The 72089-nt window shown below is 44.3% G+C and overlaps 1 long non-coding RNA gene across 1 annotated transcript; it reads right to left on the bottom strand.

The window, feature by feature from the left end:
- Positions 1–24559: 24559 nt before the first annotated feature.
- LOC125626465 (uncharacterized) lies at positions 24560–66726 on the bottom strand. The gene is made up of 3 exons (XR_007353780.2): positions 66592–66726; positions 64031–64346; positions 24560–25243 (listed from the first exon to the last, which is right to left on the bottom strand). It is a non-coding gene; the product is annotated as an uncharacterized LOC125626465 (long non-coding RNA).
- Positions 66727–72089: the final 5363 nt, after the last annotated feature.

Here is a 72089-nt window from a genome sequence, read left to right as displayed (position 1 = left end):
CCCTGATGGTTCAGCTGCATGCTACCATAATACAAATGAGCATAACAAAGTGAGATTTTGCTTGGTTGCCTCCAGATAGGCAGAGATGCAGCAAGAGCCAATGGCTGGGTGGAAATGGGGAAGAGGTTGAGGTTAAAGAAGAAATTGCAGCTCACTGGCACAGCACATATTTTTCCAATATAAAAGCAAATGGGGGAACCCTTAAATAAATTGTCTCTATAAAAATGTCCCTTTGTATTACCACCTCACCTATTCAAGGGGGAAACACAAAGGTTTATTTTCCTGGCTCCTGAATAACAATATCATCGAAGCATCATAATTTTACAGAACCAACAAGCAGTCCATATCTATTTAAAATACACAGGCAGCATAACGTACAGGGCCCCTCAGTAACTATCATTGGACTGACTGCAAGAGCAGCTGCCACATAATTACAAGCCCTCCTCACAAGTGCGGGGAAACAAGTTGTGGCATTTAGGAAAGGTCTGCAAAAATAGGTGTCAGACCTTAACTAATAATGATTGTCCTTCCATTCTGCTGTAATTTACATTTAATTCACACATTTCATTTCCATTTAAAAGATGATTACAGTGTTTTGAAGCACATCTCACATGTCCCCGCATATTACAGCAGGATGAAAATAACATGAAGCAGCAGGAGCTAGACAGACTACTCTGGAACTTGGCTGCCAGATCGTAAACACATGGTACCTTTCCCGGATTTGGAGAAACAGAGAGGGAGCGTTGCAAGTAGGGAAAGAAGGCAGGGAGTGTCTCTTCACTGTCCTTGTGTGCTTCACATGTGTGCTTCTTGACGATAGGATTTTTGAGCCTTGCCTAAGGGCCCATGTTCAAAGGGAACATATGTACCAGTGTAGCTACCGGGATGCTGCAAACCGCCAGAGTATTTGTGCTGCACAAGTGCTTCTTCGCCCACTTTGAAATCGGTGCAGCACATCTACCCTAGAGAGTCGCACCGTGTTGCTTTGTCTGTGTAGCTACCCCAGGTCCTAACTCAGAGATGAATCGTGAAGTTTTATTTCTATTATTATTAACGGGAGGGAGGGGGTCACTTCACAACATACAAGAAACAGCAGGCTGGCCCCTGCCCTGGGGAGTCTGGATTTGTTCCTGCTGAGATGGGGTGGCAGGAGGCATGTAGCACTGTTTGGGTAATGACAGCATAGACTCTGTGGCCAGCAAACAGTAGAGAAATATGACCCTCTCAATGCATTGTGGCTGTTGTATGTGCAATTTCTTCTGCTTCCTCATCTGCCTGCTCTTTGGCTTCTCTGTCATCTCTGTGCCTTCTTCTACACAGCTGTCTTTCTTACAGGTACGACCTCCCTGAGTTCAATCACATGGCTCCTAATCCTACCTTGCCAACGTCCCCCTTCAGCTACCCACTGCTGCCATGCTGTCTGCAGTTAACTGAGCTGACTGTATAAAGCACCCTCAATTGTTCACCTTTCCGCTATGTTGTTTGATTGTGAGCTCCTGAGGGCAGGACACACCCCTTCTTCTATGTCTGGAAAACACCTTGCACATGATGGGATCCACCATAAACAAATAAGAGTCTGCATTGTGAGAAAGGGAAGTGCTAATCAACTAATAGCTCTTTCCCAGCTCTCATATTAGCAATCCCTTACTGTCCCCAAGCCTGAGCATGCAATCCATGTGCAAACATGCTAATGCCACTCCTAGGAGGAAAACTTAGCAAACTAACATCGCTGCTGAGTGCAGCAGAAAATGGAGTGCCCAGGTATGGTCCTGGAGGTCTTTGGGTAGCACAAGTCGCAATGATGGAGTTAACTACAGTCCCAGTGAAGTTACTTCATAAGATACTTACTTTCTCTAAGCATCTTTCATATAGAGTGGGGCAAACTTTTTTAATTTAAACATTTTTCGATTAAAAGTGGCTTTTTGGCTAAAATCAAAATTTTCTTTTTGGTTGAAATTTTCCATTTTTTCAATGAAAAATCAAAAATTTTCTGCTTAAAAAAATTCAGGGTTTGGTAAAACAAGAATGGCTTTTGGAAAGTATTTTCAGGTTTTTGGTTTTCAAATACCAAATGTCTACGAAAAGCTGGATTTTTTCCCCAAAAAAACTGAAAACTTTTCAGTTTTGGGTTTTGTTTTTTCATCCCTGTGTGTGTGTGTGTGTGTGTGTGTGTGTGTGTGTGTGTGTAAGAGAAAGCAGCCTCAAAGAGCCAATCCAGACAACCATTGACAGAGGCTTGTGGCAGGTATGACAGTGAGTGTAGGGCTTGGATTCTAAAGTCAGGCCATAGCAGGCCTAAGATTTGGCTACCAAATGGCTCAGGATGTTGGTAATGGCTTAATATGCCTTTCACTTGTAGACAGCTGGGTCAAATCCAGCTCTGCTTGGTAAAAGCCAGGCTATGGGATATTATGCTATATCATTATCACATTTAGCATGTTTTTTTAGAAACGAGACATTAAGCTTTGTGCTGAAACTAGCTGGGAATTAATACACCATAATTCACATCCTGGAGTTTGCCCTTTGTAAGTTCCAGCAATTTACGCCAATCAGTTTCATTTTGGATACCACTGTACTTTCCCCTTCCTAATGGTAAATAATGGCCTCTAATTGCATACAAAGCTATCTTGCTGCTTGGGCATCTTAAATTAACTTTTCCTTGATGCTTCATTTCCATGGATTTGAAAACAAGAGGGGAAAATAACAGGGCCAGGTGTCCGTGTTTTATCTGATGCCTCAGTTCCACCACAGCATCCTCAGCAAGGATAACTCAGCTTGGAAGAAGGCTTATAATTACTACTGCATGAGTGTCTAGATGCCCCAACTGAGATGAGAGCCCCATTGTGCAAGGTGCACTGCACATACTTAGCAAAAGGCAGTAGTGTGGACAAGACTTGAGACTACCCAGAACTCTTACATTTCCCATGCTTCAGATGTGGGACCAGCAGCATTGGACAGCAAGCATTCAAAAATCACAGGACTGGCTAAAACACGTGATTTTTAAAAAAATAATAACTGTTGAATGCTTTTTATTTGTCATCTGGTTTCTGAGCCTTTAGATTACACTTGGGTCACATTTTCAAGGGGGTGTCTGTAACCATGAGGGCTAGAAACTTGCTTTTTATAAAACTAAAAGCGGAGATTCTCCAGTAATAACATGACTCCAGGAGCTAGGGCTTTAAGAAACACACTAAATACTGTGAGACTCACAATAAAATCATGAGCTGGCAATATTGGACCACGTTCCTTGGTTTTCTTCTGGCATGATGGGATTCTTTGTCTGCCTGGGCTCTGTCACTGAACAGCCCTGTCTTGTCCCTGTGCAGCAGCACCCAAAACGTACTCTGTGAACAGCAGCTGCTGCTGGGTGTAACTGGAGAGTTCAGAGGGTCACCCTTCACAAGGCAACGCATGACTCTGTGAATGCAGATCAGAACGAAGCTCAGAGGAGGGTCTGCTTTGTGTGCAGGTAGATGTCAAGTTAAAAACCAAAGAACTTTGATTAACATGAGCTGTCCTTGCATTCATGTGAAGAACACCTCAACCGGCAGAGAAGAGTCTAGGAGGAATCCAACTAGTACAGGTTTTAGAATCCTGAGAATAGCCCAACTTCCGATTATCAATTATAGCTTTGAACCTAAGGGTCCTTTCTAATAGCACAAAACCCCTTTGTATAAAGGATCCGCAGTTTGGTGAACAACTCATTACCATGCTGCTTCTTTGAGTTTTATTTCATACTAACTAGCTCATCACTGAAGTAGCTCCCTAGAACCCTCGTCTTATTGTGTCATCACACAGCTACTACTGGGTTGCATTCCAGCTCACAGAGACCTCTCCCTCGAAGTACACATACATGATCTGTATTTTAACATGTAGCTGTCCAGGCTGGTAACATGTTTAGGGAGAGACAATGATTTTTTCACTGGCAGATTATGGTGATTTGCGTTCTCAGTCTACGTTCTGGCCTAAATTTCAAAGCCGCTGCAGCTGCATTCTCTCCAAGGTGGCAGCCAGTCTCTGTGGATCCAGACACACAGTCATTTGTTCTGATCAAGTAAAGAGTCTGAAAATCTGTAATTTGCCTGGGTCTTTACCCTCCTTTTAATAGAATGCTTGTGGAGGAGAGAGAGCAGTTCATTCCCTCCCCTAGGTAGTTTTTGTCTTCTCATGTAACAGATACGTATCTGGGATGAAATGCTACCATGCACAAAGCCCTGGCCCTACTTAGGTCCCATTTAAGTCATGAAAATAGAATGTAAGTGGTGAACAGTCTTAGGCTTTGCACAGGCCTAAGTCCCCAACTTCTTCTCCAAGGTGTACAGCTGGTTAATTCCATGCAGAAGCAAAAAGCCGATTCATTCCTTAAACTATCCCATTTATTCAGGATGCCCCAGTAAGGCTGCAAGAGCACTGCAGCACTTGGGCAGCCCACACACATCATGTACTCCATGTAGCCACAGAGCAGTAAGGAGTTAAACCGAGTCTTAGAGATATAGAGTGCAAGTCAAATCTTTATTTTGGGATCCAATTACCAATCACAGGCAGAAATGTTTCTAGCTTTTGGAATTCCCAGGTTACCAGGGTAAGTGAAATAGATTTTGGTTTCCTTTAAACAAAAACAAAACCCACCACATTCCATCCATTCCCCCTCCCCCCCATGCACACATACAAACACAATTGTGCCCCATCCCCATGTGATAAGATACAACACATTACTAAAGGAATCCTACATGGCAGGCCCAATACAGAGCAATTAAACAAACACACCTTTTGCAAAGATATGGCATGTAAAACCTGGTGCTGTGGAAAATAATAACTAATACTTAGCACTTCCATAGATAAATCTCAAAAGGTGGGCAAATATCATTATTTACTTGATGACAAACCCTTTAGGGCTGGGCCTGCCTTTTCAATATCTATCTGTACAGCGCCCAGCACCATGTGTTCCTGACAAAATTGGAGCCTCTAGGCTCTATAGGAATACAAATAATAATATCATTATCCCCATTTTACAGATGGGGAAACCGAGGCACAGAGAAACTAAGTGATCTGCCCAAGGCCACACAGTAACTCAAAGCCCTGTATACAGCTTAGGAGTCTGGATTCCCCATACTGTGCTCTACCTGCTAAACCACGTGGTCCAAGTTAATGCCTTCCATTGACCTCCTCACTGATGCAGGCTATTTGTGACTAGTGGCATTTCCCAACTATGGAACTTCTTGAGTGCAGCCAGAAATGATTCACCAAATGAATTATTTGGCAATAAAATGGCAAAATTCAACAAGACAGGCATTGACTGAATATTTAACCAGCTCTACCCAATCTACAGGCTGATCCAAAGTCCACTGAAGTCAGTAGGAGTCTTTCCATTAACTTCAGTGGGTTTTGCCTCAGGCTTTTAGACTGAAGATGCTAGGCAGCAGTTCTGCAGAAAAGGACCTAGGGGTTACAGTGGAGGAGAAGCTAGATATGAGTCTACAGTGTGCCCTTGTTGCCAAGAAGGCCAATGGCATTTTGGGCTGTATAAGTAAGGGCATGGCCAGCAGATCGAGGGACATGATCGTTCCCCTCTATTCGACACTGGTGAGGCCTCATCTGAAGTACTGTGTCCAGTTTTGGGCCCCACACTACAAGAAGGATGTGGAAAAATTGGAAAACGTCCAGCAGAAGGGCAACAAAAATGATTAGGGGACTGGAATGCATGACTTATGAGGAGAGGCTGAGGGAACTGGGATTGTTTAGTCTGTGGAACAGAAGAATGAGGGGGGATTTGATAGCTGCTTTCAACTACCTGAAAGGGGGTTCCAAAGAGGATGGCTCTATACTGTTCTCAGTGGTAGCTGATGACAGAACGAGGAGTAAAGGTCTCAAGTTGCAGTGGGGGAGGTTTAGGTTGCATATTAGGAAACACTATTTCACTAGGAGGGTGGTGAAACACTGGAATGCGTTACCTAGGGAGGTGGTGGAATCTCCTTCCTTAGAGGTTTTTAAGGTCAGGCTTGACAAAGCCCTGGCGGGGATGATTTAGTTGAGGATTGGTCCTGCTTTGAGCAGGGGGTTGGACTAGATGACCTCCTGAGGTCCCTTCCAAACCTGATATTCCATGATTCTAGGATTCTCTGCAGTGCAAGTGATTTTCTCTGTTATAGTTGAGATTTGGAAATGTTAAAATTGGAACAGGCCTGATATGCATGCACCTTTTCTGTGCTTGAGGGGCCTACAATCTAGATTCTCATGCAAACCTGTGTCTGCCTTGACAATGCAGTGGAGTACAGCTGCTTAAAAATTTGGGGCATGGTCTCCTATCAATGCAGGCCTCTTTCTTCAGCTAGTCCTTAAAAACAATCAATCAAAGGTTCAATCTACACTTGTCATCCATCTGAGAAACATCCAGTGCTACCATTGTCTTTGACTAGCTGTCTCACAAACCAGAATAAAAAGTCTAAAGCAGAGCTGACAGTTTGCTGATATCAGACTGCAGCCCAATAGCTTGCCTGCAAAAACTGCAGGGATTCCCTCCAGAGTCTGAATGTATCTAGAGCCAAAGCTACCAGTCTCAGCTGCTTCCATATGGTCTGTGATACCCAAAGCATCCAACTACATCTGTACTGAAGAGCACTCTATTTCGTGTTTTCCCTCTTGGCCCTGAAAGGCAATATCAGCCCTGTATTACCTAATGCAACACTTAGAGTGAGGCAGAGCTTGGAGGGAGGCACGTGACAAGCAGCTTTGATATTGCTGTGGTTTAGGAATTCTTTGCTAAGGGACAAATGCATTGTTTCTAGGCAGTGGGGTTGCACTGGGTGAAAGTCAGGGCAGAATCTGGCTATAAGACCATAGATTCCAGCCAAGGCTCAGCGTGGTCAGTGCAGAATTGTTATTAATTCCCCCATGTGAACAGCAGTGAGAGTGAATCTGGAGGTGTTTTAAAGGAAAAACCTACATATAGATAGCTATGGATGATGTAGGTAAAGAGAGGGTATGGAACAGATGCTGTGATATAAAGGTTTACTGGTAAGAAATTGAGATGCTCCATTGCTCTCTTACAGAGACAGAGAGGTAATTTATTTGTTATTTTTATTGTGCTGGCATCTGGGAGCCCTAGTCATGGATCCAGACCCCACTATGCTAGGCACTGTACGAACACAGAACAAAATATGGTCTCTGCACCAAAGAGCTAGCTGGCTAGGGACTTTCCATCAAAATGTTTTTTCAATAGAAAATGTTGTTTCCACAAAATTAGAATGTTCTGTTCACAGGCAGACACACACATACACAGAGACTCTTCTGCACATTTAACTCTCTAAGATACTGCAGCTCATTATAATTAAAAATTGACCTTGCTGTCTGAGCACAGGACAGGGAGTCAGGAACTCCCGAGTTTTAATCCCAGCTCTGACACAGACTCCCTCTGTGACCTTGGCTAAGTAACTTAACTTCTCAGTGCCGAGAGTTTCCCAGCTGTAAAATAGGGATAATGGTACTTAGCTACCTCACTGGAGTGCTGGGAGACTGAAATGGTTAATGGCTGTAAAGCCCTTTGAATATGAAGAAAACTGCGGGTAAAATTCACCACTCAAGACTTATTTGGAGCACTTATGTAGGATTTAGATAGTTCTGTGGCCTTCTGTTGATCCCTCTGCACAGGGGTGAATTGCACTGTACATTAGCTAAGTGTTATTGTTGCAGCATCCTTTCAATGAGGCGAGGTTTCAATAACAGTTAGAAAAAGTGCTGAGGTCATGAATCTGTAACAGGGTGGCTTGCCCTTGGGCTGGAGAGCCTGGGGCTAAGTTAGCCCTGATTACAAGAGGAGCACCCAGGTAAGGGGAATCAAGTTAGCCAAATATAAAAGGCAGCCAAAAGCTGCAAGGTGCAGGTGTGTTTGTATAGATATAAAAACAGATGGTCAGAGGCAGGAAGTCTGACTGTAAGCAGGAGAAAGCTCCCTGCCCAAGAAGCAGGGGAAATATTGCAAAGGCCTACCTAGAAAGGCGTGTGGCGAAGGACAGACTCCAGGCAGGAGTATTTGGGATGCAGAAAAACAGACAGCCCCTCAGGGAGGAGGGGACCATGCCCAGCTGAAACTGGGGTGAAGCCTGCATGAATTTGTGTTTTCTTTGGAAAGACTCTGAAATACTGGGGGACAGAAAGTGAACTGGGGTTGGGGCGTGGAGGGCCAGTGTACACCTGAGACTAAACATGTGGGATCGCTTGGGGGGATTGTTTGAACTTTGCGGTCTTAAAGGGAGCCTGAAGAGAGGGGAGGGCAACAGAGACAGAATGCTGTGGTGACCTCTGCCCATGAGAGGCAGTAAATGGCCATGCTGCTACAAGCACCAAAACATCCACATGGCTTTTCTCGTGGCCCTAGCAAACACTTATGAATGCTCTGTCTTAAACCCCTAACTCTAGCCTGACCAACGTAAAGCAGAGCACATGGGGAGAACACTGCTGTCAGGCCCTGCTCCTCACCTTAGATAACCAAGCTGTCCTTGCCTCACATCCACATCTAGGTTAGCTAGGTAGGTTAGACAAAGCCACTTGAGCAATCAGTTAGTCTCCAAGGAATGGGAAAATGCAGAATGACCTACCGAGGGATGTCTAATTTACCTACAAAAATACTGTAATTGCTAAGGGCTCGTCCTTGCTGGATCCAGCCATTGGTGTAGCTGCACTAGGATTGGAACCAGAGTTATCTGCAATAGAGCGAAATGCAGCTTACAGCCATTTATCCTGTCTGCTGTGAGTTGCATGGGTGGAATTAGACAAGTGGCTGCAACTGGGGCAAATCCCCAGTGTAGACAAGGCCTATATTACTTCAGTGGCTTTTCATCTTCCTTGGGACTCTGCAGAAATAAGAAATATTGCCTGTCCCCACTGTGCTTTAGAGAGAGTTTTTTTAAATACTAAAAGCCTTGTCTAGAAAATAAATAATCAGAAACCCACTCTCACCACTCCACCTCCCCACACCTCACATCCCCTGCACCTGCCCACAAAGAACTGAGAACACAGGGATGTTCTGATTAATATCTGTTACGTGGAGGGAAAAACAACAGCCCCGCAAACAGTATTATTAACCCATGGGCTGGCGATAAATCAGCATGAGAAGGTGACCTCAGCGATGCTGGAGTAATCCTGTGTGTCAGGGTAAATTTATGAGGCCAATTTTATTGGCCTGTATGACCCAGGCTCCTTGGAGATGTCTCAGTAACAAATCCAATCCATATCATTTATTAGCTTTCTACAGTGTCAACCGTAAGCATAGTAGGGATCCCATTAAAACATATTGCTCCCTCCACAAAGGATGGGCACAAATAAGCTATTGGATAATTGTCAGCTGCTGATTAAGAGCTTCCTATTAAGAAATTGCCTTTTGTGGGCTTGCATTCTAATCCATAAACTAGCTGGGGCTGGGGTTGTTGGGTTTTGGTTTTGTGGGTTTTTTTGCTTGCTTGCTTGCTTGCTTTTCGCCATCATGACTACCAGCTTGAAGGCATTTGCAGCTATGCTGGAGGAAAGACGAAGAGATTGATTAGAACAAGAAAATAAAATAGCCTGGCTCATGGGGACAGCCTGCAGCTGGGACAGGCCCTGCATAGTGTGGTCCTGGGAAGGCTCCATTTCAGCCACATGAGAGCCAGGTTGCCCATGCACCTGGAGCCTCCTGGGTTGAATCTCAGCTGCAGTAATGTGCAGACTTCCCAGTCCCACCAGTGAGACTCTGGAGTACTCCACTGGGTGCAGTTACACCAGTAAGCATCTAGATTTTGGAGCACTGAGCAGACAGAACTTCAGAGAGTTCCTACATCACATTTTTTCCCTCTTTACGACCCAACACACCATTGCCCTGCACATCAGCACAAAGTGCTTCCATCCCGATTTGGTAGTAGTTTAGGTCCTGTTTGCAACACAAGGTGCAGAGCAATAGCGATTTGGGCCCCCAGAGCTTGAACAACTGAACTGTCCTGCAGGAAGGAGTGTGTCATTTCTTGTTGCTTTAACAGGAACTCAGTTATTCCCTGGAACAGCTCCAGCAGGGCAGGAAATTACTTGCAGGAGAGATGGAATTCTAAGGCCCTGGGACTGTGGGCTGCATTGATGAAAAGCTCCACCCAGGCAACAGCCAGAGTAAACTGTTCTCCAGCTCTATGTTGTGCATGGCACCTTCAGAGCAGGGAGCAGTCACACTTTCACACCAACACCTCGTTCAGATTTGATCTCTGCTGGCTAACCAGAGTCTGGTGAAAGCAGTTTAAATCTGTTTGACTGTCCCTGTCATCATAAGGTTTACGGATGGTTAATTTATTCTTTATAGCACCGTCATTGATGGCTGTTAAATCACAAATGAGAGCCAATAAAGGGTGAATTGCAGCTGAAATTACACTGTTTATATGACAGCAGAGCGCTGGCTAAAAGATTCATATGCCGCTGATGAAGTACGTTATAAATTTTAATTACCATAGTTTGTACAAATGACATGTTTGAAATGCTATTGAGTAATGTGACCCTGATAATGAAACTATAAAATAAATCATTAACTTTCTGAATGAGCTTTTTTATTTCCATGATACATGAAGTAAACTTTCCAATTTATTCCAGTACAGCCTTCTTTAAAAAAAAATGTTACCAGCCATCTCCTCTGCTGACACCCACAATGGGATAGGGATGGGAGGAAACATTTTAGAAAGGACAAGAGAAGAATGGCCAGAAAAACCAAAGCCTCAAAAGTTTCAAACTTGTTAATATCAGACAAATAGTTCCTCCTTCAGACACATCCAGCTTAGCAAGGGGGAGTGCACAGATAAGGATGGGGACTCAGAATCTGTTCTGAAGATCCATACAGTTTCTTTTTCCCTTTTTTCTCAAATAGAGAAGAAAGAAAATCTTTGTTACAGTCAGGACATAATTATAACTCACTGCTTGTCTATAGGCTTTGAAGATTAAATCATTAAAGGCTCCTGCAGGGGGGCTCTCTGCATCTGCCATAGATCTTTGAAGCAGGAGTCAAGGTGCCTAGTGGGCAAATGTTTCAAAAAGAAACAGGGATAATTCTTCTGGACATGAAGCCAATGGAAGCAAAGGAGGGAACAGTCTCTCTGTAGCCCAGGCAAAGGCTGTCCCAGTTGAGGCGTATATACTGAACAAGAAGCACTGTGCACCTTCCCCCATTCCCTCCAAAAAATCAGCAAGGTTAATCATAATAGACTAAGAAATTCTCTGTAATGAGACAGATTATACCCTACCCAGGCCAAGGAATAATAAGAATCCCAGGACCCCATGGTGCTAGACGTTGTACAAATGGAGAACAAAAAGACGGTCCGTGCCCCAAGGAACGTCCTAGCTCAGTGGTTTGAGCATTGGCCTGATAAACCTAGGGTTGTGAGTTCAATCCTTCAGGGGGCCATTTAGGGATCGGGGCAAAAATCAGGGAGTGGTCCTGCTTTGAGCAGCAGGTTGGACTAGATGACCTCCTGAGGTCCCTTCCAGCCCTGATATTCTACGATACTGAAATAGACTAGATGACCAGACACTCTAGGAGGCTAAATAATAAAGTAGGTGTATGCATCTAGCTAGTATGATCCTAACCCTGCATGTTTGATCTGAAAGGATCTCAATGAATTGTATGAACTATTGGATCCTATAGTCTGTGCTCAGGCAAAAACACCCATGAATTTCAGTAGGAATTTTGCCTGAGTAAGATGCAAGATCTTTGTCTACATAGAGAGAGGAATTGCTTTAGTCACCACTGAAACGCAGCTACTAGGGTGACAGCTGTTGGGCAGTGCATCACAAATATACCCCGGGAAATGAAGAAGAGCATAAGAACATAAGAGCTGGGTCAGACTATGATCTACCTTGCCTGGTATCCTGTCTCCTACTGTGGCCCAGACCAGAGCTTCAATGAGAGTGTACAGAACAGATGGATTATGGAGTGTATCCAGCTGAAATACGGTGCAGTGTGTCCAACTGAAATTGAGTATCCACATAGTAATGTATTGCCCCTCAATGTTGGGTGGGCAGAATACTTAGAAGTATTTAAGTCACAAACACTAATACTCAGAGGAGCATTGGCAATAAGTCATGCACAAGATCTGTATCGAACTTCAGGATTTGCTGTCTTACATCTAAAGGACCAGATTGGAACTCAGGAGGAGCCAAACACAGAGCAGCAGAACCAGGCTCAGGGCCGTGCATGGTGGGACTTGGTACCTTGGAGAATCAGGTCTTACTGAGTGTCACCCTACTCCTGATTCAAGCCCACTGTCACTCACAGAGGAACGTGACTTGAGATTTCAAAGGGAATTTAGTCACCCATCTCCTATTGAAAGGCAATGGAAGTTGGGCACCTAATTCCCCTTTGTGTCTTTGAACTTCTCCCCTTCAGTGCTCCATTCACTGAGTTCAGGCTGAGCCTGGCCAGGTTGTCTTCTGCTTTACAGCAGCAAATGCAGGCTGTAACGTACAGTTAAACAGCTGCTATAAATAAAAGGAAGCTCTTTTTCACCCAGCACACAGTCAACCTGTGGAACTCCTTGCCTGAGGAGGTTGTGAAGGCTAGGACTATAACAGGGTTTAAAAGAGAACTAGATAAATTCATGGAGGTTAAGTCAATTAATGGCTATTAGCCAGGATGGGTAAGGAATGGTGTCCCTAGCCTCTGTTTGTGAGAGAGTGGAGATGGATGGCAGGAGAGAGATCACTTGATCATTACCTGTTAGGTTCACTCACTCTGGGGCACCTGGCATTGACCACTGTCGGTAGACAGGATACTGGGCTGGATGGACTTTTGGTCTGACCTAGTATGGCCGTTCTTATGTTCTTATGCTATCTTCCATCTCAGAGGTGGATGCACTTCAGTGGTTGGCTCAGTGATCCCTGCATATGCCAAGTCAGCAGAGTGCTTTGTGAGCCTTCAAAATAAAGCCACTATACAAGTGCTAAATACAGAGCTGGCCAAAACTTTTCACTTTTTTTTTTCAAAACCTTTTCATTTGTTTTTTTGTTTCAAATTTCAAAATTTTTGAAATTATAAAAATGACAATATTTTGCAAAAAAAAATTCAAAAACACTGAAACTATTTTGGAAAAATTTATTTTGCCTTCTTTGCAAAAAAAATCTTCATTTTTCAAATCAGCTCTAGTAAGATATCATTACTAATCCACTACTAGGTATTATACTATCATATTATTATTTCCTTAAGTAAAGGGATAAGCAACATAAAAAAAGACAGGAGTGCATCTTAGTTCCTTTCCGGACACTGCACAAATCAGAGCAGAGACTGCAGAAAAGGGGCAAAGCTTTCCAGATTTTAAAGACTGATGACCTAGTTCCTAATGCTCAATGCTTTCCATGGTAATAGGCACAAAGGACTGAGGTAGAGGCAAATCTCGTGCTTCGGGACATAAACTGATGGTTGTTGGGATCAGGAAGGAATCCTCCCCAACCATGTGCAAGATTCCACAATTGGCCATTACATATGAGGAGTTTCACCTCTAAAACACCGGGGTGAAATCCTGGCTCTACTGAAGTCAGTGGGAGTTGTGCCATTGATGTCAACACCATCAGAGTATCTAAGTGCTGACACCTCTCCCTTCTCTCTGTTCCATTTATCACTGGGCTCTTTCTCTCTTAATCTTTGCCTACAGTCATTCCTTAGCAGAGCATGGACCCAACAATATTCGGACTCCAGCCAGCCTCCCACACAGGTGATATTCCAGTCGGATCTGAATCAGGCAAAGTGAGTTGGCCTGTCCTCATAGCTAATATATTAGCAGACCCATCCACCTGGCAACTGGACAATCTGCCTCTGAGCTAAAACCCCCACAGTTTCTCGACATCAATGCTGTCTCTTGAGCCTGAAGGTTTTCCAAGTGGATAGGGACCATTCAGAGTCAGTCTCAGCTGCAAGTCATCCATTGTAGTATGACCTGCAAATGATGTGACCAATGCATCACCCCTTGCAGTGAAGGTCTTGAGGAGTTTTTTTCCCCAAGATGTTTTGAATTGGATGGTATTTTAACACCTGTTTTCTGTCTTATCAGCCAGAACAAGAACATTTCCAGGCAGGCTGCTCATGCTGCCCTACTTACCATTAAAAGAAAGGACCACATTATTGCTGTTATAAACCATTGATTAAGGTTTATAATAGCAATAATCCCCTCAAAATTCATTGTTACTGCAGTTAATGACCAGTTTATTAGAGCGTTAACCATCCTTGGCAATGGACTGAGTCGTTTAATGCTGGTAACGACCAATTTCTCAAGGGTTATTGCTTAAATAACAATCCTTTGTTAGATATATGCTCGACCACCAGATACTGCTCCAGCTGGAACCTTCTTCTCTGAAATAATTGTTATTTATTTCTTCCAAGTTTTGCCACCATGTCTCAAAGTTTCAGGTCCAAAATGTTGCTTAGTACAAGAAAGGATCTGAGAAACTGAAAACTTACACTGGACAATGCACTAAGAAACAAACTGTAGAGAATAAACCAGCGCTCACTGAGTGAGCATTGAGTGCAGGAGATGGAACTTTTGAGGTATTTCTAATTCTGAAGCCTCTGAATCTACAAATATCAGTGATGTGCCCTTCTGAATGGAGATGAGACAAATGCAGAACCTCAAATCCAGCCTCTCTCACGTTTCACCGGACAAGGGGCAAATTCAGATCTACGTTTATGGTTCTGGTACCAGGTCTCCTGCAAAAATTGAAAAGGCCTATTTGAATCAAATCCACATTAACAGTCATCTTCAAAAATGAAAGAGGCCTATTTTCCAGTTTGGTAGTAGCCGAAAATCACACGAACGCAGCTCCAAATGACGGATATCTCACGAGAACAGCTGAGCTCTCAAGATTTCACTCGCTTGGAACTCAAATCACAAGAGAATAGCTACGAGATTACAGCAGCAGCAAATCTGTGGCCAAATCCTAGCTCTGATCTGGTCTCAGATCTAAACCCCAAACTTTTGCCTGAATCTAATCTAGGGAAGAAGAGTAGTCTCATGTCTAGTGCACTGAACTAAGATTCAGGAGACCTGAATTGTATTCCCAGTTCAGCCACAGGCCTCTGGGGTGACCTTGGGCAAGTTACTTCCCTCTCTATTCCTCTGTTTCCTCATCTGAAAGATGGGGATAACAATACTGACCTTCTTTGTAAAGTGCTTTGAGATCTACTGCTGAAAAGTATTATCTAAGAACTAGGTATTATTATAGATCCAGAACCCACAAATTCTTGTCAGCACAGGGGCAAAATTTTGAAGTTAACTAAGCCTTGCTCTGCTCAGCATTTCAAAGTCTAAGTCCAAAGTGACCCAGGCACTTAGAAGCATGTGGCTCCTTGACTTTCTTGAGACGTAAGATCCTAAGTGCCTGAATTTCTACTAAAAATGATATTTAGGCTCCTAAATCACAGAGGTGTTTCTGAAAATATTATATGTCTAGTTTTAAAAATTCATGGATCCATTAAGAATCAGGGGGTAGCCATGTTAGTTGGTATCCACAAAAACAACAAGGAGTCTGGTGGCACCTTAAAGACTAACAGATTTATTTGGGCATAAGCTTTTGTGAGTAAAACACCACTTCTTCAGCTGCACTCCATGGATCCATTAAGGAGCCAGTTCCCTGTGTGCAGACAGACCGTGATCACAGAAGCAGAGTGAAGGAGGATGTTGCCCTGGGCTCCTAAGCCCAGAAGAGACATAAGAGCCTTTTCCCCACTTTTCTTTTTTATTAATATAAGTTGAACGTTTCATCACATTAACTGTTTCCCATCATTTCACGTTAGCATCATGCTTTTAACGGTGTTCATTTTGCCTGACATGATATGAAAGGTACAGACATGATTTCAGTTTAATTGTGTCATATTATCTAAAATAAATACTAAACCAGTATAGGGCTAACACCACATGATGGCAAATCACTGACATGCTAGAAAGCCAGGGAGCCTGCTCCTTGTACCCAAACAAAAAATTCTGCACTTTTCCAGAAATGTGGGGGCGGAGGGGGGAGGCAGGAGAGGATTCCCTTCCTTTCTTTTCTTTGATTTCTTTCCACCTTCCCTTTTAAAGGCAGCTTATTGGCTGAATTGACAACTATGGGAAAGTCAGGCCTTTAACCAGAGCTCCCCCAACACTTCCCCCTAATTCTCGACTGGAGGGAGCCCTCTATGGGGTAAAAGAAGAGTAGGGTCTCCACAATCCATTCAATCCTTTGCCTCTCTGCCAAAGCTGCCAGTTAGGATGCAGTCCCTTCTCCACCCAGAGGACAGCTGGCAGCAGGAAGTAGGGGTAAGATTTTTCTGCCCACTCTTTAGCCAGCCAGGAGTCTCAAGGTGGGAGGGTGGAGAGGTTGGCTTCTCCTGCTCAGCAATCCCCAACAAATCATGGCTTTTGGAAGCAGAGCCAGCTTTCACCACACAGGTGAACTGTCAATTCTGAGCTCCTCATTGGGTTTTTTCCATTAAAAATCAGAAAAGTTTGATTTTTTTCTTGAAAAAATTATAAAAACAAAAGTTTTTTGAATTTGTTTCATGAAACGTAATTACCATTTTTAAATCAGAGTTGAGGCCAGCCCAGCTTGCCAGATTTTTGTGGTTATTATTGCCAAGCGGCCTTCAAACAGGCTCAGGATAAGAAAAGCAAAGAGTTGATGTTCAAACCAAACTACCAGCCTGTTCAGCTGTTTTACTCTTTCCTGTACTCTATGTAACATCTCCAGTACAATGAGGCTAGATCTGTTCTCGTCCCTGTCATGATTGCTGTAGGGATTTGTGCACATGTCCGTGTTATTTTAGAGATAATGTGAGCAGAGTGGCACATGTCACAGGATAATGGTCTCCTGCTCTTGGCGTTTATCGAAAAATGAGACCAGAGGGAATGTGCGCCAAGGAACCAAGGGGTTGATTCGATGACTGCTATTTCATGATAAAATTTAACAGAAATAAAAACAAATCAATCACAAAATGGTTTGTTCACAGAAGTATCCAGCCAAGAAATGCAACTGAGTTTAACTGAATGATCTGGAGCAAACTGGAAAGGGAAATTCCCAGCCCCATTCACCTTCAAACCTTTTCTTTAGGTATCATCAGCATTGCAGTGTCAGAACAAACTCTCTTGTTGGCTGATCATAAGAACAACCATACTGAGTTGGGCCAATGGTCCATCTAGACCAGTATCCTGTCTTCTGACAGGGTCCAATGCCAGATGCTTCAAAGGAAATTAACAGAGCAGGTAATCATCTAGTTTCAGCATCTGGCAGACAGAGGCTTGGGGGTACACAGGATGGGGTTGCATCCCTTACCACCTTGACTAATAGCATGGATAGATTTATCGTCCAGGAACTTACCTAATTCCTTTTTGAACCCAGTTATACTTTTGGCCTTCACAACATCCCCGGCAACAAATTCCACAGGTTGACTGTGCGTTGTGTGAAGAAGTACTTCTTTTTGTTTGTCTTAAACCTGCTGCCTGTTAATTTCAATCGGGGGACCCCTGGTTTTTGTGTTATGGGAAGGGGTAAATAACGCTTCCTGAATCACTTTCTCCCCACCAGTCGTGATTGTATAGACCTCTCTCATACCCCCTTCAGTCGTCTTTTCCAAGCTGAACAGTCACAGTCTTTTGAATCTCTGCTCAGGTGGAAGCTATTCTGTACCCTTAATCATTTTGTTGTCCGTCTCTGAACCTTTTCCATTTCTAATACCGTTTTTTAAAGATAGGATGACCAGAACTTACGCAATATTCAGGGTGTGGGTATACCATGGATTTATACAGTGGCACTATGATAATAGAATCCTAGAATATCAGGGCTGGAAAGAACCTCAGGAGGTCATCTAGTCGAACCCCCTGCTCAAAGCAGGATCAATCACCAACTAAATCATCCTAGCCAGGGCTTTATCAAGCCTGACCTTGAAAACCTCTAAGGAAGGAGATTCCACCACCTCCCTAAGGAATCCATTCCAGTGTTTCACCACCCTCCCAGTGAAAAAGATTTTTCTAATATCCAACCTAAACCTCCTGCACTGCAACTTGAAACCATTACTCCTTGTTCTGTCATCTGATACCACTGAGAACAGTCTAGAGCCATCCTCTTTGGAACCCCCTTTCAGGTAGTTGAAAGCAGCTATCAAATCCCCCCTCGTTCTTCTGTTCCACAGACTAAACAATCCCAGTTCCCTCAGCCTCTCTTCATAATTCATGTGCTCCAGCTTCCTAATCATACATGGTGGGCATGATATTCTTGCACCTTGTTGTTTGAGTCATGTGGCAATAGACATTAACAAGGTACCAGAGTAGCTACTGCAGGAAACAATCCTTTAATTGCTACAGGCCACATTCTGGTCTCACTGGAAAACCAGAGGAACCAAAGAACAATGGAATTACCAGACTGGATCAAATCAGTGGCCCAGCATATTGTCTCTAACCATGGCCAATACCAGACGCTTCAGAGAAAGATGGAAGAAACTTCATAATGGCTGATTATGGATTTGCACCACTGTTCCTAGGGGTGGGATTTGACCCTATAATCTGGACACTTTCCGGACCCCAGCTGATTTCTCCGCTGCTCTCCTAAGCTCTCCCTGTTCTTGGTACAGACGACTGACAGGCCGACAACAGTTTCTACACTCACCCCTCCCATTTCTCCTCCTCTCTACATTTCCATTTCCATCATATTGAGCTTTCAAATGGGTTTAGGATGCACCTTCAGACACCAAGTGAGTCCTTTCCAACTCAAAGGGCTGGAGCATTTTGTAAATCCCTCAGCAGTGTGTGGACACACTAGTAAGCCACTGGGTATTACTGGAGGGCTGCAGACCTGCCTACATTGGGAAGAGATGAAGATGCTGAGCTCTGAGAATCTATGGCAGCAGCTGGAGATTATTGAGGTATTTGGCTTTCAGTGAATCCCAAACTGAAGGGCTCTTTAAGGGGGAAAATACTATGAAGGTGAAATGAGACATCTTGATGCAGCAAATAGCATGTGACTAGAGTGAAAACCCCAGTTCCACCTGTTAATTAAAAGCATTTTTCACCCCAAAACCTATAAAATGCTGATATGCAGCCAAGCACACAGTGCAGATGGTTATCCAATGCCCTACATCACCTGTCAGGTCTGTGCCTTCCCTGTCCTAAAAAAGAAAACAAGGTCAGCAAAAATCAGTGGAAAGTGCTCTTGCCGCTCACATCTCTTGCTGAGAAATGCTTCTCTCCAGCTATTTAGTGGGGATTAGTCATCCTTAGTTTCTCCACATGCTTCTGTAGTTATTCGCAATGTTTTCCCCACTGGACCCCCTTTGCCAGAATAGGACCACCACCCCACACTCATGTTGTCAGGACCCACCCTCCCCATTTAGCAATATGCTTGGTCTGAATCCAGTTTGCCAAGGGGCTCCACTGAAGTCAGTTGAAATGTAGCAGTGTCTGTGAGAAGAGAACCAGGTTTCTTAGAGGTTAAGGCCAAGAGGGACTGTTAGATCATCTAGTCTGACCTCCTGTTTAGCACAGGTTGATCAGTTTCACCAGGTTATCCTTGTCTTCAGACCAATAACTTGGGTTAAACTAAAGCTTTCCACTCCTGAGGAGATTAACCTGTTGCATTCCAGAGGCAGAGAACAGGAGGGACCTCGATGCCACCAATGCCCCAGGCCTCTCCAGTGGTGGAAAACTGATTGAGATATACCCAGATAGTCTCAGCAGGTGACCCACATCCCATGCTGCAGAGGAAGGCAAAAAATCTCCAAGGCCCCTGCCAAATATGACCTGGGGGGAAATTCCTTCCCAATGCCAAATCTGGCCATTAGTGTGATCCTCAGCATGTGAGACACACCAGCCAAGCAGCTAAAGAAAGGGGATTCTCTGTTCCACCTCAAAGTACTGGGTCATGCCCCCACACCAGCGTCACCAGCTGTGGCCAGTCTCCACTGCTTTGGAGGAAGATGGGGAAAACAACCCAGAATATACCCCAGGTCCCATCTGTCAAACAATTTTCTTTACTAATAACTAAAGAGGAGGTTTTCAAAAGCATAGGTGGGAATTAAGCACCTAACTCCCATTGATTTTCCATGGGGATTGGGTGCCTCACTGCCCTATGTAGTCTTGAAAACTACCACCTAATCTCAGTTGCCCCTGTAACTAATGGTCACGACCTATTTTGTTGGAGTTTCTGCCCTAGATATTTCTCAGTGCCCCGGAATGCTGTAGACGACCGTGCTGAAGTATGATGGTAACATGACTTCTTCATTGGCCTATGCCTCCAGCAGGATGGGGCCTGGATACATGACTCCCCTGGGTTCATTACTAATTGAGATCATTGTCCAGCTCCTGAGTGTGCAGTACATCCCAGCAAACATGGGGTTAACTGAATGACACAGAGGCCATGTGTACATTTAAACTGCAGCTGCACTGCTGTAGTGTTTCAGAGTAGACACTATCTACACCTATGGGAGGTGAAGACAAGTCACCTCCCAAGAAGCAGTAGCTAGGTCAACAGAAGAATCCTTCCATTAACCTCGCACTGTCTGCACCGAGGGTTAGGTCAGCATAGCTACATCTCTCAGGGGCGTGGATTTAGCCCTGAGAGACGTGGCTATCCCGAGGTAAATCCCCAGCATAGACCAGCCCAGACTAGGGTGACCAGATGTCCTGATTTTATAGGGACAGTCCCAATATTTGGGGCTTTTTCTTATATAGGCACCTATTACTCCCCACTCCCTGTCCCGTTTTTTCACATTTGCTATCTGGTCACCCTAGCCCAGACACAGTCACAAGATAGCCATTTCATGCACACACCACATGTTTAATACAGAGGCATAGGTGCTCGAACTAGAGGTGTGGGGGGTGCTTTAGCACCCCCTGGCTTGAAGTGGTTTCCATCATGTACAGGGTTTACAGTTTGGTTCAATGGCTCTCAGCACCCCCACTGTACAAATTGTTCCAGAACCCCAGTACAGAGGCATGTTTCCAAAGCTGTACCAATTGTGCTCTGCATTAAAAGCATCCCCCTGGGCCCTTTACTGAACATCAGACCTGTTAATGATGACACATCTGCTTCCCGCCAGTTTATAACTCCCTGGGTGGAAGGAATCCCTCAGAAAGTCAGGGACAAACCTGTTACAGGAGCCACTTACTGTACCCACTGGCAACGCATTTCAAAGGGGGCCCCCGCTGTCCTGTCAGACTTGTAAAGTAATTGATACGCATGTTACCAACAGATACTGTATCATTCGAGCCGTCAGCAAACAAGAGGGCACCGTACAGGTATTTCAGTGCCTGCAACATGCTTCAGCTCCCTGCTGAGGGTTTATGTTGTAAAAGAGACAAGAAGCAGCCTGTGTTCTCTTCTGTGGGCTGCTGTAGCATGGAACTTGGCACGACCCCGATGGAAGAGCGTGTTCGCAAAGCTAGTCCTGCATTTTTAAATAGCAGTGTCGCGCATGATAGCGCTGTTTGTGGCAGCAGAGCTCAGCGCATACCCACCGGTTTCAGGTGCGTACATCCTCGGCAAGGCTCAGGTTTGCCTCCGCTCCTGGTACCAGCACAGCTGTGGCTTCACGGCTAGTCAGACTCACGCTAGCTCCGTGAGTGCTGGTTTGAGTGTGTGTGTACACAAGCGCGTGCATCAGACCCCTCGCTTGTATTAGAGACATAGCCTACGTGACTTACTCACATGCAAGGAGCCTATGTATAAGTAGGGGCATGGCGAGCAGATCGAGGGACGTGATCGTTCCCCTCTATTCGACATTGGTGAGGCCTCATCTGGAGTACTGTGTCCAGTTTTGGGCCCCACACTTCAAGAAGGATGTGGATAAATTGGAGAGTCCAGCGAAGGGCAACAAAAATGATTAGGGGTCTGGAACACATGAGTTATGAGGAGAGGCTGAGGGAGCTGGGATTGTTTAGCCTGCAGAAGAGAAGAATGAGGGGGGATTTGATAGCTGCTTTCAACTACCTGAAAGGAGGTTCCAAAAAGGATGGCTCTAGACTGTTCTCAATGGTAGCAGATGACAGAACGAGGAGTAATGGTCTCAAGTTGCAGTGGGGGAGGTTTAGATTGGATATTAGGAAAAACTTTTTCACTAAGAGGGTGGTGAAACACTGGAATGCGTTACCTAGGGAGGTGGTAGAATCTCCTTCCTTAGAGGTTTTTAAGGTCAGGCTTGACAAAGCCCTGGCTGGGATGATTTAACTGGGATTTGGTCCTGCTTCGAGCAGGGGGTTGGACTAGATGACCTTCTGGGGTCCCTTCCAACCCTTATATTCTATGATTCTATGAAAGAAACAGAAATTGAACCGATCTCCTGGGTCCCAGTAAGCTGTTTTACCCACCAACCATCCTCCTGAACCGTAGATTAGAAATTATTCTGTAGATTGTCTGTGGAGGGATAGGCCTCTCCATTCTCAACATACAGGAAAACTATGACATAGTGAGGCTTATACCTAACATCTTCAAAAATAGCTCTGGGAGAACTCTGGCTGTCATTTCTGAACATGGAAATGGTTATTATTCATTGTTCTCTCATTCTGTTATTGACACGCTTGTGCGAATATGGAGGAAGTGAATCAAGTCTATGGGAAGGATTTGAATGAACTGAAGGTAGAGGACCAGTGTATGGCTCTGTTCTATTTTGTTCTGGTTTATTCTTGTACTTATAGAGAGCTGATTGAAAAAAATGTAATATTTTCTGAGCAAGTCTTCAAAACATTCAAAATAGGGTTCATTCCACAGGTTTTGGAAAGGAACAATTTGCTTTTTTCAAAATGTTTCCTACAAAGTTTATTCTAAAAATTTTCAAAATGAATATCTGGGGCCTTTCATTTTCATTTCATTTTGGTTTGGGGGGGTTGTTTTGGGGCATGGGGCTGTAATCCCTTTTTCCATTTTGCTCATGAAAATGGAGTGAGGGGGAATCAAAACTAAAAATAATCCCTAAAATTCTGATTTCACCAAATTGGCCCAATTTTTCTGTTTCAGCTAAAAAAAAATCTTTAACATTCTGAATTTCAATAATTTGTTTAAAGATCAATATGTGCATCAAAACAATGAACCATTTCATATATCTGCAACAATGACCTCGTCTACTGATCAGCTGTGGGATTGAATCCTGGATGATGAGCATCAAAACTACAGGTCTCAAACATTTGAGCTAAAAAACTACATTATCTGGGTACTACTAGTAGGCTGTGTAGTTGCTGGAACCTGCCACTAAAGGGAGACAGGAAAACACACACACATACTCTGTCTCTCTGAAAACATTTTTTCACTAAATTTCGCAATAGAAACGATTCACTGGAAAAGCATGGTAAACTTAAAGGAATAACCAGACAAACACACCTTCCTGGCCTAATTGTTTTCTCTTGTCAAGCATTATTAGATTTAATGTATTTTTGTATTTATTTGTATTTATTTTACTTTTTATTTTATTGCAACTTTAGGAACACATGATGCAACCAGTGTATTCTTGACCTTTAGCTTCTCCACAGCAGTTTGAAAATGGTATTATTTTTGCTGTTCAGCAACGCAGTCTAAGTCTTGCAACAATAGCAAGGGATAGCTGGGGCCTTGAGCTGTTTAAAAAGCTTATTCCTTTAAAAACAAAACAAAAAAAGCACAATCTAATCCTAACCTTTTTCCTTTGTTTTTATTGGTCAGAGGTGCTGAAGGTTTTACTCACACTGGCCGAAATACATAAGGCTTAAGAGAAGCACAAGCCTTATACTAGACCACTGCATGGGGTGAATTTCATCCCTTTCTGTACTGCGTTGACCATACAATAACACTCTTTACTGGACTGGGCTAGGTGTGGCTGGGCCTATTTGCCAAGTGTGTGTAGCCAAAAAGAGCCCGCACTTTTGGGAGCAGCTCCCACTATATAACCTTACCTATGTGCCATGAATTTTTGTCTCCCTGCTTTGCCCACCATTCCTACTAGTGATAAATCTGTCCTGCCAGCTGCCAAATGTCTGTTGTGTGAAAAATTCCTTGCCTTGGGCAAGTCATGTAACCTCTCTGGGCTTCGGTTCCCTATCTGTAAAAAATTTTTTTCCCCTAATAATCTTTCCCTTGCCCATTTAGGCCCAGATTCTACAAAAGCTCACGTACATTTTAATTTTCCATAGTCCCACTGGTCCCCTCAGCAGATGAAGTTAAGCACATGCCTAAATCTCTGCAGGATGGGGGCCTTCGATTCTTACAGCTTCAGAGCATGGACTGTCTCTCACAATGTGTTTGTACAGCACCTCACACAACTGGCCATCAATCTCACCCCGGTCTTTAGTGCTAGTGTGTGGGCTACCATGTTGAATGAGCCTGGGGATTGAACTGGGAACCTCGGGAGCTAAAATAACAAGTATTTGCAGCGTCAGCGAGAGACCATTTATCTGGAACAGTCCCCTACCCTCTGTGGGTTGGACACTTAGGGATGAAGGCAATACATACTGACCATTGGGTGACAAGATCATAATGAAAATAATTACTGGAGAGCAAGACGAGACCCCACTGAAAATCAGGGCCTGTATCTAAATTCTAACAGGATCCTGAAGAAAAACAAGGCCAGCCCTTGGTGCCTGGTTTAAAACACTTCCAACCATATATATTTTATTCGGTTAAGGAGGGAAGGAGGAGGGGACTACAGAAGGAAGAATAAGTGGGGAATCTTAGTTCCCAAAACAAGCCATCAAAGACATTCCAAAGCTAAGATGCCTCTTGCTTTATCAAGATGAACAAATTAATAGGCTAATTGTTGCTGGGGCCAAGTTCTGGTATGTTTCTGGTTTGGAGGTCTGTTATTGTTATCTCAGCTGTGGGACGAAAGGAGTAGGAGGGGAGGAGAAAGGACCTTCAAACACCTGGATTCGTTGGCCTCACATTTAATAGGAAGCAGCATGGGCCACAGGGGACATGTCGCTCTTTTCCACCTACATGTTATTCCAGCCATAAATCCGAGTGACAAGCTTGAACTTTTCTCAATTGACATGTTTACAAGGGAAGTCCACATTTGACAGGAAAATTAAGCATATCAATCACTTAACGAGCTCGTTAATGAATGGCTCTCAGATCTCTCCGATTTCATGCCTGGTAGCACAATTTATTGATCAACCGCCTTTTCTGCTGGAGCTGCCTGCAGTCTTCCTAGAGCCAGATGTTGCCATACCTTGACCCTCAAAGCCAGTGACTGGTTCTGGTCAGGGTTTATCAAGAGGTCAGTTTCTCTTTCAAACCGGAGTTTCCCTTTTCTTTCTTCTTTGTTCTATCAGGAAAAAAAAAATAAAGAGAACAGATGTAGGCTCTGGGCCTCTCACACCCACTCAAACATATGGAAGCTATCTCCTCTGTCTTTGTAATTACACAGGAGCTTGCTTTTCAATGCTTCAGTTTTTATTGCACAGAAACCAACCTATTCCTACATAAAACATTTTTACGGCAGCTCCCCAGGGGCTCCTTTGCAAGATCACATCAGGTATAAAAATGTGCAGGAGACCCTGACAGCTAGCAGAAGCCTTAGACATATGAAGTGTGGACTTGTGAGGCATGCTGCAAGGAGCGTGCAGTGGCATAAAGATGGGGAATGGAATAGGTGGAATGCTTATCAGACAGGTGAGAGCATGAGCGACCCAGCCTAATCAAGAGTGTTCTAGTCTGAGGTGAGGTGGGGGGAAATTAGGCCTGAGTAGAGCTGTGTATGCTAGAAAAACACAAATCAGAGCCTATTAGGAAAATGCAACAGCTGTCAAGAGATACCATAGTGCACAAAATATCTCCAAACCTTAGTTACAATAGGCCTCAGCCATAGCTCTGGTGACAAAGTCTCCTCCCCCTCCCCATCCTGCCAAATATTGTGTCCTGTTGGAAATCTGGTCTATCTAGGTGCTTATACAACTCCTATCCTATCTGAGCACCTCACAAACATAACTGAATTGATTCACACAGTGCCCGTGCGAGCTAGAGAAGGGCTATCCCTGTTTTACAGCTGGAGAGTGGAGGCATGTCTTCACTGAGGAGTTAATTCAAATTAACTCCTCTCGAGTTAGCCTAGCTCAAGTGAGAGAGGCCACACTAATACTTGAGCTACACAGAGGGGTTGTGTTAGCAGCTAATGAGCTGTGCTAACTCAGGCTTTAGCCTATTTCCCTGACCTCCCAGCCAACCCTCACTAAAAGCACCACCACACTCCAGTTAAGGGATTTTTTGTGTGGACAGGACTCAAGTTTGGGGCAACACTCCAATTAACTGAAGTTAATGTTGCAATGAAGACAAGCACAGCTTCTCATAGGTATTTAGGGTCTTAACGTCCATTGATTTCAATAGAAGTTAGGAACCTAAATATCTTCAGGATCTGCACTGAAGTGACTTGCCTGAGGTTACACTGAAAGTCTGTGGCAGAGCCAGGAAGTGACTGAAAATCACCCATGTCTCGTGGACCATCCTTCCTCCACAAGATCTGCATTCTAGATAGCAGTGATGCTGGCAAGGGACTCTAGGCTGTATTAGATGATTGGTTTTAGGGATGATGCTTGGTAAGACAATGGAAGAGGCATCTGTATGTTACTCCACAATCTAATGGATTTTTTAAAAAAGCCCTACTAGAGTGCATCGTGAATATCCCAGTATACAAAGATGACAATTTAAGTGTTTAAAATGTGCTCAAGGTAATTCCAAACAAATTTTAAAGCCATTTCAGACTGTAAAACCCCACAGCTAAATCACTGGCTGTGTGGTGTGAGTGCTTATGTTGCAAAATATTCCTCGGATAGAAGGCAAGGTTTTGAGAGCAGGCAGTAAATAATTATAAATTAGATATTAGTATTAAAAGATGGATTTGTAGCGAATTGATCTTTTGTTTATCAGGATACACATCTTGCCCCACCTCCCTGGGGAACAGTTTTTTATGAGATTTTGGGGGAATTCAGACATTGTAGCTTTTCCAAAATGTACCAAAGTGGGCTGGATGAGTGAAAAAAGCCCACACAATAATGATACTTAGCACTTCCATAGTGTTTTCCTTTTGCCGATATCAAAGTGCGTGGCCTACATTGGTCACACATCATATTAAGGTTCCATTTAGAACTGGTTTATAAACAATTAATAGATGTTAGAAGTACGTTACAGACATTAGTAATATACGTTTATAGATGACTCTAAGCACAGCAGTAGAAGGTGTTATAGATGGTTGTAAACCAGGGTTATTATTACAAGCAACTATTTATTATTAACTATAATTATTATTTATTTAGATTTTGTATTGTAGCAGCACCTCCTGGTCATGGACTAGGGCCCGTTCCACAAGGTGCTGTACAAACACAGAACAAAAAGGTTTGGAAGCTCTCTGGTACAGGGACTGTCTAAGTACTGACCTGTTGGACGCTATATCAATTGATTAACCAGTCATTAAAATGTCTATTAATCATTTCTTAACCCTAAAGAAACCATTTATTAAAGGACCCACAATAAAACATGTGACCCAAATGGCAAATAAACTCCATAGTGTCCCTAGGAGGTAAGCTTATTGGGCTTGAATCTCCTCTCCTATGCACTGGTATAAGTCAGAATTAATGCCGCCCAAGTCAACGGCCTGACGTGAGCACAAGTAAAAGACAAATCAGGCCTATTGTCTCCAATTTCCCAGATGGGGAAATGGAGGCAGAGTGGTTGGACGTTTCAAATGGTCCCAGCCTTGGCCTAACTCTTCTTCCATTGCAGTCAGTGATAGAATTCCCACAGACTCCAATGGGAGCAGAGTTAGGCCAGCACTAAGTACCTTTGGAAACCCATCCAATAGATGGTAAATGACTCATCCAGCATAACACAGCAAGCCAGTGGCACAGTTGGGAATAGACCAGAGTTCTCCTGCCGCCCAGGGCTTTGCTGCCATCACACAACTATCCTTCCTTGGGGCCACAGCAGCTGCATATGGGAGATTTTGTCAGAACACACTGCCACACTGCTTGGCTTTATCCCGATAATTCCCTTCTCCCCTCATCCCAATTTACCACTTTAAGGAATCAAAATACAGTGCATGAAAAATACAAACTCCCGCACAGCTGGCCAGGGAGTGGCAGCTTGGAGCAGACTCATCAGCACAGTATCGCACAAGGCTCCCTGTGCGTGCCCAGCATGTTTGCTAGCTGAAGCTGGAGCGGGGTCCCTAGTGGGTTCGTGGGAGGCAGCAAGGCCAGGTGTGATGGTTGGGCGCTGCCTGAGCTGGCAGGAGTCTTGCTGAGAGCAATACAGCTGCAAGTTGCTCTTGGCAGATATAACGAGACAGGAAAAGAGGAGCCAAGCTAGAAGTGATGCCAGTTCAGCATTTCTCATCCCATGAATATCTACAAAAGGTGATGGCTGAAGGTGTCCACTTGAGTTGCCTCCACCACCAAGAAAGCCTAACCATGTCCCTTCTTCACCAACCACTTTTGCTGCTTCCTTGCATTACTGGATGATCACAGGCATTCCCAGGTCAATGAGCACAAGACACAACGCCCTGCTTCTCTGCTGCAGATGCTAGATGTGCCATTGGCCTGATCCAGAATGGCAATCCCTGTGCATGTTCCTTTGTCCCTGCTGCCGCATAAAGCAGGACAGCCTTGCTGGTTCTCAAACCTTCCTCCTCCTGTGAAAGATTCCCTGGGATGTGAATGAATTTTGAGCATATATATTTAAAACCTCCCTGATGACCTTTTCACTTGGGCTCTTGGTTTAGCCAGGAAAATGTGAAATGATTAAGCAGAGTAAGTGTTGGCTTAATAATAATCATCCTCAGCAGCACCTAGCTAGAGCTATATAGCTTCAAAGCTCTCTGAAAGCTAGATACACAAATAGACTTGGGACCAGTCCATAGTTCACAGCTCACAGATGGCTCTCAGGGCCTGATGCTTCAGGGATGAGAAGCAACAGCAGTTCCCCATCTTCTCCAGTTGGAGTTGTGTGCATTATGGTGATTATTTATTGTGTGTATTATTGTAGCACATACAGAACGCAACCAAGACCAGGATTCACTTAAGTGACCTTGGGCAAACCATTTAATCTCTCTGTGCCTCGGTTTCCCATCTTCTGGTTGTATGTTGTAATCTTTTCTCCAATAATTTGTCTGTCTTATCTAGGTAGACTGCAACCTCTTCAGGGCAGGGACGGCCTCTCATTATGCATGTGTACAGCACCTAGCACACCTCAGCTCAGTTGGGGTCTCCACACGTCATCAGAGTAATGACGGTGGGAGATTTTCAGCTAAAGCTCAAATGCAATCAAAGCTGAGGGGCCTGACTTTGTTTTTACGTGCATTGGTTTTACAGTGGTGCGTCTCCACTAAATTCAGGAGTCACTCCTGATTTACAATTGTATAGGTGAGGAGTGAATCAGGCTTGAAGGTTCTAATCTTCCCAGCCTTGTCACCCTTCCAAAGGGGACGTGCCATGCAGAGGCCTCCTAAAAGAGACCTTGTGAACTGAGAGCTGTCTGCCTCAAATCTATATTCTGGATCCCACAGGGAACTTTTTGGAAGAGGAGGAGGTCTGCTCCCTTATATTGTGCACAGTTCACTCTCACACACATGTACATTGTTGTTCAGCTTGCTGTATTGTCCACAGCTCTCCCACCCCAGAGGTGGTTACCACCTGACACATCGGGGCCTTAATCCCTGACTGGATCCTTTGGTGCAATACAAATATTAAGAAAGAACCAGTGTGCTGCTTGGGTTTGTCACATCTGTGTGGCATCTTTCTGTGACTTGTCCAGAGCAAGCTTCTTCATCATAGAATCATAGAATATCAGTGTTGGAAGGGACCTCAGGAGGTCATCTAGTCCAACCCCCTGCTCAAAGCAGGACCAATCCCCAACTAAATCATCCCAGCCAGGGCTTTGTCAAGCCTGACCCTAAAAACCTCAAAGGAAGGAGATTCCACCATCTCCCTAGGTAACCCATTCCAGTGCTTCACCACCCTCTAGTCAAAAAGTTTTTCCTAATATCCAACCTAAACCTCCCCCACTGCAACTTGAGACCATTACTCCTTGTTCTGCCATCAGCTACCACTGAGAACAGTCTAGATCCATCCTCTTTGGAACCCCCTTTCAGGTAGTTGAAAGCAGCTATCAAATTCCCCCTCATTCTTTTCTTCTGCAGACTAAACAATCCCAGTTCCCTCAGCCTCTCCTCATAAGTCATGTGTTCCAGTGCCCTAATCATTTTTGTTGCCCTCCGCAGGACGCTTTCCAATTTTTTCACATCCTTCTTGTAGTGTGGGGCCCAAAACTGGACACAATACTCCAGATGAGACCTCACCAATGTCAAATAGAGGGGAACGATCACGTCCCTCGATCTGCTGGCAATGCCCTACTTATACAGCCCAAAATGCCATTGGCCTTCTTGGCAACAAGGGCACACTGTTGACTCATATCCAGCTTCTTGTCCACTGTAATCCCTAGGTCCTTTTCTGCAGAACTGCTGCCGAGCCATTCGGTCCCTAATCTGTAGCAGTACATGGGATTCTTCCATCCTAAGTGCAGGACTCTGCACTTGTCCTTGTTGAACCTCATCAGATTTTTTTTGGCCCCATCCTCTAATTTGTCTAGGGCCCTCTGTATCCTATCCTTACCCTCCAGCGTATCTACCTCTCCTCCCAGTTTAGTGTCATCTGCAAACTTGCTGAGAGTGCAATCCACGCCATCCTCCAGATCATTGATGAAGATATTGAACAAAACCAGCCCCAGGACCGACCCTTGGGGCACTCCACTTGATACCAGCTGCCAACTAGACATGGAGCCATGGATCAGCTCTGAACTTTCTTTTTATTGCAACTGGGGGTGCTTTGGGAGCGGGCAGCCAGTCTCACATCAAAGGGAGGGTGGAGGGTAACTCAGCTGATTCTGTCACCGCACGGTGAGGTGGGTCTGCAAAAGAAAGAGAACTTTCCAGCCAGTCTATAAAACAGGGATAGAAACTGCTCAGCTATTAGTCCTACAAATTACTGCTCATGTGTACCTGGGGTTCAGCTTTGAAGCACTCTATCTGGCACAAGGGATACTTGGCTTTTGAAAGGTTCAGGCACAACATGTCCTGAAATGCTCCAGGCTGAAAGGCAGAGTGACTTACTAAGGTTTGCCAGGCAACATGACCATGCACAAGCGTCCCCACCATTCACCCATGGTGAGTGATAATTACACGGGTGAGGAGATGAAACATTCTGCTCCTGGAGGTGGAATTAAAATCAGCTCACAATATGTTCTCTAGACTTTGGCAGAGAACACCATAGAGGGTGGTGATGGCAAAGACATCCTAAGGTGGCATTTAGTCTTTTGGAGGCTGGAGTACTTTCCAGTCTATTTATTATTGAGGTAGTGCGGGTGAGGGCCTTATTGAGCTAAGCATTGTACGAACAAAATACCAAAGACAGTCCCTGCCCCAGACAGCTCACAATCCAGGATTTACACAATATGCCAAATTAACCAACGAGTAGGGAGGGAGGGAACATGGTAGCCATGGAGACAAGGGTGTTAAAGGTGCTTAGTATCTTGATAGATCAGCCCTCAGAGACAATGACAGCCTCCTCTGCCTCCCTGTGTTATGCACACTGGACTTAAACCCTCATCCATGTGACTACCTCTCGCAGCCCAAGAGGATATGAGAGTATGTCAGAAGCTGGTCCAGGCCCCAACTCGGCCCCCTGATGTTAGGTAGGCCGGGACCTCACCCTCTGAGGTGCTGTAGGCCAGGTCTGAAATGCACGGAGAGAACAGCATGCTGGGGAAAGGGGCTTTCCCGGAACTAAACTGACAATGGTGCTGCAGGCCAGTATCTCCAGCCCCACAGCAAACAGTGATGCAGCACAAGCCTCCCGCTGGCTTACTTGATAGGAACAGCAGCGACTGCACTGAAAGGCTCCTATTGACTCCAAAGAGCTTTAGATCAGGCTCTTCTCTGCTCTGAGCGGTGTTTTGTGTAGCTTACAAGAACAATTACAAATTGGCACAGTAAAGAAAGTTCCAGCTGCCCCCAGGAGAGCAATAAATGCAGAAGGCGGCTTGGGTCAGCTCCCTGCTCCTGGGGACAGGGGAAGGGAGGTAACAGTGCCAAAGATGCCTGACCCCTCCCATTAACAAAACCTGAATGCTCTAAAGAGTTCAGGGAAAGAGAAACAAAGCCCTGAACCCACCCACCCCTGGCAGCACGTGCAGAGAACCCCTCTACGTGGCAGGCAGCTCACTGAGGTGGCTCTGGACAAGCCAGGCTCTGAGAATTTTCCATAGAAGGTTTATTTGTCATCTTGTGTATGTGATTTATCCCCGCCCGTCATCTTGCCCTGTGCCTGCCAGAGGAATAGAGTTCCTGCAGCATCTTTTCTTTCATTATTGCTACTTTGCAATAATGCAAATCCCTCTGCGAGGTGTCCACACTTCACACACTGACAGCGTATCAATCTTGCTGGGAACCTGAGGCGTGCACGCAAGGAAAATAAACTTCTTTCTTAATTCCCTATGCTTTGGGGCTCCTGACTTTTGGGCTCCCAGTTTTAGAGATACATACACTCCCTCTCTGCGTCTCTCTTGCTCCTTTCCTTTCACCAGACAGATGTAACTATTTATTCCTTATGTCCCAGTTTTCCTGTAATTTCATAAAGTGCAGATTTGCTGTCCTGCTCCCAAATGCCGAGTCGGTGGTTTGTCATAACAGTCATCAGTAACTGTCGCTTTCTGCCTGGGGCTTAATTAACCCACTCGCTCATTAGCATGTCCATGCAGTTGTAAGGAATGAAAGCCTGATTATTTTCTACAACAGTCGCAGCCAATTACTGCACCGAAATGGAACCACATTAATCAAATCTTTAGTACAGTGGCAAATTCAGAGAGATCAGATTGCAAGAGACTGCAAAACTAATATATCTCTGTCAGTGGAGCTACGCAGGCATTTAGCGAATTGCATTAAATAGATGGCTTCGCTGAAACCGCATGAATTTACTACGTGATGGGATCTGGGAGCTATTAGTGTGACATGGCAAAGTAGTGGGAGCTTGGCAGCTCTGGACTTTATCCATGAACTCAGGAAACTAATGGAAAAACTTGTGTGTGTGTTTAACAAGAAGTCTTGCCTGTTTAAGGAAAGGAAGTTGATATATTTGCAAAAAAAGAAACAAGGGCAAAATAAGTCCAAACCAGTTCATGGCAGATAGCTACTGATGGCTTTATAGGGAATGTTGTCTAATGTTGGAGCATGGGTCTGGAAATCAGGACTCCTGGGCTCAATTACTAATTATTATTATTATTGTAGCACCAATTATGGCCACAATGTACAGACAAACATCACAAAGACAACCCCTGCCCCCAATTGCTCACAATCTAGGATTTAGACAATATGCAACAGGTGAATTAATCTGGTGGAGGTGGGAAGGGGGAGAAAGAAGAGAGGATAAGGGAAGAGTAGAGACAGGTTCGTGCATAAATTAGCTGTTAGTAAAAATTAACTATTCCTAGCTCCACAATTGACTCTCTGTGTAATCTTGGGTGCGTCCCCTTTTTTTCTAGAGCCTGCGTGTTTCCATCGGTGAAATGGCCTCACTCAAGAAGGGCTGTGAAGCTTGTTTCAGTGTTATTTGTAAAGTGCTTTGAGCTAGGAGGGCAATGTATTGCTTTTAAAGTAAAGCATCTGAAGAGCAATTTCAGCTGTAGAAATAATGCATGTTAAAAATAGTGGGCAACGTTATTTTATAGTGTCTCTCATACAAAACTATATCCCCAACCACTCTGCAGAGTCAAATAATACACCTAGAGAGATAAACAGAGGTAGACTGGGAGGGGAGCTTAGGTGAGAGGAGACAAGGTGGAGAGCTGATGGGGCAGACAGGTGCAGTGCAAGGACGCTGTGATAGATAGCAGGGTCTGAGGAGGATAAAGCCTGGCAGTAACAGTGGTGAGACTATGTGAGATCAGACTGAGGGGGAAGCATAAGAGGGAATATGATCAGGAGTACAGAGTGGGAAGAGGGGAGGAAATCTGGGCAGGGTTTTAAAACCAAAGGGGCAAAATCCTGGCCCCATTGCAATAATTATTTGTTCTGTGTTAGCACCTAGGAGCTCAAGCCATAGACCAGGACCCCATTGTACTAGGTGTTATATATGGGCAGAGCAAAAATGGCCAGAGGTGCCTGCCCCAAACAGCTTACAATCTTAATGGGAGTTTTCCATTGTCTTAAATGGAGCTAGGATTTCACCCAGGGAGGGCAGTTTTGAACTGGATCCTGCTATTAATCAAGAGCCCTGGTAGCTGCTTAGAAATGGAGCTGGTGTACAGGGGGGCAGCAGATCTGTATTATGCACAAAATGACTAGTTATGTAAACAGTGCTATTGGGCCCGATTATCCTCTCGTGTTGCTTTTATGCCAATGTGAATCCACGGAAGTTACTGCTGTTTGGGAAAGATCAGGATCTGGCCCCTACAGTACAGAGATGTAACAAGTCGGTAGGCACCTAGGAACCGCACTGCTGTCACAGTACCGCTGCTGTGCCATCTGGTCTCCAGCTAGACTAGCCAGAACGGGAGCTGGGCACAGAGGGCAGGAGAGCTTTAAGATCATAGAGGGAAGCAAGTGAAAAAATTTTAAAATCTCCTATCAAAAATTCCCAGATGTACAATAATTCCAAGGACTTTAAGAAGAACGATAGGAGTGTAGATCACAAAGTCTGAATCCAGGTGCAAAGTTTGTATCTGGGGGTCTGTTTCAGGCCTATCTCCAATTTATAAAACAAGCAAAAAAACCCTAAACATCTAATCCATCCTACATAGAGATTGCTACACTGCATCAGACTAGTGGTCCATTCTGCCCAGTTTCTCTATCCCAGTTGCTTCAGAGGAAGGTGCAAGAAACCCTGCAGTAGGCACTCCTGGGATAATTTACCCCTCAGGCTGGATAGCTTCCTCCTAATACCCATTGGTGATTGATTATAGCCTAAGAGCTGGAGATGACTTACCTGCTATGATTCTCAACAATACGAGCATTATGGAAACAAAATGTGCTGATGGTGTCTGAATGAGGTATATAGTTTGCAATGTTTCCTAGTTTAATATGGAACTCTGGCATGTTTAATGGGCTTTAATATCCCTTCCCTTCCCTTGAGCTGCTACTAGCTGAGCAAACCTTTGGCTGCTGTCTGTTATCCTCTGCAACATGGCTGCCCTTTGAAGGTTAGCTGATCCCAGTCCTGCAAATGCTTTTGCATGTGCTTAATTTTAAATACAAGTAGTCCTGCCGGAGCCGACGGGAGTACATGCATGCTTCAACTTGTATCGCGTAGCACCTAGGAGGCCCCATAATGGCCCAGGTCCTCATCATGCTGGGCACTGTACAGACACAGAATGAAAAGATGCCCCAAAGAGTATCAAATCTAAGAATAAGATCAAAGACAACAGGGGGAGACAGACAGACAGAGGGCGGCACAAGCAAACAATGAGATGATTCTGAGACAGTGTTCATCTGGAATCATGTATGTATTGGCAGCATCAGGGCCCTTAGCCCCAAATGCTAACAGGGGGTGGAATCTGCCACTGCATCTGCACAACGTTAGTCACACTTTTAGGCCCTGTTTTGCTGGACTCGAGCCATGCCAGCCCTCTGCACAGGCATGCATTTCACCCAGAGTTAAAAATCTTAGCAACTTGAAAAAGAGACAAATGCAATAAATAGAGTTGCCAACTTCAATCACCCACTGAGCAAGCTCCACACACTCAGGCCATTCACTTCTAAGAGCCTTTCATGTGTCTGGGGACCCAGCGATATGCTCTGAAGGAAGCCAAGAAAATCCTGACAGCAATGACTGATGAGTCTCAGTAGTCAGGGCCTGCTCTTACACAAACTGCCTTCATCAGCAACTTGCTGCTACCGTCAGTTAATCTTCTTGCAAAAGGTACACTGCCGGTACATTTCCTTTCCCAGTAACCTAATCTACCATCTAGTTTATGCGTACATGCTCTGTGTGGTTTTTGTTTGTTTGTTTGTTTTGTTTTGTTTTGTTTTTTTTCCCCAAGCAATCAATCTATCCAGCTAGGAGCTGCAACTGAATTTAAATACCAGGGTTTTCATTGTCTCCAACACAGAAAAGGAAAAGGGGGAAGACATATTGGAAATACAGTGAAATAAATTCCAATCTATTGAACAATATATCTGTAGGTATGTATATTTCTGCAACCATATAATGCCTAGTATATTTTACAAAATCTATTTTGGCAATAATGGAAATATATTTTGACGGTATATTGTGAAAACATTTTGACTGAGGTTTTGCTGTCGTCCCTGGACGTTTTTGGATATATTTTAATCTTCCAGCATGGTTGCTTATTATTTGCATTATGTGAGCACCTAGAAACCCCAACTGAGATCGGGGATACTATCCAAATGCACAGTGAGAGACAGTCCCCATCCCAAAGAGATTGCAGCCTAAATGGACAAGGTTATAAAGAGTGAGGGGGAACCAGAGGCCCAAGAGGGGCTGTGACTGGCCCACGGTCACAGAGCAAGTCCATGGCAGAGGCAGGAATAGAACACACAGCTGCTGACTCCTAGCCCCATGCTCCATCTACTGATCACACTCTAATTATATGTATCATTGAAATACATAATACACAGGGGGTGCTGGTATGCATGTACTAAACAGAATGTGTCAAATGTCTCTCTGGTATGACTACCGAAGACAGTGGGGTTACACCCAACATGAATTTGGCTCAATATCTACATTCTTGACAATATTCAAATATATTATATTCCTTAATGTAGGAGGCATGAAAGAGCAGAGACTGTCCCTTATGGTGGATGCTTGTTTTGGTGAAAAGTAACTCTCATTAAGGGGCTGCTCCAGGCATTTCAATTAGCTCTGCATCAGGCCCTAACCTCTCTTCAAATTCCATTTAGAAAAATGGGTCTAGTTAGCAAAGATTTTAATTTTTTTTTACAAAGTACAGTTCTCCAGTGCATGCATTAATTATCTACAAGACGGAAGTGTGTTCCCACTGAAAACAGATGATCACCCTTTAGATGATGATAGTCCATGGTTATAGATAACCAGAATTGGTTGGGCACTGTATGGAAAACCTCCAAGAAAGTCCCTAGATGTGACAGATATGGCAATGTCCTGTAATATCTTTGGGAGGTCTTATTGAATTAAGTTTAAATAGCTATGGAGTCCTTTGTATTATAAATGCAAAGTGTATGTATTACTGTGGGATTGTATGAACTTCGGGGTGGCCTGACCAATGTAAATCCTGGGAATTGTTATGAGCTTCAAAGGACTATTTTAAAAAATGTGCCAGACAAGAATGAACTGTAGGGACAAACAAAGTTAAAAGAGGTTTCCTAGGAAATCTCTAAGGAAGGGTATATGGGCAATGGGCTTAAATTGTAGCCAAGGCAGTTTAGGTTGGACATTAGGAAAAATTTCCTAACTGTCCGGGGGGTTAAGCACTGGAATAAATTGCCTGGGGAGGTTGTGGAGTCTCCATCATTGGAGATTTTTAAGAGCCGGTTGGACAAACACCTGTCAGGGATGGTCTAGATAATGCTTAGTCCTGCCCTGAGTGCAGGGGACTGGACTAGACGACCTCTCGAGCTACCTTCCGGTCCTATGATTCTATGATATGCAAATATTCCCTCTCCAGTTATACAAGAACTTAGTCTTTTGATACTTTGTTCTGAGCAAACTTTGTCTGCAGATTAGCTGTTACATGAGGACAAGTTCAAAGGTCCAGACTTTAGGATGGAAAGAATGAATGATTCATGGGTGTGCTTATACTGAACTAACAGCTGTTGTGAACTTGTAACCACAGAAAAAAACTTGTGTGGGGTTGAAGGACTGACACCTGCCAGAGCCCTTGCTGGAGTTGGGGGTGATCTTTGGTAAACTTATTAGCCTGTGTGTAGGTTCTTTTATTGATTTTAATATGTGTTTTCCCTGTAATACTTTTACCTTAAGAATAAATGTACTTGCTTAGAAAGGGCTGTGTGGTAACTTATATCTGTGGGCAATTCTGCTGTTTATAGCCTCTGTGGAGAAAGCAAAAGCAGGCATGCTGAGGCAGTCTGACTTGCTAGGGAACTCACAGTGTAGGTGTAGCCTGGAAAATCCTTGGTCAGGAGAGAGAGAAATGCAGATCTACACCCAAAACAGGTGATGACAGAGGAACCAGGAGCCTAGAGTGGGTGCCATTGCTGGACCCTCTGGAGAGAAATACAGGTGCAGTTGCCCTGAACTGTAACACCAGGCACTGAAGGGATGTGGGTTAGTAGATGGTTTTCTGACCACTGAACTGAGATTAAGCCAATATCCCAATGTGGTGCTAGGAGCTGTTGTAAAACTGAAGACCTGAGGGCTGGTACTTTCTAAATATATCCCACAGCACTTTTTGCAAGAGTGGGATGTTAACTTGCTGTCCTAGCTAAGCTACGATTTGATTAGTTGCTTTCCACCAACCCAAATCTCCTCTGTTATTTTGCTTGTCTACAGAATTCTTCTTTACTTTTCTATCCTGTGCATTTACTGTTCCTTCCTGCAAAAATGTGACTGCATTTTAATGGCGGGTGAAGCATTTCCTGTTTCAAAAGCAATCTGGGATCTTTTGAGATGAAAGGCATTGTATAAAAGCAGGATACTGCACCACTCTAGGTCACAGTGACTGAAATCCATATGGCCAAAGAATGCCACAAACACAATATTGCTTTGGTAAGCAAAGTTCATCACTACGAGCAACATAACTGCAACTAATTATGGACCTGATTCAAAGTTCAGTGAAGACATTGGGAAGACTTCCATTGGCTTCAAAGACCTTTGGATCGTGCTCTGTTTCAGATGGGACTCTCATCCTTTTGACTGAAAATAGCATTATAAAGTCATGCACCTCCACCTGTTTGTGTAATAAGACCAAGGTCTGAGCAGACAGTCTTGTAACTTTAACCGATACCTGCCTGTCATCCACTTTGCACATTGTAACCATAGCAGGGGCACAGAATTGAAAGAAGTTCCCATTAAAAATAAACTGAAATGAATCCCCCTGGAATAAATAGAAACATGTCACACCCACGCTGGAGGATTGGATTTCTTGTGCCGGTGAGAGAAGTCATCGATGAGAGGCTCCCACCTGTGAAGTTCGTGAGTTATGGGCCTCTTCCACTTGTGAAAGAAATGTAATACGGAGATGGGCTGGCAGATCCCTGAGGCAGTGTCTTAATCCTCACTCCTTACCTACGTGTTCTGGCCTCTAAGAATATAATACACGAGTTTCGCATCTCTATTTCTATTTCTTCCTTGTGCCCATATGAGGAGCTGTGTGCAAAAATTGCTCTCATGGCCAAAATCATGTCTGAAAAATCCAAAAGGTTTTTCATTCTTTCACCGTTTATTTAATTTTTACTGATTTTATTGTTAAGAAAATGAGAAGCAGAGTCTCTCCCACAAAAATCGTCTGTAGATATGGTGGGTTTCCCCATGGGACATTCATGAGAATCCCCCTGGCTGTTCTGCACACCCTGAGTTCACACGGTTGGTGGGATTAATTTTTTTTATTTTAATTGCTGAAATATCTCCGTCCTGTTGAGCAAACATCAGAAAGTATTTTCCAGTCTCCCAGTAAACCCACTGGATGCAACAATTCAGTAATGCTGAGTTCTCAGCCAGCAGCAAATCCCATTCAGTATTAGTGGTCGGATGTTCGGTGTGAATAAGATTACTTATTGGGCCAGGAACCATCTTTTTGTTTTGTGTTTACACAGTGCTGGGGCTCCTACATGCTATCACAATACAAATAATTAAATAAAATACTAATTATACTAACACCTCTGATCTGGAAAGTGAGCTGACAAATTCTTATTTCCTAACACTTCTATTATAGCGGTGCGTAGAGGCTCTGATCAGGATCTTATCGTGCTAGGTGCTGACACTTCCAAGAACAGTAACTTCAGTAACTTCCGAGTCCTGACATTTCCAATTTTTTGAGCAAGTGTTCCCAGTGCCAGATTGTTTCCTACAGCATCTTCTCCAAAGTTTTGTCCAGGTCAGTTTTAAAGACTCAAGAAGTGGGGCTTCCATCACTTCCCTTGGGAGATTATTCCAGAGTTGAATGGATTTTGCTCAACTGGAAGTTCTGGAGGGGGAAACAGCCTCCTTTGCAATATTTTGAAATTTCCATATTTTAAAAGAATCTATAAAAGTGCTGGGAAAAGGCTCTTAGTTGAGTTGGGGTTTGAGGTGAAGATTTAAGGCAGTTTTTCCTATCCCTGCTAAGAAGCAAATGGAAGCCCCAGTTCTGCAAACACTTGTGCACATACTTCACTCGATTCGCACAAATATCCCCAGTGGAATCATGCTCCCCTTTAAGCATGTATGGAAGCCTTGGCAGGATCAAGGCCCAACATACCTCCCACGTAACTCTCAGTGCAGCGGTGTGGAAGGCAATCTGGGGTCTTGCAAAGCCCAGCCTGGGGTTCTGCAATATCTTGAGAGCCAGCAGTGGGGGAATTGGGGTGTTGGAAAGGGAGTTAGTCCGTGGAAGCACCTTTTCTCTTATGAAGTGGGCCATGGAATAAAAAAAAACAAGTTAGATGAAGTATAATTTGTAATGCAGTAACGACAATTGTGTAATTTAATAGAAAGTTGTCTCATTTGTTGTCATTTTGGCTAGCAAGGCTAAAGCAAGGTGTATGTTATAAAAAGGCTGTGAAAAGTCTTTTGGTAGCACTGGGAGCTAAATCACAGTTGGTTTCTGTGAAAGCGGTCAGGTTAACTTTCCATCTCGAAGACTCCTACTAAGAGCTGCCCATTAAAAAGTCACTCAATGAGACAGCTCTGTTGCAGGTACAAATTGACCTAGCTCCCTGGACTTCAAAGGCTTCAAGTGGCCTGTTCTTTTTTGGCAGTTTTATATTTTGTTGGTGTTTTACCCTGTTTGGATAAACCCTCAAAGTCTTACTCACATTTGCACAAACCCCACATCCCCCAGGAGGCCCCCATGCCTCCATAGGCAATCTGCCCCTTCACCCTACTCTGCACTTCTCCAATGGAGCCATACTGCGAAGGATTCCCTGGCTATGGCTGCTCCCAGGGACCCCTTCCTACAGTGTTAGCCCTCTCCATGCCTCCCTGAGAGAAACACCACAGACAAACAGTACAACTTCAGACCATATTCCTTTTCTTCCCTAAATACTACAGGACTTGTTGGGGAGCAGTGCATGTCCCCCTCTCCCCAACCTAACACCTACCGCTCCCCTGGAGTGCCCCCAGCTAAATCTCCGTCAAAAGGGGTGGAGGAAACAATGCCACAGAGGTGACTGGGGCCTCTGACTTCATGTGAAGGTTCACACATGAAGGATTACATACGGAATGCAGGTTCAGAGCAAGGACTATAGGATTTAGACTTGCAAAAGCTTCTTGCTTTTATTCTCTTCCTATTAATGTCCCACCTGCATTTATGCAGCTATGTATTTTTGCTGTGCTTTGAATGGAGCTTTGCTTTCCACAAAGCTGGCATTCTGGATACCTGCTGCTTCACGGCACAGCTCCAGCCCCTACCCCTGATTCTCCATGTTCCAGCACCGTTCAGGAGAACAGCATAAATCTGCAGGGGAGAGCTTTTGCAGAGCCGGCAGTGGAAGCCACAGACTCTGTGTCCTTGTAGGCCCTACAAAAATAATGACTATTCTTTTTATCTTAAAAAATGTACTTGCTAGAAGACTGATGGAGTTAGTATTTTTGAAGAAACTCCACCAGCTGTTTAGAAGTGGAAGAATTTCCACCAGAGGATTCAAATACTTTTTAAGGCAGATTTGGGGGAATAAGCCCCCCTGTGCAGACTGGTAACATGTTTTCAAATTCTTAGCAAAAACTTACTGCAAAAATATTTTTTAAATGTTCGTGAATCTTTTTGTTTTTCAACCAGCAATTTTTGAAAAACTCAATATGTAGATGAAAAAATTTCACAAAATTTTGACATTTCGTGACTATTTGACTATTTTTTTACCGTGCTACACCCCATTCAAAGTAACCAGTCAACATTTAAAAATAAGTTTATTTTCCAAAATTAAAAATTACAAACCAGTGAGTTTTATAAACCAAATCTTTGAGAGTCATGTCCTTCATTTGGAACCTGATCCTGGGCCCATTGCAGCTAGTTTTGACAATAATAGGCCCTGGATTGAGCCCTTAGCTGATAATCACAGTCAACTCATCTATACCACATTTCATGAGTAGAGCTCAAAGTGTGTAAGAACAGCCATACTGGGTCAGTCCAATGGTCCATCTACCCCAGTGTCCTGTCATCCAACAGTGGCCAATGCCAGGTGCTTGAAAGGGAATGAACAGAACGGGGAAATTATCAGGTGATCCATCCCCTGTTCTCCAGTCCCAGCACCGGGCAGTCAGAAGCATAGGGACACCCGGAGCATGGGGTTGTTTCCCTGACCATCATGGCTAATAGCCCTTGATGGACCTATCTCACAGGAACTTAACTAATTCTTTTTTCAACCCACTTATACTTTTGGCCTTCACAGCATCTCCTGGGAACGAGTTCCCTGGGTTGACTGTGTGTTGTGTGAAGAAGTACTTCCTTATGTTTGTTTTAAACCTGCTGCCTATTAATTTTATTGGGTTACCCCTAGTTCTTGTGTTATGGGAAGAGGTAAATAACATTTCCTTATTCACTTTCTCAGGATTTTGTAGACCTCTATCATATCCCCCCTCAGCTGTCTCTTTTCCAAGCTGAACAGTCCCAGTCTTATTTATCTCTCCTCATACAGAAGTTGTTCCATCCCCCTCATCATTTTTGTTGCCTGTCTCTGTACCTTTTCCATTTCTAACATATCTTTTTGGAGATGGGGAAACCAGAACAGCACACAGTATTCAAGGTGTAGGTGTACCATGGATTGCACATTGACTGGATGTTTGCAGAGAACTGTCCACAATGACTCCAAGATCTCTTTCTTGAATGGAAACAGCTAATTTGGATCCCATCATTTTGTATGTGTATAGTTGGGATTATAGTTTCCAATATGCATAACTTTGCATATATGAAAGTTTATGGCATTTTGTTGCCCAGTCACCCAGTTTTGTTACATCCCTTTGTAAGTCTTCACAATCTGCTTTGGATTTAACTATTGAGTAATTTTGTATCATCTGCAGACTTTGCCACTTCACTGTTTATCCCTTTTTTCCAGATCATTTATGAAAATGTTGAACAGTACTTGTCCCAAGTACAGATCCCTGGCAGGCACTGCTATTTACCTCAATCCATTGTGAAAACTGACCATTTACTCCTACCCTTTGTTTCCTGTCTTTTAACCAGTTACTGATCCATGAGAGGACCTTCCCTCTTATCCCATGACTACCTACTTTGCCTAAGAACCAAAGGCGTCCTGAAAGTCCAAGTACACCATATTTTCCTGATCACCCTTGTCCACATGATTGTTGACCCCCTCAAAGAATTCTAGTAGATTAGTGAGGCATGATTTCCCTTTACAAAAGCCATGTTGACACTTCCCCAACAAATTGTGTTCATCTATGTGTCTGGTAATTCTGTTCTTTATGATAGTTTCAACCAGTTTGCCTGGTACTGAAGTCAGACGTACTGGCCTGTAATTGCCAGGATCATCTCTGGAGACTTTTTTAAATATTAGCGTCATATTAGCTATCTTCCAGTCATCTGGTACAGAGGTTGATTTAAGCGATAGGTTACAAACCACAGCTAATAGTGCTGCAATTTCACATTTCCTTCAGAACTCTCGGGTGATACCATCTGGTCCTGGTGACTTATTACTGTTTATTTCAGGGGTAGGCAACCTTCAGCACATGCCCCATCAGGGTAATCTGCTGGCGGGCCGTGAGACATTTTGTTTACATTGACTGTCCGCAGGCATGGCCACCCACAGCTCTCAGTGGCCACAGTTCACCATTCCCGGCCCATGAGAGCTACGGGAAGTGGCGCGGGCCGCAGGGATGTGCTGGCCACCGCTTTCCGCAGTTCCCATTGGCCGGGAATGGTGAACCACAGCCTCTGGGAGCTGCAGGAGTGCCGTGCCTGTGCATGGTCAATGTAAACAAAATGTCTCGCAGCCCAGCAGCAGATTACTGACTTCTGGTTTAGTTTATCAATTTGTTCCAAAACCACCTCTTTTGACACTGTAATCTGGGACAGTTCCTCAGACATGTCACCTAAAAAGACTTGCTCGGATGCTTTACAGAGGAAGTCAGTATCATTATCCCTATTTAACAGATGGGGAAACTGAGGTACAAAGTGGTTAAGTGATTCTCTTCCCATTTTTTGGCACTTAAGTGGCTCCTAGACTTTGTGTTGACCCTCTGCACAGGGTAAATTTCACCCTACCTTAGCATCTCCCTGTCTTCTGTTGTGCCCCGAAAGGTTTAGCAAGGGGGAGGACCTTAAAGCAAACTTGTAGGCCTTAAAATTAGCACATACGTTTCTTTTGCTAATGCAAAGTCTTATATCTGAGTGTGCACATGAAGACGTGGGAAAGTTATTGTCTGTTCTTCATATCAGCAAGTGGGACTTTGTGAGTGCAAACAAGGAAAGTCTTCCAAGGACAGTTAACAGAGCTCCTTTCAAAAACTGACCCTTTTGACCCATTCTGTTCCTAGGCCTGGTCTATGTTATAAAATTTGGTGAACAGATGTCCTTTTTTGTCTCCACGGGTTTGCCTGCATGGCCTTAAAAAAACATGTTGTGAGACTGTACACAAAGCTTTGCAGCTCACCTCTAAACAACACAGCCCTCCAATCAGTGCTACCCTTTTGTGTTTCATCATATGATTCTTTCATGTATCCCTCTAGCCAATGGGGTTTAGTCTTCTGCAAGAAATATTTCTCTTCCTTATTCTATTTGGTTTTTATTTCATTTGAAACTATACAGAAACTGATGGCTTTATTTTGAATGACTCACAGATGATCTAACAAAATAATTACCCACTCATTCCCTCTTTACCGAGTGAGGTCATCAAGGGTTTGGCTCATCCGCCTCCCCCTGGCTGGTAGCATCACAGCTCCTACTTTAGACCAGAGTCAAATGTAGAAATTGCCAGTTTAGGTTAGAATCAGACTTAAATGTATCTTATTATACACAGAGGCACACAAACTCAATATGTCATCATTAATGGTTCAGAACAAAGCCTAGAAAAATAGTGTCCCAGCACACAAGAATTTTATAACCTTTGATATATAGCTTTCATTATTAGCAATAATTTCTGTAACTGCATCTGGATTCACAGCTACACACAATGAATAATAATTCTAATTTTTGAGCTATGCTCTGGTCCACGCACTTATTTTCAGGTGGACACTGATCCTAGGAGTTCCTTTGACCCCAGCAGCTTGATATCCTCAGAGCCTCCTTAGGTGCTTTATTTATATCCCAAATAGAGTTTGAACTCTGTTTGCTAAACAGCAGAAAAAATTAAGCTCAAGTTTTTACTTTAGAAAAAAATCTATAATTTATTTTCCATTCCCCTCTTCCTTTGCCAACCCCCTCACAATCTCTTTGTCATTATATTAAAATCTAATTACCAAGACAACTCTCTTCACCTAAGTCACCCACAGGCCCAATTATTTCTAATGCATGAACCCCCCTCACACACACACGCACACACACACACAAAAACAAAACCCACCCACTCACACACACACACACACACACACACACACACACACACACACAGAGGGAAACGAACAATAAAAAGGAGTTCGCTAACCTCTGCCTTTTCTCACAGTCAGGCATCAAGTTCACATGGGAATTTATGCCAGGTTTGACATGAGCAGGAAAAATTAACAGTTCTCGCAAAAAAAAAAAGAGAGAGAGAGAGAAGAGGAGGGGAAAAAAATATGAAACTCGCACAAAAGAGGTTTTGTGTTTCAAGCAGAATAAATTATAGTGTGATGTTATTAAAACACTTAGTTGTTAAGTTGCCAAGAAAATCCAGTATATTCACACGGACTCAAGGACCTGTCTCCATGCAAAGTAATTAAATTAGATTTATGGGCTGCATTACATCAGTGCTTGATAGTTCATTTTTCCTTTCTTCATATTTTGTCCTGCTTTATTAGAGCATGTGACAGATGGTAAAAATAGTGTGAAGTTTCTTGGCCCTGTGCTAAATCCCCCTTCGGTAGTAGATCTCTCTTCTGTCAGTTCTCCCCAGCGATGATAAATTAACCTCTCCTCTTCTATCCCGAGTGTGGCAGTAAAGCGCTCTTTGACACAGCGCTATCACTTTGTCTTAATCTGTGCTGTTCTCGGGGTGGAGTGGGGGTGAGAGAAAGAGGAGGATGATGCAATCGCTACCACAAGTTTTAAAAGATTTATTGTGCCCCAAAAAAGGGGGTTGATTTAGGTAATGTACTGTGTTATACTGTTTTTCCTTTGCAGCATTTCCCCTGTTCGGTGGTGGAGTGGTGGGAGGTAGGGATCTTGCTGGATTTACTGGTAGAGGGGGTCCCGACAGCTGATTTTCCAATGCAGCATCTCTCTCTGATGCACTCTGTCACCACTACAGCTAGTAGATAGACGGATGGTCCTTTTCTCCTGTGAGCTGCTGTTATTTATCTCCCAGCATGCAAATCAGTGCAATCCTGCAGAGGGCACAGCAACCTCGGGTAGGGAGCAATAAACCTGCTTCCCCGTATAGGCTCTATGGCATTCATTCTGTTGACTGGGTGCTAGCATTCCCTCTGCTCAGGGAAGCTCTGCAATACAGCTTCCAAGAAACACTGCCTCTTTGGCTTTTAGAATTCTGTGGTCTTTAGTAAACAAAATGGACTAACAAATATCCTTCTGACAAACATCAGAAGCAACAGGTGCTTTGGAAAGAATTACCATAATCCTCTACAGAGCAAAGCGATCGTGTGAGGATTAGAGATGGGCCAGACCTGGGTTCCGTTCCCATCTCTGCCACAGGCTCCCTGTGTGACCTTGGGAAAATCACATCCCTTCTCTGGGCCACATCTGTAGAACGGGGTTCTAGCACTTCTCTACCTCCTGAGGGATTGGGAGAATAAATCCATTGATGTCTCTGGGATATTCCAATGCTACAGGAATGGTGGAGGATGAAGAAATAGATAGATAATCACTCTAAATTTGAGGGATTCGGATAAATGGGACCTGAGCTGGAACCATCTCCAATTCTGCCCATCTCCTGCTAGTATTTGAACCAGGGTTAATATAAGATACAAACTGAGGCACCTGTGTGCCATTCTTGGAACTACCCCTCCCCTTTCACACAGGCCTGTTGATAGCTTGATGCTAGCAAGATTTGGGGCTTCACTCATTTTGGCTCTTGGTGCAGATGTGTGTGCCACCTTTTGGCAGAGACTCAATTACAATGTGAGGTCTACAATTTGGCCCTGACAGTTTGTTACTGCAAGGATTCATGGCATATACACAGTGAAGTTAGATTTAAAAAAACGTGAAATAATCTTTCTGGAAGGTTGCAACATAACACTACTTTATTTCTTAAAATCCAGAACCTTAACACCAATAACCAAAACCAGAGACAGATAAAGCAGGCTGCTCCCTAAGGCAGAGCCCACGTTACTCTAGGTTGGCTCTCTGCAGACTGACTCTGCTGAGGACACATCTCATATTCTTATCTCCAGAGCCCTCCAGCCTGCCAGCAGGACCAGGAACCCCCTTGCAATTTAAAGTGATAGCTTGTAATTTTAACACAGTTTTCAATATACCACAGGATTCTAATAAAACAGACACTATCCAAAGGCCCACCACCAGGAGCCACTCAGATGCTCTGGTGACAGGCATGGTGCAAGAATAGGATGGATGCAGACCCATCAGCCCAACGGGTAATTTTCATTTGGTATTAATTAAACACTAAGTCCTACTCTCATGAGCAAAGGGAAACTGCAGAAGTCTCAATGGGAATATTGCCTGAGTAAAGAGTGCGGGATCCTCCCCTGACAGCATCTTCCTTACTAGTCATTCAACTATTGAAGAAGAGATTGGAGCTTTTCAAGTGTCCATTGCCATGCACCAGAGAGTACCAACAGGATTACATAGTACCCCAATCCACTCTCCCTCCTCTTCTAGCTGCTTTATGTGATTCAGTCAGAGGGGCAGTGTAGTCCAGTGGGTAGGGCACTTGCTTGGACACAGGTGATCTGGGCTTTATTCCTAGCTCTGCTGCTTGACTTATGGTGTGTTCTTGGACAAGTCACTTCATCTCTCTGTTTCCATACCAAGTCTTCTCTATTTAGAACATAAGCTCTTCAGGACAGGAACTATGTCTCACTATGGTTTTGTACAGTGCCTAGCACAATAGAGGACTGACCTCACTAACAGTAATGGGATAACCCTGCTGAGTCAATGCATGGGACTAGAATTATCAAGGCTGTCTTAGATGGGGTGAGCAGTGCAAGGTGTCAAGTCAATTTTCTCCTCTGATGCTGTCTTGCCTGCTCTCCTTTTAAAAGCCAATTCCTGCATTTACAGGGACCATTTACTGTACATCTTTTTTCCCTCCTCAGCTGGATTTCCACTCAAAGGGATTGATTGAAGTGTTCAGTCACCTGGACCATAACTAAAGAATACAGGATATTTGTCACAGACAAGAAAGTAATCACTTTCCGTGATGAGGTGCATTTCCTGCAAGACTCTTCTCTTCAGTGGGAAGGCAGAACAGGTGAAATGCAGAGCTCGAGGTGTTGACCCTCCTCTCAGTCACACCACTGTACATGAGGAGAAACACCACGGAAGCCAGTGGATGTAAAACCGGCCAATGATATAAAACTACAGGCCCAAACACTATCATGGAAGATCATACAATGCCATCTGCACATGCACACGCTCACGTGTGTGGACAGGCAGGATTGTGTTGTCTGAGGCCAGAAAGCTGAAGCAGCTAGTTACCTCTTCATTTCCTTAAAAGACTAACAAATTTTGTTGAGCATAAGCTTTCGTGAGCTACAGCTCATTTCATCGGATGCATTTCCTTAGTATTCCCAACAGGTATAAAAGAAACAGGGCTTTGTTGTAACATTTCCAGAGGTGACTATTCATTGCACCTGCTAGCTATAGACAGAGACCTCACCCGTCTTCTCCATGGGTCTCTTACTGCTATGGTGCACCTACACCAGGTGAGTGAAATTGTATTGGGACAACACCCTTGTCCCTCATGCCATCACAAAGGAACGCCATAAATGCTGACCTGGATTGCTCAGTCATGGAATGGATTGCAGTCTATATTATAGAACTGGATGGCTCTTTTAGGTCATTATGGTCTATTAGTTCAAGACCTTAAGGCCCAGCTATAGAATGTTTAATTCACCGATCAATAACCAGATAACACTAATGAGGGTGTCAATGCAAGTTAAAAACCCTAAGGAAATGCTGCACTGTGTATCAGGTACAGCAATACACAGCTAAAATGGAATTCATAGAAAGGAGTAAAGATAAGGAATCCGCTTGAACCAAACCTGAATCTCCATCCAAACCTTGAACATAAGCCCAAAGCTTCATCCATAATGTGAACGAAACCAAACCTGAAACTTCAACCATAATTCAAATACAGTCAGTATCTTGGTCTCACACTCAAATGGCAACAGGATTAGCAAGAATACATTAAAGAAAGGCAGGGTTCCAGGGGATAGAGTTCCAGGGGATAGAAGCCTTGTGTTAGGAGACCTGAGCTCTAAGTCCTGGCCCTTCATTGATCTGCTGTATGACCTTGGGGGTGGGTGGGATCATTTCCCCTCTCTGAGCTTGTTTCCCCTCCCAACCTTCATCCATCTGGTCTATTTAGATTGTAAGCTCTTTGCACAGAGACTGTCTCTTATTATATGTTTGTCCAGCACCCAGCAGAATGGAGCCCTAATCTCACTGAAGTCTCTAGATGCCGCTGTAATATGTAGTGGCGGAAATAGGTTTTAGATATACTGAGCTAATCTCTGGGAATAACTTGGAAGTTTTACATCAGTTTGGGTTGGTTGTTTTTGCCACTAAGAAACTTTTGCTGATTCACTTTGGCAAACAAAAGAAACGCAAAAGGCATCCACATTTTGAGACAAATCCAAATAAATTTAGCATGTTTAATGAAACCACCAAAATTATTATTAATTATTATTATTATTTACTATTTATGTAGAATGGGAGCTCTAGGTGCTAATCAGGACTGACGTCCCAATCAGGTGTGGGAACAGAATGATTCAGAATAGGATAGAATAATAGTTGTACACTAGAGGATCACATCACTTTCATCAGTCTGTTGGTGTTATTGGTATCACAGCTGAATCTAGAGGCTCCATGGTGCTAGGCGCTGTACAGGCACATAGTGAGAGACAGTCCCTGCCCAAAGAATTTACACTCTAAGCAGATGAGAATGGCTAAAAGTGAGAAGGGAAACAGGCATAGAGAGGGGAAGTGACTTACCCAAGGGTATACAGGAGGTCAATTAAATAAATGAAGGTTTCTAACCATCAGAGGAGTGAAGTTATGAAACTGCCTTCCAGGGGGAGTCGTGGGGACAAAACACTGACTTGTTTCGAGACGGAGCGTGATAAATTTATGGCAGGGATGGTGTGAGGCTGCCTACAATGGCGTATGGCCCATCCATCTCAGCTACTAGCAAATATCTCCAACAGCTGGAGAAGGGACTCTAGATGGGGAGGGCTCTGAGTTACTACAGAGAATTCTTTCCCAGGCACCTGGGGGGTGGGTCTCACCCACATGCTTAGGGTCTAACTGATTGCCAATCTGACCTGGGGGAGAATTCCTTCCCAACCCCCAACGGCAGAGACCGGGGGGTGGCGGGGAGGTATGCCTTTCTCTGCAGCATGGAGCATGGGGGTCAATTCCTGGTTTGAACTAGTGTAAATGGTGGATTCTCTGTAACTTGAAGTCTTTAAATCAAGATTTGAGGACTTCAGTAACTTAGCCAGGAGTTATGGGCCTATTACAGGAGTGGATGGGTGAGGTTCTGTGGCCTAAAGTATGCAGGAAGTCAAACTAAATAATCACGATGATCCCTTCTGGATTAAAGTCTATGAGTCACAGAGCGGAGGTCCCATGTCCTAGGGCTACTTCCCTACACACTGGACTATACCGTTGAATATTTTTGCGCACTTAGCTCCCGAATTGCAAAGAAAATGGGTCATGTTCTATTTTACCATTTTTTGTGCTGCTCAGGTCCGCGGTTCTGAGCATATTAACTAGCCAATCAGATTTCATTATGAGCTCAAGTAATTCTTATCACTAAACCGATAATTTATTTCTTCTGTATTTCATAAAGTGTGAAATATTACCGCTTGTTGGGTGCCCAGAGAGAACGGGGATGCTCCATTAAGTTCGACACTGCTCCTCCATAAGATGCCATAATTATATGCAGCTTTTTTTACAGCTAAGTTCCTACTTGCAGATGGTAACAAAAGAAATAAGCTTTTAATCCAAACATAATTAATATGAATTACCTCCACAGTACACCCTGGCTTTGCACCATTAAACTTAATTTTTGTTTTGCATGATAATTGTGTTATCATTACCATTTATAGGAGAATTCAGAGACCTTCACTTTGTTTTCAGCCAAGACCAAAGGAACTGGAAACGTTTATCCATGTTCTTGCTGCCTGAAAAGCCAGGGGGGAATTACTGGACTTATCTGGTCTTTGATTTGTCTTCTCCTTGGTCAGTCAAATTGCCTCAGTGAAGGAACTTTTCCTCAGTGCAATCATCTGCTCACCTCCATGAAGTGTGGAGGGATGGTATTGCATTTGGGCCATTGCAGGAGTCCCGTTTGAGTGAACTGGGACTGATTGTGGGCATGGGACAGCCCCCCGTGAAATTTGCAGTTGTAATATGCACACTGGTCATTCCAAATGAGCTTTGCTTTAGATTTTGGAGTTCGCTTGGAACTGTTCCCTCAGCTCCCTCTGTAGGCCGAACTCCCTGCATTTCCTACAGCTCCAGCTCTCTTATCACACTCCCCATAAGGAGACATGGGCACAGAGAAGTGAAGAGACACGGCCAGAGTCATGCAGTGAGTCAGTGGAACACACAGGAACAGGACCCAGGAGACCCAGCCCCATGCTCTATCCTAGAACATGCTTCCTCTGATTTGTGTAGTTCACTGATATATTACTTATTATTTATATTACAGCCAATAAAGAGATCGGGGTCCCATTGTACTGGACACCGTCACTTCCTTCCCCCAAGAGCTTACAATCTAAATAGGCCAGGAAGAAAAAGGGTAGGAGGGAAAGTGACTTGTCCAAGGTCACACAGCATATTAGTGGCCAAGCAAGGATTAGGGCCCAAGTCTCCGCAGTCGCAGTCTAGAACCCTGGCTTCTAGACAACATTGCCTCTGTCATAGCTAATGTTTTAGATTTTGCTTTAGTTTTTCCTTTATGTGCATTCGAAAGCAATCGTGGTTTATTACAATGTTCCACTGCATCACTTCACCAACAGGAGGCAAAGAGCTAACATGCTCATGAAGAATGAGTGTGTGTGTGTGTGTGTGTGTGTGTGTGCGAGAGAGAGAGAGAGAGAGAGTACTGTTCAGAAGCAAACCTCTTAAGAAAAGGCAGTTCAAGTTATAAGCCCATTGGGAGGCAGCTGAGCCTGGGAATTAGACTCCCCCTAATCCTACCCCAGACAGATGGAGATCTGGTCTAGAGCCCCGGTGGCTATATGTACATTGCACACTCACCATACACTCTGACTCAGGTTTGAGCCTAAACCCCCTTCTATCCACACACACACACAGATCAGTCTGATTTGTGTCAGCAAACACTCAGGACCCGAGTCCTAAAACTCCCCTAGAGCGGGGGAGAAATTTTTGGATTAAACATTTGTTTGCTGAAAAATGCAGTTTCAGGTCAACTGAAACATTTTGCAAATTTGCAAAATTGTTTTGGTTGGGGGGAAAAAAATCAGAAATAATCAAAATGTTTCATTTTGGACATTTTCTAAATTAAATGTTTCAGTTTTTCGGTTCAAAACGACTTTTCATTGTTCATTTCACTTCCGTTTTGTTTTTTAAACGTTAAAAAACTCAAAAATGAAATGAAACATTTTGTTTGACCCCAAACCATATATCTGTTCTATATTTTGGGTTCAGCCAGAGAACCACAAAATCAGTTATTTGCACAGTTGTAATTCTCCCCTGACTTGAGTCCACCTCCAAATCCTTTACTTCTATCTGTCTGTCTATGTAGGTGCAGTGGCTACAACTGCACAATAAAGGAGCTGCTATCTTAGCTAGTACAAACGATTCTAGGATGTAGCTGGAATTAACTATGCTAAAGGCCCATGGCTGTGCTGGATAGGGGAGGAGGAGAAGTGGGCAGAAATTCTACAGGTAGAGAGGAGCTCAGGGACTTTATTCTTTCCTTCTCACCTGTAGGCCAATCAGCCTTCATCAAGATTGTTTCTTCTGCTCCCTCAGAGTCTGATTTTCCCAGTGTGTTCTGAGCAAAAGTCGGGCCAACACCACCTCCTGTGCCTCAAGCATCTGGCTAGCCTGGGAAAGGTACCCGTGTGTCTGCCAGCTGCAAGGTTCTAGGCCATGGGACAGTTCCATCAGAAACCCTTGGCCAGAGCTGACGGACACTGCGGCTCTCCAGTGTTCAAAGCATGAGCCTTGACAGCTTGAACTAAAAAGCCAGATGCAATAGCTGGGAGCTGTAACAGACTCACATCCTATGCGGATCAAGCCCAAAGTGGGTTTCATAACACGCACTCACAAGGTCAATGTCACCATCCCTCCCAGTATTAGTGGGGAAGGCAGGATTTTCTTGGGTCCAGGTCCTGTAAGCCCAGTACTCATGGGACCATTACAGAGTCCCCTTGCTAATTAACCACCCAGCCTTGGGACAAGTTTATGCAGCTGCACTCCAGGAGGTGGAAGCAAAATCAAGCCCCATAATTATTTACTGAAATTATAGCCGCTGTCAAGCAGGACTGAATTACTGCAGACTCCATTAGCTGAGTCGCTGCATATGAGAGAGGGGGAATGAGAAAATGATGGATGAGACAGAAAGAATGGAAAAAAAAGCCAAAGAAACAAGAGACAGCATGAAAAAACAAGAGCAAACAACAGAGAGAGGGGCAGGGAGAGCATTCTCTCCTGGCCTGATTTATTCCTGCCAGCGAAGTTCTCACGTTGAACACAGAGGTGATGTCAACTTCTTCCAGGAAATCGCTATCATCACTGACTAACACTAGAGCTGCATGTGCTCATGCATATTATTTGCATCCTGTCTGTTCCTTGCAGGATCCTTGTATCCTGGTATCCTCTATGCTTACCCCTTGCGTCCTTCTTCCTTCAAATCTCATCTCATAACTAGTAGTGGGTGAGCTGCACAAGATTTGAAGAAGTCTCCAAATCCTTGGGTGCCTCTCCTAATGAGCTGGACCACCCAAGTCTGCTAAATTGGCGTGGAAAGGGTTCCTGTGCTTGCTTGGGCAGCATCAGTTCGGTTGGCATTAGCTAGACAGTTGGAAGCCCAATGGCAGGAACAAAAATTCCTCTAGGTATCTCAGAACCGTAATTTCTCATTTCCAGAAACAGATGAAGGCCCTTTGGGGACAGCTCTTCTTCATTTTTTACTGAGAGTGAAATTCATGCTGTGCACAAGGCCTGGGCTCCACTTAACACCCGCAAGCCTTGCACAGTCCCTCTTCCTGGGGTGAATTTCACATCCTACACTCATCAATTAGTGGAGAAATTAAGAGACTCTTTCCCTACAAGGTGCAAATTAATTGAATAAATATTTTTGGATTTGAGGTTTTGAAAAGCAGGTGCATTAAGGCACTGGTCTGTGACTCAGGAGATCTAGGTTAACTTACCAGCTCTTCTCTTTATGACCTTGGTTGAGTCACTTAACCTCCCTGGCCTCATTTTCCCCATATGTGTGTGTACAGCACCTAGCACAATGGGGTTCCTGTCCATGACTTGGGCTCTGAGGCACTAACACAATATAAAGAAATAATAATAATTAATTTTGACATACCTCACAGTGGTGTTGTGAAGGTAGATTAATTTTTGTGAGGTGCCCAGATACGACAGTGGGGGAGCCACAGAAATATGTATCTAGAATATGAAGGATAGTGCTGATGGGACTGAGCTAGTTGGCCTATAAATAAAATAAATAACTAAATAAGAAAGAATCAATTGTAGCTACAAATGTTTGAGCCTTTGTAAAAGGGCTCATCATCATTAAAACTTTTCTCTGAAGTTGTCTGTAATCAGTATTTTGAATGATTGCATAAATATATTAATTACACTAATTAATTTCTCGAGGAAAGCAGCTTCAGCAGCTGGAGACAGCAGGCATCCAAAGGAGGGCTTGAACGTCATTTTGCAGGTAATGCATTCTCTGCAAATTCCTTAATTAGAGCCACTCGGTGACTCTGCAGTTTGGAGCATTGTGGTGTCTTTAAAAGTCTTCCTTTTTTTAAAAAAAAAAATCTTCTCAATGCAAAACATTTTCAGAAGCACAAAGAGCTCTAATGAGAGCCTAATTAAAGGATAGGCTGAAAACAGTGACTCAGTTTACAAACACACCAAGCCAAATGCTGCCCTGGCATAAGCAGGTGCAATTGCCAATGAAACTGGCTGGAGCAGTTGACCACTTCAGCAAAAGAGCTTATTATGATGGGTGCATGTTGGGAGCGGGCCTCTTTTGAGAATCTGATCCAAATTTGTGCACTAAACATTTGAAAATCCAACCCTGGGCTTGTTTGTAAATCTGGCCCTGTGTACACATATCTATGGGCTTAATTTGGCTCTGCGAGCATATATAGAAATGGAGGTAGAGACATGGGGAAATCTGGATTCCAGTGAAGTCTATGGGACAACTTGTATTGAGTACAACAGGGTCAGGATTTCACTCTGGATGTATATTAACATATGGATGCCCAGGGAAGTCCTAGGCACTGTGCATGAGTCAAAAAACACAGCCATATAAATACTCGCCTTATGAACCACAGACTCTCCGCTAGGCCGCAATACAACGGAGCCTGAACAAATCAAAACCTCTTTAGCCCATAGGACCGTAGGATTGAAAGGGATCTCCTGGATCATCAAGTCCAGTCCCCTGCTATCACAGGCAATCCCATTGTATATTCCCCTTCATAAACTTATCAGGCTCCATCTTCAGACTAGTTAGATTGCTTGTCCCAACTCCTCTTATTGGAAGGCCACTCCAGAACCTCGTTCATAACGTCATATATGCCCAGACAATATGAAGACGACCGTAAAATCTAAGAGTCACCAAACTGCTCACCCTGATCCTCAGAAACCGAGGGGAATAGGTAGTGGATGTCATCATAGCTGGTAACTGAACCCAAACCTTCCAGTTCTAAAGCACTGACCCTCAACAGCTTGAGCGAAAGGATTACAGCCCCTAGCTGGCAGCTGTAGCAGACTTCTCAAATTTTGTGGATCAGGTGGGACAGGGTCCTGGTAACACACACTTCACAGTGGGTTATGAATAGTTGTGCCCACAGTCCTGTCAGGCCAAGGTAAATAGATGTGCAAATAACTCAGACCTAGATAGTTCAGAGAAGTTCCTGAACACACTTATACCAGCAGTACCTCGACTCTCGTCATTCGGTGGTTCCCCCAACTATAATCTACTCACACATCTCTGTAGCGATTGCTACCCCTCTCTCCCACAATGCACCTGTGGGCTTCAGGCCCTGCCCACCCATGAGGATTTGGCAGCTGGTGTCTAGTTGGTGGGGGTAGCAAGAGACAAGCTCTGATGCTCGAGGCACCTGATGGAGAGTGATTGCTGATTCTCTGCTGTGTGCAATTTCTTATTATGAAAACAGCCGGAAGCAATGTCTTCAGATCACACCTTCCGCTTGACATTCTCCTGACACCTTCAAAGCCTTCCTGAGACTCAGGAACCTGGCTCTGTCTCTCTGCTTCAACTGGAGTGATGCTGACAGACGCCTTCCTCTGTAGAACAATCCTGCCAGCTGGGTCTATAGAGCTTGTATCACCTCCCTCCCCCCCACACTCTGCATCTGAGATCCCCTTTATGTGCTTCCTTGGTGCACCACACAGGTGGGTGCAGGGTGGCTCCGCATACCTGATTCATTATACTGCCTTTAGCAGGTTTAGCCTGTGCACCAAAGTCTTGTCCCTACTATGGCTGAAGCTGGGCTGGCTAAATATGGTTGGTCCCGGTAAGCTTTGAACTATGCTAGCCAGGGTGTGCTGCAGAGCAGCCCCTGAAATAGTTGGTGGGTAGTTTTATGTCATAGATTCTTTGCCTTTCTCTGGTGCCTTTCACCTAGGGATTCCCAGACAAGTCTGAGCTGGGTTAGACGTTAGCCTCATTCAACACGCAGAGAAACTGTGAGGGGCAGACCCCCATGAATTCTGACTCCTAATCCCTGTGCCTTAACCACAAGCACTTTCAAAATCCATGCTCACACTGATCAGGGAAACAGCGCTTGTGCCCTAGCAGCAGAAAAGATCTTGCATGGCTGGATTCTTCAGAGGCCGTGCCTGCTTCAGTTATGCCCAAGATCTGGTCAGAAGCACAGAAGGGGCACCACAGAGCAATAACAGGCAGGATGCATTGAAGGCCTTTAAACCTCTATCTAATTAAGCTTGTGGGGAGCGGGAGTATCCTGCTCCTCTGCTGGGAGGAAACCCAAGAAATGCCACAGGGAAATCCTGGAATACATCCCATATGTCTACCACCCTTGGGTGGTGCCCTCAAAGCTCCAATGCCTCTTTGCAAAGACAAACGTAAAAAGCATCTAGTTGCAGAAGCAGCTCTGGAAAGTTACCCGACACCGACGGAGGGCAAAGCCAAATTTTCCCCCCTTGTTGCCCTTCCCCCCACCCTGGCTTTTCAAAGGCCATCTTTAGATGAAATAAGTGATACTAAAACAGCTATACCCCTCCGCCCCCTGCCCAATCTGCCTACTGATAATAATGAGCCCAGACACTTTTATTATCATTATTAATTAGCACTTTCAAGCAATGGAATTAAATCAATATGGTGGACTGAAACTAATTTTAACAAGCCATTGAGATCAATCATCAGGACTTTTATCTACATAAATGCCACTAAACTCAGCTCGTTAGTGTAACATTAGCTGGAAAAGGGGGAGGAGGGAGAAGGGAGACTGGCGGGGTTTTAATTAGGAAGACATAAACCGTGCCATGATTTTTCTTCTTAGATTTGCTTTTAATCTCATCCGTGAGTTCTTCTGGTGCCCCGGCTGATTATTACTCCCTTCACCTCCTATCAGGAAGCAATGGCAGTGGGAAGGAGAAGAGGGGGAGAGAGAGAGAGAGAGGGCAAACACAAGGAGAGACACGCTCCCTGTGTCACTCGTTGGACCTGCTGCTCTTGTGTGCCTGTCTCGTTGATATCGCTAGTGATTTCCTGCAGTGGGGTGACCTTCCAGCAAGGCTGAGAAGTCAAAGGAACGTCTCTCGGCAGGACGAGTGGAGTCTCTGGATGTGCTGCTGGGGGATGCCAGAGGAAATGTGCCCTGCTAGTGGGACCCAGTCTCTCTGTCATTGGAGATGCCACTTCTTTGGCCACACCTCCTCCATCTCCCTCTCTAATTTCTTTAGGGAGGTTTGTCCCCCACCCCACCCCAGCCCACATGGAAAGAGCAATGTGCAGTTGACCCTGGCCTGTTGAGTGCACAAAGTGGGGTGCCCCACTTAGGGCCACTCTGGCCCTGAATGCTAAATGGTGGTATAATGATATTGGACCTGTTAATATCCCGATGCTATTCTCTCTACACAGAGCAGCGCAGGACTCTGTAGTGCAACATTCCCCTCTTCTGCTCCTCCCGTACCCCAGAGGAAAGCTGTTTGTCTGCTGAGATGGGATTCAGAAGGATGGGGGGGGGGTGATTTTCTGGAGTCCTGGCATTGCTTTGAAACATGCAGGGGCTGACTTCCCTTGCCTGCCATAAGCGAGAGTGGAGAATGTGAGGATTATGCCATCAATCTCCAGAGCACCTTGCTAATAGGCACCTCTGAGCTCTGGTGTGATCAAAGCTGCCCAAAATGAAAAGGGAAGAGGAGGAAGTGCATTTGCAAAGCTCCCGGCACAGCCCGTGGACCCAAATCCTCCTGCTCTCCCTTGAATGGCAAAGGAGCTGATAGCAGGGTGAGGATCTGCAAGGCCCATTTTCAGCTCAGCATCAATCAAAGGCTATCCAATTGTCAAATGTTGGGATTAGCGGGTTATAAATGGACTGGTGTGGAGGGGGTGATGAGACAATCCATCTCACCTCTCCAAGCCCCAGCAGAGTCAAACATGGGCTGCATTGGTAGGCAGGTTTACGGTACAATTCCTTCAAGCACACAGCCACTCTGAGGTTTCTTCAGCATTCATGGCTGTACCCTACTGGGCCTCGTTCCCTGTGTGTAGTGCCCTCTCCCGCTACGGAGCAGCTGGTGCCTCTATTAAAATACTGGATCTGCTGCTCTTAAACCAAAGCCAGGACCATTGCAACTTTACATATGTCAGAGCCAGGAATGGGATGTAGGGGGCATAAATACAGCATCAAAAATTCATTCTGTCCTGTTAATTCAGCCCGACACAGGAGTCCTCCACAGCGCTTTGGGTAGGAGAAAATGTTGCAGCATTGTGGGCCAAATTCACTGCCCATGTACACTGGCAGAGCTGCACTGACTTCAGTGGAATGCCACCAATCTACACCCATATGGGCCCCATTATTTTACTGAACCATGGAGACCGGTTCGTATGGGGTCGCCCGGGTGATAGCATGTGTACCATTGCAACCAAAGCGATCTGTTACCATTGTGATGGGAGTGGTGTAAGTACCTGCCTGTAATTGAATCCAGTAGGTCAGACCTGCAATGGACAGCCATGCATCTAGTGCCATGCCTCATTTTACAGGGATCATGCAGAGCATTGTATGTGCTTCCGGCTCCTCATCTGAATTGTCCCTGGAGACTCACCTCTTTTTACACAAGGCCCATGACAAAGGCCAGAGCCAGAGCCTACTGAAGTCAGTGGAAGGACTCCCATTAACTTCAGTGGGCTTTGTTAGCAGGACCTGCCTCAATGATATTCACTCTCTCATATCTTTATTTTCCTGACGTTGCTATGAACCATAACAGAACTTCCATGACGTAGACATGCCTGAGCAGCCCCGTGAGCACACAGCTGCAGGTATCTTCCTCATCTGCCCTGTCCCAGCTTCCCTGTGTTCTACCCCCCACTCACTGCGAGATGTCTAAGGCCAAGTAATTTTGGGGTGTCTAGCTTGAGCTAATGGGGCCTGGTTGTCAGAAAGCGCCTAGCCTCCCACCGGGAAAATCCTGACTCCCCTGAAGTCAACGGGAGTTTTGCCCTCGCTCTGAAAATTAGATCCCTTTGTGGGGAGACCTCAAGTTGGGCAACCAAAAATGAAGACCCCCAAATCACTAGTCTGTTTCTAAAATCTTGGCCTAAAATGGGGCAGGTGTACTCTTTGCTGCACGGACAGTATCTTCCCACCTTTGTTGTCTGTGAAGCACCTAGTATACTTCTGGCACAATAAAAAAATCATTATCCCCATCCTCTTTGCTCCTCAGAAGGCATGTGTCTGTGCATGTGTAGGAAACATTGGATAATTTTATAATGTGTTAAACTTTTGAAGAGGCCAGATCTCCCCCCACTCCCCATCCTAGCTACAGAGCTATGCCGCTTTACCCAAGTTGCGGATTGGTCCCATAATGTCATATTTTTACATGCTCCTACCATACCTTTCTATGAAAAATGGCAGATGCACTGGAAAATATTTCCTTTTTTTTTAGCTGGATGGGTAATAACTTGCCATAGAGACAGTTTTTATAGTCAGCACAAAAGTAATTTACCTACATGCAACGCAACTGGATTGCAATAAATCTGCTGATGATGTAGTCACGCTATGTATTGCTCCTTGCCACATGGTTTAAATATTATAAAGATGAGCCCGATTTCCAACAGACTCTGAACAGCGTCTCAGAAGATATTTGGAATGCTCTGGTGGTACAGGGCACTGCACACTGGAATACTGCCCCCACCTGATCATTGGCAGTGCCCAGGTCCTCAGAATTTCCTGCATCAGCTGCCACTGGCTTCCATATTGGGGTGTGTGTGTGTGAGAGGAGAACACCAGAATGGCATCAGGGCCCTAAATCATGGAGACTTGCCTGTCAGCCAATTTCTCTGCAGAAAGCTCTTAGCAGTTAATTTCTGGCTAATTTATTATCCTTCAGCTTAGCCCTACACCACCATTAGCAGTACACTGACACAACTGAGTGAAATATTGTCTAATTTATTATCTTATTACTCCTCTGGAACAGGATCAATTAATTACCCATTAAAGTATTTCAGCTGCGCAGATTTATTAGGGGACTCAACGTTTTAACAGATGATTAGTTATATATGTTTGTTTGCCTGAGGAGCACAGACTAGCAAATGACTAGAGGGGAAGGGGAGAGACACCGAGCCAGGAGGGAGCTAATGGATCTTTTCTTGACTCTCTGAAAATGGAGCAGTCAATGACAAGAATTATCGACTCATTCACTTGTGGTTTTGAGATAACCATATGTACAGGGAGAGAGAGGGGCTGAAGGGAAAGGGGGGAGGAAAAAGCCTCACTCAACTGCTTTTTCCATTCAATAAATTTGCTTCAGAATGTATTGGATTGGGGTTTGATGGCTATTTCGTGTTTTGCAGAGTGCTGACACTAGTATGATTCAGTAATTATTGTTTCTTTTAAGTTATTGCTGTAATTTTGCTTTCTAAGATCCCAATCAATTCCTGCCTCTCAAGGGCACGCTTGAAAAGCGATATTTGAAAACAGCCCTCTGATAGATTGTGCCGTTAGACAGTGGCTGAGACAAATAGCCTAATCTGGCACAAATTAGCTTGGCTTCCACAGATAGTTTTATACAGCAATGTAAATTATATTGTCAGGGCCAGTCACTTTCCTGCTTAGAGTGCAGCTAACAAGAAGCCATGGAGACGTTATTGGTGCTGCCTTTCATTCCCAGGGCTGCTGCAAAGCCATTTGTAAGGAGAGAGAGAGAGACAGACTCCACAGAATGAGAAGGAACTGACTGGTATGAGCTGGGCTGGAAGAGGTGTGTCAACCTGGGCTAGGTTCAAGTGTGTGTGAGGGAGGCGGGGGGTGTCAGGCAGGGCTGAGGGGTGTGTTTTGGGCTGATCTGGACTGAGCTGAGTGTTCTGTGCTGACATGGGCTGCTTGGGAAGGTTTGTCTGCCTTCCACGGTAGAGCCCAGTGGCCTGATTCTCCTCTCCCCTCTGCTGGCGTAAATCCAGAGTAACTTCACTGAAGTCAGTGGAGTTTCCAGTGTAAATGAGAAATGGAATCAGGTGGCAAGGTCCAGCTCGTTGCCTAGGGCATTGCACAAAGGCCTGAAGGAAGGAGGACTCTTATTTATTGGATCAATATTCTTATTTGTCAGCTGTGATTATAAGGCGTGGGTGGGGCTGTTTATTAAACCAAGTTGGTGAATCATGTGAATTTTAAAGTAACAATGCCCAGAGCATGGGGCAAGTGCCTGTCAATATGAATCGAGGTAAATAAATAGATACCAATGAAATTCTCCTCTGAGTCTGCTTTGTGGCAGAAAAGGGCTTTTTAAGCCCCAATCCTGCAGTTGGACCCCTGTGCCCATGCAGATCTGACTGCTGGATCAAGGCCAGGTCTTCTCTGATGGTATCAGTGGTTGCATCTTAGTTGAAGTGAGAAATGTATTTCCATTTCATTTATTTTGACCACAACCTGACACGATCAAGCTCTTTGGGGCAGGGACTGTGTTTTGGTTCTGTTTGTACAGCACCTTGCACAGTGGAGTCCTGGTCCATGACTTGGGCTCCTAGACACTATGATCATATAAATAAATCATCGACATACCAACTTGGCAGTTGTGTGCATCCTGCATGCAGCTCCAGCCAGCACCCCAGCTGTGAACCGACAGGCAGCATTCTGAACAGGCAAAGCTAAGGAGGCAGCTTCCCTTTGGTAGGAGCAGCTTGTTTCAACTACCAGTGGCTCTTTTAGTTGAGAGAGGAGAAGGACAGGAGGGGACAGGGTAGAGGAATAAAAAATAATGAATGGGACAGAGAAAGTAAATCGGATGCTCCTAACTACCCCATCTCACGATACAAGAACAAGGGGACATGCAATTAAAGTGAAAGGCAACTAGGGAAATACATTTTTACACAACTCATAATTAATCTGCAGAACTCATTGCCACAAGATATCACTGAGAACAAGAGCTTCATAGATACAGTGATGGGTTGGGCATTTATATGGATAAGAGGAACACTGCTGTTACATTAGATAGCATCAATACATTAGATAGCATCAATTAGATAGCATCAATTAAAACCAAATTTGAAAAGATAGGAATCCTCATGTTTTCGAGCATAAGCAAACCACTAGCTGATGGAAGACAGGAAGAATCTTGACCAATGGGCAGGTTATTCTCTAATTATCCATTACAGATTTCTTGCATCTTGCTTTGAAGCATCCAGTACTGGCCATTCTCCAAGACAGGATCCTGAACTAAATAGACGTATGCTCCAATCTGTTATATGGTCCTACAGGAGACAGAGCCTTAAAACACAAATATAAGAATATGAAAATGACCCTGCTCGGTCAGACCAATGGTCCATCCAGCCCAGTATCTTGTCTTTCAACAGTGGCCAGTGCCAGATGCTTCAGAGAGAATTAATAATACTAAGCAATTATTGACTGATCCATCCCCTGTCATCCAGTCCCAGCTTCTAACCATCAGAGGCCTAGGGATAAACATCCATCCTCTTGATCTGGATCTTAGGCCAGAAATCTCACAGTCACACACACGCACCCATATGCTAATGAGATTTGCCATAGTCTGGGTCTCAGATGGGTTGGAAATGCAGGGGTTGAGCTTGCATGGTGGTGGGTGAAGGTGCAGAACTAATCTAATTTTATCCAGATTAGTAGTTTCATTCCCTAACAAAAAGGTGGCCTTCTCAGAAGAGAAACACTGCCACTACAAGAAAAGACATCGGACATACCTGCAGGAGCAGATGGAGATGCACCTGATTCCAAAGAGAACAGCAGTCCCTTCTTAACCTCGCAAACAGCTCCCTGCAGCATGAGGAGATCCGGTATCTCAGACTCGGAGAACTTTGTCTCCTGGGGAAGAACGCCAGCACTTCTTAATTTTCACTTCAGCTTCATAGACTTGGCAGTTTAGTATGAGGCCTCGGTGGTGGAATTGATTAATATGATGATGATGATATTTGGACTGAATATGGAAGCAGTTGCCATGCCCACCTAGTTAGCAATTATCAAATGAGGTTGGAACGACACTTATTTGGAGACACAGCCCTGTGGGATGCAAAAGAATTCATTAAAAATGAGGAACAAGGGGAGGTGCGGGGAGAGACAGCTTAGGACACCAGTGATGAGATACAGAGCCTTTCACCTCTACCCTGCCGGTCTGAAGCCTCCTCAAGCTCACAAGCATTCAAAGACATTACTGACCCGCATAAAATGAGCTGGTGAGTTCTCAGTCCAATTCCTTCTGGGAGAGGCATTTGCTACAGCAGTGCTATATACCCGAGATTTAACTGGATGTACATGGATAAGTTAAAGAATGTTAGTATTCTTCATAAGCCTCATAAATTTCAATAAAGTGCTTCTTGGGTCTCCAAAAATGCCTTCTTGAGTCCAGCTTTTAAGAGGGTGCACATCAGAGCTGGCGTTAACTGGCAAACCTGCTGGCACCCTCCCTGGAGTTCAAGGACTGACGGGGCTATAAAGCTGAACTAGAGTCTTTCCTGTCGTCATGGCCCCTCAAGGTCAATACAAAGGCACAGTGTCCTGGTGATATGGGGCAGCTTACACTGCTGCAGCTCTTGCTGTGCAGACCGCAAGCTTTTGGGGACAGGGATCATAGTTTATTCTGTATTAGTGCAGTGCCCAGCTAGGGTGACCAGATGTCCTGATTTTATAGGGACAGTCCCTATTTGGGGGTCTTTTTCTTATATAGGCACCTATTACCCCCCACCTCCTGTCCCGATTTTTCCCACTTGCTGTCTGGTCACCCTATGCCCAGCACAAGGATCCTGACGGGGGACAGTAGGTGCTAATGCAGTACAACGAATACCAATAAGAATAAAGCACAAATTCTGCGGCGAAACAGAAGCCACCAGTCTCCAGGACGGTCCACCTGGCTCCTCGTCACCACCACTAACTTCACTGTTTTTTACCCCAATGGAGCTACTCCAGTTTTCATCAGCTACGGTTCTGACCCCCTGACTTCATTTATACTTGCTGGGCATCCGTCCCATGATTGTGCAGTCGCTTTGAGGGGGTCATTTTCTATTCAATTTGTTGATTCACTGGTTCTGCCCACTTTGAAAGGCACCAACAAAGCCAGAAATGAGCCCAATTCTGAAATCCAGACTGGGATTCGTTAGTCACAGATTTTGCTTTAAACTTGTGCCAAGCTTGGTGGTATAATGGGCAAGTTACTAATGTAAACCGGCATTAACTCAAGCCCCACAGGGAGCGTCACTCGTTTTGGTACTGCACCCTTCTGACTCTCAAGAGAACACCAATATTTTCAGGTCAGGGCCTGCCTTGTAGGTGTTAATTAGTAGCATTCACAGATGGAAACTGTGCTCCAAGTTGCATTTAGTTTTGCAGCATCAGGAATCTTTGCATGACCTGTCCATTGCATATATCACATTCCCAGAGAGCAACATATAAGGATAAAGACAAGTATAAATTGCAGCACCGAGCCAGTGGCTAAATAGACGCAACCAGATACAGGATCCACTGCTGCTACGCTCTTGAATGTATATCACAGGGTACAAGGAACTGCAAGGGTAATCTAATCTAGCCCCCTGCCAAGATGCAGGATTTGTTGTTGCAAAACCTGTTCTTGAGAAGACCTCTTGGCCTTTAAAGGGGACTCTGGCAGGGATCACATTTTCAAAGAGTCTCGGTGCTTTTCAGTTACGTATCTCCATTATTTTTAATGCGAGTTAAGTAGCTAAACACCCCAATACCCATCTTGCATGCACCTCTCTGAAAATCAGCACACATGTTAGCGATGGGTCAGGTTTTAAACAATACTGCTGGGTCAGGTTTTTAAACACGGGATTTCCTCCCTGAATGGAAAGGAATTATACTCTATTCTAGAAGGCAGTATGTGGAAATGGAATTATATCCCAAAAAGTACCCATGTTAAAAATGACACCTGCTTATTCAATATATCTGCTCTCTGTCAAGTTCTGATTCTCCCCTGGGGTTTAAGAGAGATTTAAGATGGCTGTAGGCCTCTGCAAAGGGGGAAATTCTACCCTCTGTGCCTGGCGTCTGATAATCACAGTATCCTTGCCCCATGGCTCAAAGAAGTTTGCAGGAACCAAGTCCTCCCTTCTTCACTTTGAAACAAAGATTTCATCGTTATAGCCTCTAGAAGCCCTACTCAACATCAGGGCCACAACGTGCAAGGTGCTGTACAGACACAAACACACTAAGTGGACAAGGCAGAAGGGTCAGATTATTATTGTTCTTCTTTTACAGTAGAAGAATTGAGGACCAAAGGGGGTAAGTGACTCACCCATAGTCACACAGTGAGTTTGTGGTAGAGCTAGGAATTGAACCTAGATCACCAGCAGCTCAGCCCAGTGCCATAACCACAAAACCGTCTTTCCTCTTTTTGGTGAGAGTCTCATTCCTCTTTCAACAGCTGAGTGTTGGCTTTGGGACAGTGACATTGTGTTGATTTAAGGGCTTGACCTTGGGAAAGGTACAGCAAAAGCTGCCGTTCCCCAAGTGCTGCTTCACGTTCCCGTTTATGAACACTTTACAGGTTGCACATATATTTGGATATGTAGCAGCCAGGCCAAAAAAACAAAAACAAAAAAAAGCATGCAGAGGGGAGAGAAGGGAGGGGGGAAAAATCCCTTTTATATCTCCAGGCTGCCTTCTGCAACAACATTCCTAAAGAGGAGAGGTTAAATATATAGCTGCCATTACACTCTACAAGGAACACATTCCATAAAAATGAAGGTGCTGTAAATTATACAAATATGATGCTAACAAGCCAGGAAATGCACTGCTAATGAGGTCAGCTATAGAACTCCCGCAGTGCTGCAAATCATGTGTCAATCCAGCGCAGGAAGTACAAGAGCAGCCCTGGGTCAGCATTTTCTGAGCGCATTTGTAACCTGCTGTTTGGTGTACAGTTATACAGGTAGATACAAATCCTCCCCCTCTGCTTGTTTATGTGTCAAATAACCCAGGCACCAGACGAGTGCACTTTGCATTAATGTACTTTGCTATTATGCCTATTGTTCTGCAGTGCAGAGTGGTGAATTAGTCACTCCAATGTGCAAATATTGGTTACAGTGTGGAAGCATGCACGCTTTTGTGTTCCTATCAGCCTTGCTCCTGAAGGAATTATACATCCTGGCACTGAGGGGTTTTGGTTTTTTTTTGTACACACTGTTTTTGCGAAAGCTCTAAAATAAATAAATAAATAAATAAAATAATAATAATAAACATGTTCTCAGCAGCTGAGTTATTCCCTCATTCAGCCTTCCTTCCCGGTAAAGCAGAGGGACAATAAACATGCTGAAATGTGGCCTTTAGGAACCAAAACAAGAAACCTATCCAGTATTTGTGAGCCTGAAAACACAAGCACAAAACCCTTTGGACGGTTTCATCCAGCAGCATCAGAAAACGCCCCTCACTCAGTCAGTCTGTCTGACAATATTTCTGTGGCACTCATCACTGTAGTCTTTAGGTACCAAGTATCAAGAGGTCTATTTAGGTACATAATGGGCCCTCATTTCACAAATGCAGGAGCAATCTTCATGTCAGACTTATACTCACAGCTGGGGCAGGGCGAGTAATTGAGAAGGATCATTTATTAAACAGATTTCTCTCTTTTTCTGTTTGAATTTCAGCAAAGGTTTGCCACAGTTCTGAAGAAGGCAAAGAGGCCCTGCTGCTATTCTGCCAAAAAGGCAGAAGAGCCATGCCCTGTAGAACTTCTCCAGGCCATAAATTGCTTTGGCATCCCAGCCCACCTCCACTCATGCCCAGAACCTAAAGCTTCCTTGTCATCGGCTTTTCCAGCATCACATCATCTGCTTCAGGGTCATCAAGAACACCCAGCCAAGTTCAGGACCAGAAACACACCACCATCCTTGCAAGCACTGGATCCATTCACACAAGTACTTTTCTCAATTGGCCCCCTGCCTGTGACTCTGACCCCACTGTTCTGGATGGTCAGAGAGACCAGAGAACACCTGGGAGCTCGTCTGACAGAAACTGTTAGCACCTTCTTTTCTAACGAAGTCTAACTGAGAAGGGCCAGGCTGAGAACCCCTTACAGTAGTGAGGAATTATTCACCCAGGTGATTCCATTGTTGCCCAGGTGAGTAACTCACCAACAATCTGAATAATGACTCCACAACCTGGCTCGAAGGTAGCGAAAAGCAACTTCCTGTGCTACCTGCCAGCAGCCTATATTTTGGATCCCTCTCAGTTGGGCTTCATGGCACCAAGGATTGGTCTAGCCGTGAGGAGGCTATCTTGGGCCTTGCAAGACTTGCATTCAGTTCTTTGCCCTGCTACAGACTTCATGTGTGACTTTTGGACAAGTAACTAAGGTCCCTTTAGATTCTCAGTGCTATGTGGGTGGGAGGAGGTATTGTTTCATATTCTCTGTGTGTATATAAAGTCTGCTGCAGTTTCCACGGTATGCATCCGATGAAGTGAGCTGTAGCTCACGAAAGCTCATGCTCAAATAAATTGGTTAGTCTCTAAGGTGCCACAAGTACTCCTTTTCTTTTTGCGAATACAGACTAACACGGCTGTTACTCTGAAACCAGTGCTATGTGGGGAGACCCAAATAGCCATGATGTGGAGGGGAACCCAGATAAATTCAGCAACGACTACGTCCATCTGCAGCTGGCCAGATGACCGCACACATTCTCTCCTTCCAGACCTGTCCTTGCGTCTGTGACATCCAGCGTTAACAGAATCCAGACATCTCTGTAAAGTAAGAGGTAACGAGGTGATGTCCTTGCCCCAAAGACCTCACCTTACCAAGCAGCAACTAGCACAGTAAATATAAGGGAAAATTCATAGTCTCTTGACATATTTCACATTCTCATGGCAGTACCAGCTTCATATACCCACACAGGTGAGCATGTGTGTGTGTGCAAACATAGGTGTGACATGCATACGTGCCCATTCATATTGACACACATGCACATACACACACGGGCGCAGTATCACCACATCCACAAAACAGACAACGAGAGAGACACTCACTCCCAAAATGCACAGTAAACACTCCCCACCATGAAACCCCCCGCCTCAAACATAACAGCAAATTCTAGTTAGGTGGTCACCCTCAGAGCAGTGCCAGAACAGAAAGCTGTGCTAATGTGGGTTCTTCTCATGCAAATAACTATCACAACGAGAAATGTATTGCTATGTTTAATAAGCAAGATATTTACGTTAACTAAATAGCAGCTAATTATGAAAATATACTTGAAGCTGAGCAATTATGCAATAAAATATTACACAGTTATTAAGCCTGCAATACACACATCCCTAATAATCAAAATATAAATAGGCAGCTACTATTCTATTATCCAGCAACTCTGCTATTATACAGCAACTGCCCTATTACTGCCAAATGGAATTCACAGTTAAGCGAATTTAGGGCACTTCATTTAATGTGTTCCCAAGAGTTCACCATGGAAGAGTCTACAAGACAAGTCTCCATCTAGGCACCCCCTGCAGAATGCAACATTGGGATCCTGAAATTGCCCAATCATTCAAAGCCACATGGCTTCACTTACTGACCATGGAATATTTAACCCTTGCTGGGGCAGTGTACTGGCAGGGAAATGGCTGATTCAATAGGGTGTGTTCTAAGGGGGAAAAAGTCACTGCCAAGAATGGAAAAACCCACCTTCAGGGTGATTGGCTTTTTCTTTGTTTCATGGTTGCAAAGGAAATTAAATGAGCATAAAAGACTTATTTTAAAGCAGAGACTTGACGCTAAAGATGCGTGGAAAGAAAGCTGGCTTCAAGAGTGACACATGTCTGTATTTTCCTGGATGCATGGTTCTTTTTTTATCTGCTCAATCTCCAGACCCAATGTCCACAATTTATACTGGATGTTGTCTGCCAAGTCAAGGATTCAGCCTGTATTTTTTCCCTTAATGACACTGTCAAGTAATACAAAAATATATAATCAGGTTTAATTTTTGTGTTTTACTCCCCATTGTTTGTGAAAACTTCCCAGAAATCTGAAAATACTTTTTTCCTACATATTTTGTCCTTTTTCCATTTGGCAAATGCTAATTGTTTATTTCTTTTCCTGTGTTTTAAATGAAGCTGTGCATTGCTGTTATTGTCACAAAGCAGCTTTGTTTGTGTGCAGCCTTTTCAACAGAGCGCTAGGAATACTACTAATTACTGAACTGTGGCCCCAAAATCACCAGAGAGCAAAAGAGCATGTCAACTGCTATTGCAGTGCACTGCCAGCAGGGGGAGCACAGAATATTGTGTTTGTGTAGGCCTTTTTTGTAAAAACAATGGGCCTGTTTCTCAATCACTTTATCCTTTCTGTTACAGAGACAAGGTGGGTGAAGAATATCTTTTATTGGACCAACTTCTGTTGGTAACAGAGACAAGCTTTTAAGCTTCCACAGAGCTCTTATTCAGGTTGAATAAGTTATGAATTTAAGCTCCCAGGCTCATCTTTTGAAGGTGTTGTACAGGTTTGAGGACAAGCACCAATAGGTCAGATATAGAGCGATCACTTGGTGAAAAGTGTTCATCCACCAGTGTTAGGGTGGTGTTGTCTTTTATCCTTTTCCTGTGTGAGTTCATTCCAGAGTGTAGCAATTGTCTGGTTTCACCCACATCGTTGCTCTTGGAGCATTTAGTGCACTGGATGAGGTGCACCCCACATGTTGTGATAGGTGTGTGTAGGACCCATGGATCTTGAAAGGTGTGTTGGGGGTGTTGATCAGTGGAGATGTGTCTACAGGTTTTGTATCTGTTGTTCTGGCAGCATCTAGTGCCGCTTTGAGAAGGTGCATCCTGGTCTGTGGAGAGCTTGCTTCTGATGATGAGCTTGGAGAGGTGGGGAGTTGGTCGAAGGCCAGAAGAGGAGGTTCAGGAAAGATTTCTTTCAGAATGGGGTCCCCACCCAGTATGGGGTATAGTGGTTTGGCGATACCCTTTCCATTGTCATTTCCACCTGGACAAAGTAGGTGTGATGTGGCAATATTCCCATCTGGCAGGAATCTACACCCACTTTCACCTCACTTTGCTCTGGCTACCTGGCCCTGGAGAACCAAGTTCCATAGATCTATTTCTTTTACCTGCATTGATAAAGTGGTAAATTTAAAAATATTTAGATTCCTGGATGATGATTGTCTTTGGATTATACCTTTAAAGTCAAATTTTGGATCTTCTAGAACCATGGCTATCCCTCTTTAAGTATAAAGAATAATGATCCTGACAACTGATATGCCTGAATGTGTTTGGAATTCTCGAACTCCTGGGAGCATTTACTTTTCAAACACTGAAATCTCAGAGGAGATGAGAAACTAGTGGGAGTCACATAGTGAATGTCAGGGAGGTAGACTGGGTAACCAACATTACCTTTCCTGGCTCACAGCTGAGATATATTGATCCTAATTACCATGTTTATCCACCAAGCCACTGTTTAATGTTTTTGTGGTATCCTAACACTTATATTTATTTACTAGAGTAGTGGCTGATTATTGGAGAGGCTGAAAGGTATCCCAGCCTAGATCCCCTCTGTATTCCCTCTTGGGTGGCTGTCCCCATGCCTCCGTTTCCCCATCTGTAAAATGGGCATAATAGCGCCCTGCTTCACAGGGCTCTCACCAGGACTAATTAAAGTGTACAAAATACTTCACAAGCTGAAAAATACTGCCTAAATAGTATTTGCTCACAGGCTGTTTCACCAATTGAGAGAACTGGGGAGTGTCCACTTGTCTCTGTTCTCCTATTGCTCAGACCAGAGTCAATCACGAGTAGCTCCACTGAAGTTAC

The sequence above is a fragment of the Caretta caretta genome, chromosome 26, assembly GCF_965140235.1.
Source record: "Caretta caretta isolate rCarCar2 chromosome 26, rCarCar1.hap1, whole genome shotgun sequence".
NCBI lineage: Eukaryota > Metazoa > Chordata > Testudines > Cheloniidae > Caretta > Caretta caretta.
The sequence above is the reverse complement of the archived record's forward strand: the minus strand, read 5'-3'. Positions and strand labels throughout refer to the sequence as shown.